Source organism: Hevea brasiliensis, chromosome 11 (genome assembly GCF_030052815.1).
Source record: "Hevea brasiliensis isolate MT/VB/25A 57/8 chromosome 11, ASM3005281v1, whole genome shotgun sequence".
Classification (NCBI taxonomy): domain Eukaryota; kingdom Viridiplantae; phylum Streptophyta; class Magnoliopsida; order Malpighiales; family Euphorbiaceae; genus Hevea; species Hevea brasiliensis.
The window spans coordinates 81751246-81823334 of NC_079503.1; the positions used below are offsets into that span (position 1 = coordinate 81751246).

At 34.5% G+C, this 72089-nt stretch overlaps 1 protein-coding gene, 1 non-coding gene and 1 pseudogene across 2 annotated transcripts; 1 reads left to right on the forward strand and 2 right to left on the reverse strand.

The window, feature by feature from the left end:
• Positions 1 to 24180: 24180 nt before the first annotated feature.
• On the reverse strand, positions 24181 to 24287 carry LOC131170938 (small nucleolar RNA R71). The gene has a single exon (XR_009141701.1). It is a non-coding gene; the product is annotated as a small nucleolar RNA R71 (small nucleolar RNA).
• Positions 24288 to 56112: 31825 nt separating this feature from the next.
• Positions 56113 to 57215, reverse strand: LOC110632591 (clavaminate synthase-like protein At3g21360; annotated as a pseudogene).
• Positions 57216 to 69453: 12238 nt separating this feature from the next.
• LOC110632590 (adenylate-forming reductase 03009-like) lies at positions 69454 to 71364 on the forward strand. Its single transcript, XM_021780864.2, has one exon. The coding sequence runs from the start codon at positions 69525 to 69527 to the stop codon at positions 71163 to 71165; it is 1641 nt and encodes a 546-aa protein (XP_021636556.2). The 5' UTR covers positions 69454 to 69524; the 3' UTR covers positions 71166 to 71364.
• Positions 71365 to 72089: the final 725 nt, after the last annotated feature.

The window sequence follows — 72089 nt, forward strand, 5'->3', positions numbered from 1 at the left end:
TTTTGTGTTTTTATTTTGATTTGCAACAGATTTTTATAACCGATTAAAATTAGTTGTTGTTAATAACCAATTGTGAATTGGTTACAAAATTTTTCTCTCAAAAATTCATGTCTATTTTTTAAAGAAATTAGCAACCGACAATCAGTTGTTAAAATTGATTACTAATTCGTTTATATAAACCACTACTCATTTTCTGTCCCACTACTCATTTTATTTTCTCACTACTTTTTTTTTCTTCTCTTTTCTCTTATTTTCTTCATCATCTTTTTCATTCCCATCTATTTGATTTATTATCTCTTCCTTTCTAATATATTTTCTTCATCATATTTTTCTTTCTCATTTATTTTCTTAATTATTTTCTTTCCATTTATTTTTTTTCTTCGTCTTTTTCTTTCTCATATATTCTCTTCTTCATTATCTTTCTCATCTATTTTCTTAATCATCTTTTTCTTTTTCATCTATTTTCTTCATCATCTTTTTCTTTCTCATTTTTTTTTCTTCTTTCTCATCTTTTTTATTTAATTTATTTTTCTTTGGCATAAAATAAAAATTTTTTTACAAATATATTTTTTGTTAGTTAATTATTTGTAGTATTAATTTTTAGTAATTTTTTGGTTATAATATATATATGGGAATTTTTCTAGTAATTTGTCTTATAAATGTCTTTTTATATTTAGTTTTTTGTTAATATTTTTTATAGTAGTTATTATTAGTAATTTTTTGATAATATTTTCATATTAATTTTTTAGTACTGAATTTTCATTAATAATTTATTATTTTAGTAATTTTTTGAAAAATTTATTTATGTGAATTTTTTATCTGTTATTTGGAAATTTTATTTTTTCTAATTTTTTAAAATTAGCAACTGACTTTTCAATTGCTAAATTAGTTACAAATAGCAGCTGATTTACAAAATGGTTACAAAATTATGAATTAAAGCCACCAAATTTTTTACAACTGATTATGTTTCGATTGCTAAATCAGTTTTAGATGAATTGACGAAACATATACAAGAGAGTATTCCTTGGTGCATGATGTTTGCGGATGATATTGTTCTGATAGATGAGACACGAGAAGGAGTCAATAGAAAGCTAGAGCTTTGGAGAAGTGCTCTAGAGTCAAAGGGTTTTATGTTAAGTAGAACGAAGACATAATACATGCATTGCAAGTTCAGTGAAGGCCAAACTGGTGATAGGGAAGGAGTTAGTTTGAATGGAGTGGTACTGTCCCAAAGTAATCACTTTAAATATCTAGGCTCAGTCCTTCAAGTAGATGGGGGATGTGAGGAGGATGTTAGTCATAGGATTAAAGCCGGATGGTTGAAGTGGAGACGTGCCATGGGAGTTTAATGTGATCGTAAGATTCCCAATAAGTTGAAAGGAAAATTTTACTGTACAGCCATACGACCGGCTATGTTATATGGTAGCGAGTGTTGGGCACTGAAAGAGTCGTATGCGTCTAAGATAAGAGTTGCAGAGATGAGAATGTTAAGGTGGATGAGTAGCCATACTAGACTAGATAAAGTCCGTAATGAGAGTATTAGAGAAAAGGTAGGAGTGGTGCCAATTGAAGATAAGTTGAGAGAAGGGAGATTGAGGTGGTTTGGTCATGTGAAGCGTAGACATACGGAGGCTCCAATTAGACAAGTAGAGCACATTAGGTTAGAGGATAGAAAGAAAAAAAAGGGGTAGACCTAAATTGACTTGGAGGAGAGTAGTACAACATGACCTAGAAGCATTACACATTTCTGAGGATTTAACCCAAAATCATTTAGAGTGGAGAAAGCGAATCCATATAGCCGACCCCAAATTTTTGGGATAAAGGCTTAGTTGAGTTGAGTTGAGTATTATGTTTCGATTGCTAAATCAGTTGCTATTAGCAATCAATAGTTATTTTTTTACCAAAAGTTTTATTCTTTTTTTAAATTTAATTAATCTAGTAACCGATTTAGTTTTATTCTCTTTTAAAATTTAATTAATTTAGTAACCGATTTAGTTATCGGTGCTATTTGTAATCAGTTTCTTTGCAATTGACTGAATCAATTGCTACATTGGTTTCTAAATCTATTGGCAACCAATTTTAATGAATTAACAATTGATTCTGTCGGTTGCTAATCTAATTTTTTTTTTTAGGGTATCACCTAGAGATGGTCAAAATGCTTAAGCAATAAAAGCAAAGTATGAATTTTGACTAATGATGAACGATATTGATTGACACAGTAGGGCAGTGTATCCCTTTCCTTTTGTAGTGTGTGGATACCCTCTGCCATGTTTAGCAAATACAGACATTTGTTTAAAAGAGAAGGGCTAACTTGCTATGAGGATTTAACTTGAGTCGAGATGAGGCATTTGGAACTGGGAAAAGTCCATGCATGTGTTAAGTGTGAGACTTGACTCTAGCTCTTTGTGGTGTGGTTTTGGAATATTCATGTGCACCTTATTTCTTCCTTTGCGGTATGGACTGGGAATACATACACTTTTTGGTTTGTTATTACATAATCATTCATTTAGCACGAAGAACTTGGTTTACATCTTATTGTTTGGATGTAATAGTATTTAAATGCAACTTTTTGTGGATAAGCAAAATGATTTTATTAATAATTTAAGAAAAACTTAGCATGAAATATCCGATTATACCCCGATCAGCAGACCTATCCACAACGCTCAGCTTAAAACAAACCATGCTAAATAAAAAAATATGGAGAGAAAAGAGTACAAATCTAGAGTCATACTAGCAAAAAATATATAAATCAAGCAACCTTAAAAACAAAAGTCCAAAATTCCTGTGTCTTGAGTATGCTTATCTAAATTGAAATTATTTGATTTCTTTGGTTAATGCATTTTTATTTTACCACTATATATAATTGGTGTTGATTATGCTTTGTGAGAAATATACCTTAAGTCGTAGATTAGAAAATAAACTCAATTGGAATTACTTACTAGAAAAAAAAAAAAAAAACCACTCAGTTGGAATTAATTTCATATTTTAGTGTTTGTTTATACTAAATTGAAATTATTCGATTAACTCTTTTGTTAATCTAAAAATTACCTCGATATGAAAGAGAGTGTATTTTCAATTACAGAATGAGTTTCTAATTTCTAATTCGATTAAGATTTCAAATGCCCTTGGAAATATTGTAAAACTAATCTTTTTAAACCTAATTGACAATAACAAATATCAATTTTTCAATCACTACCCACAAATTTCATTCTGTAATTTTAATCTTTGTAGGTACAAAACCAATCCTTACTTTGTTGGCTTAAATAATTGCCTTTTTTTTTATAAGAGTTTAAAAACAATCATCAGATTATTTTATTTGTAGTAATGCATTAATTGTGAGAGATTTTCCTTAATAAAGGCAAAAAAATTTCACTCGAAATATACTAGCCATATAGTAGTTAGTTCCTGGTTGTATTATTTATCTTCATTTTATATAGTTAATAAATAATTGTTTTTCCTGCTAAATTAATAAATAAATGTTGCAATAAAAGAAAATAAATAATTTTTTCTTTTTTTTTTTAAATTAATGCACACAGAAATGATACACCCTTTTGCCAATCGTAAATTCCAAAATATACACAAACTGCCACTACTGGCTAGTTTACATTTACCAATATGAAAAAGCCTACTGCATATTCTTCTTCTTCTTCACCACCGAAAGATCCTTCAAAACCATGGATAACAAAAACCTAGACATGTTCTCAAGGCTCTCAAGCCCTCTTCTCATCCTTATTCTCAGTTTTTTGCCTTTCAAAGAAGCAGCGAGAATAAACATCCTGTCTAAGCAGTGGCATATGTTAGATATATTCAAATGCTGCAGTATAATATCAGATATATTCAAATACCGTTTTATGTGGATCTTGTACTTAGTCTCATACTTGTAATCAATCTCTGTACTTAGTCTTATACTTGAAATCAATCTCTCTTGTTGTACACTATAAATATGTTAATTATTCATTAATAAAATGCAACTGCAATTATTCCTCCCAATCTCAAACTCTCACATGGTATCAGAGCATTAGACTCCTTAAGAAAATATGTCTTCCCCTCCCTTTGAAACCTCTATCACTCCATCATCTTCCGCTGCTCCTCTTACTCCAACAATGGCCACTCATCCTCTTCCACCAATTTCCTCTACTCACTCTTTTGTCGTAAAACTTACTCCCAAAAATTATTTAGCCTGGAAGACACAATTTATTCCCCTTTTAAACTATCAAAACCTCCATGGATTCATTAATGGATCTTTTCCTGCTCCATCAGTCACTGTACCATCTTCAGCCGACCCTTCCATACAACAACCTAATCCAGAATTTGAAAATTGGTTTCACAAAGACCATATGCTTCTTTCCTGGTTACTCTCTTCTCTCACAGAGGAGATTTATCCATATATTATTGGCCTTACTTCTTCCAAAGCTGTATGGGATGCTCTTGCTAATGCCTTCAGAGCAGTTTCACAAAACCGACAGCTACAACTGCATATTGAATTGCAGGAATTAAAGAAACATGATCTTTCTGTTTCTCAGTTTTTACAAAAGGCTAAAGCTCTATCAGATGAGCTTAGCGCTGCTGGACGTCCAATTTCCCAAGCAGAATTTAATGCGATTATCTATCGCAATATTGGGTCAGAATACCATGGCTTAATCGCAGCACTCAATCTGCGCCCTGAACCTGTATCTTTTAATGAGCTCTATGGTCAATTAGTGGCTCATGAAATTCTTCTAAAAGGATCACTGGACCCTGTTGCTAATCTGGTGTTAAAAGGTAATTCACCTACTCCTGTCAATCAGTTTCGATTTAATAATTCTACTTTTACACCACAGCAACGACAGAGCAACAATAATTCTGGCAGACGTCGTCAACGTGGCCCATGTCAAATCTGTGGATTGTCCAATCATTCTGCTATTACTTGCCGCCAAAGATACCAGCCACGGAATCAAGGCAATAACATGCAACAACAAACCTTTGTAGCGCAACCTGTGGCCAATTACTCCAACAACAATCCACAGTCTACCATGAATCAACCTATCACGTGGTATCCAGATACAGGGGCCAATGTTCACTTAACTCCTGACATACAATCACTCAGTGCAGTTAATGAATATCCAGGAACTGACCAACTTCATGTAGGTAATGGTCAAGGTCTTCCAATCACTCACACTGGTATGACTACACTCCATTCTCATGATAAAAATTTTCACTTGCGAAATGTTTTATGCGTTCTTCAAATAGTTAAGAATTTACTGTCCGTTCAAAAGTTTACCACTGACAATAATTGTTATTTTGAATTTTGGCCTAACCATTTTGTTCTAAAGGATCAACAAACACACAAAATTCTAATGCGCGGACCAAGTGAGGCAGGCTTATACAAGCTCCAGTCCATGCCAAAAACAGCAATGGCAGCATCTGCGCCAACCCTTGATGAGTGGCATCAGTCTCTTGGTCATCCAAATTCTCAAAAACTTAAGTCTCTTGTTCGTAACAAACAATTTATTGTCAACTTCTTCAAATAATGTTAGTCCTTGTTCTAGTTGCACTTAGGAAAACTTTCTCGTTTGTCATTAGCTTCAGTTGAGCATACTAGTACTGCTCCTTTTCAGATTATTCATTCAGATGTATGGGGACCCGCCCCAGTACTTTCATCAATGGGACATCGTTTCTTTGTGTTATTCATCGATGATTTTACTCGATTTACATGGATTTATTTTCTCAAACACAAGAGTGATGTGTATGACATTTTTCTCAATTTTGAAAAATTGGTGGAACGGCAATTCAAAACTAAAATACAAGCTTTTCATTCGGATTGGGGGGGAGAGTATCAAAAACTGAACCAATATTTTAAACAGTCAGGCATCATTCACAGAATTGCGTGTCCCTACACACATGAACAAAATGGTCTCTCAGAAAGAAAAATTCGGCATATAGTAGATACATCTTTAACCCTTCTAGCTCATGCCAAAATGCCTTTAAAATATTGGAATTTTGCAATGGAACAAAGTACAATTTCAATTAATATTTTACCATCAAATGTTCTTAAGCAAAAATCTCCTCATTAATTACTCTATCACAAAAATCCAAAATTTGTAGACTTCAAACCGTTTGGCTGTTCCATCTTTCCATTACTGCGTCCTTACAATGCACACAAGTATCACTTTAGGTCCACTCCTTGTGTATATCTTGGTCAAAGTCCAACACATAGTGCATATAGATGTCTAGATAAACACACTGGTAGGATATATTTAGCACGGCATGTTAAGTTTATCACTACTCAATTTCCCTACATGACATCATCTTCATCCACATCATCAAGGGCTGCCATAGAGTCACCATGGATTCAAGTAACAACAATAGTTCAACCTCACTTGGTCTCTGCATCTAATTCAGGTACGAACACTTCACCTCCATCCCATCCTACTTTATCTCCTTCTTATCCGAATATCTCCTTGACTCCACCTCAATCTCCTCAAGCTGACCATTCACATCCAAAGAACACACCCACTTCAACTATATCACCTCAAATTCTATCCAGAACACCTCAACATTCACCAAATCCAATACCAACTCAAACACCTGGTTTACCACTCATTGTGGACTTCACCGAATACACATCAGCCAACAACACTAGTGAACCTGAAACCCAAAGCCCACAAGAACCTGAGCCCATAAACCCAAATGAACCCGAGACCTCAAGCCCATTAATTCCCGAAATAAATGTCTCTAACCCGCCACCTAAACCACGTACCCATTCCATGGAGTTACGACCCAATCCACCCAAAAAAAAATTTTACTTGTCCCAGGTAAAAACTAATTATCTATTGGAGGAACCTAAAACACTTTTGCAAGCAAATAAACATGTAGAATGGCGTGAAGCTATGCAAAGAGAGCTGGATGCATTGGCACAGAATCACACATGGAGCTTGGTCCCTCGACCCCCACACAAAAATATAATTGGAAATAAATGGATCTTTAGGGTCAAACGCCATGCAGATGGTAGTATTGAGCGATATAAGGCTCGATTGGTTGCAAAAGGGTACACTCAGCAATCGGGCATTGATTATCAAGAAACATTCTCCCCTGTTCTCAAATTCAACACTGTATGCACAGTTCTTTCCATCGCCACAGTTCATCAGTGGCCAATTCATCAGCTTGACATTTCCAATGCCTTTCTACATGGTCATGTTGACACTGAATTATATATGGAGCAACCTCATGGCTATGTAGATGTCACAAAACCAAATCATGTATGTAAACTGCACCGTTCTCTCTATGGACTAAAACAAGCTCCACGAGCATGGTTTCAGTGTCTCTCAGAATTTTTAGAAGGCCTCGGATTTGTCGCTTCCAAAGCCGATACATCACTGTTCATTCTACTCTCAGGTGCACTCACATTTTACATACTTGTTTATGTCGATGACCTTGTTGTTACATGTTCAAATAAAAACAAGTTACAGTGGTTTCTCACTAAAATCAAAGACATGTTTCCAATCCATGATCTTGGCTTATTAAATTACTTTCTGGGTATTGAAGTTAAGAAAATTGGTGATGATCTTCTTCTTACTCAAAGTAAATATGCTGCGGATTTATTAAAAGAGACGAAAATGCAAGATTCCAAACCATGCGTTACTCCCATGGCTGCCTCTCCTCCACTTAGCAAAATGTAGGGTACACCATTGCCTAACCTGGAACAGTATCGACAAATTGTGGGAGCTTTACAATACATGACTTTGACTCGTCCTGACATAGCTTTCAGTGTCAACAAACTGGCCCAATTTCTTCACTGTGCAACTGATGTGCACTGGCAAGCAGCCAAACGCCTCCTACGCTACATAAATGGCACGCCTCATGTGGGTTTGCACATCACCAAGCAATCTACCATGCAACTTCAGTGCTTTGCGGACAGTGATTGGGCAGGCTGCCCTGATGATCGACGCTCTACCAATGGGTACTTAGTTTATTTGGGGAGCAATTTAATATCATGGGCATCAAAGAAGCAACCCACTATTGCTAGATCCTCCACTGAAAGTGAGTACAAGTCAATTGCCAATGCCACGGCTGAGGTTCTATGGGTCACCTATTTGCTGCGTGAACTTGGTTGTCCACCTATGGGTTCTACGCATATGTGGTGTGATAACATAGGAGCAATTTATCTTAGCTCCAATCCAGTGTTTCATGCTCGAACTAAACATATTGAACTGGATTACCATTTTGTTCGTGAGCAAGTCAAGCTTGGCACAATACAAATCAAGTTTATTCGAAGTGGTGATCAGATTGCCGATATCATGACCAAACCATTGGCACGACATATGTTTCAGCAACATTTTGACAAGCTACGTTTTCGTTCCACTCTGACTTAGCTTGAGGGGGGGGTGTTAGATATATTCAAATGCTGCAGTATAATATCAGATATATTCAAATACCGTTTTATGTGGATCTTGTACTTAGTCTCATACTTGTAATCAATCTCTGTACTTAGTCTTATACTTGAAATCAATCTCTCTTGTTGTACACTATAAATATGTTAATTATTCATTAATAAAATGCAACTGCAATTATTTCCTCCCAATCTCAAACTCTCACAGCATAACATATGGTGTGAGATGACAAACTTCGATTTCCATGAGAAATCTTTTGTGAATCTTGAAGAAATTGATGAGAGCCAAAGAATTCGAAAGAGTTCTTTCTTTGATTTCATCATGTAGTTACTTCAAGTTACCCAAGAAAGGATATTCAGAAATTTTCATTAGCTTGTTCAAAACTAGAGGGTTTCCTTGCATACATACAAAACTTTATCGTTTTCGTCATTTCAAGAAATGTGAACAAGTTAGAACTCGACTTCTTTGATCGTACCTGGAAGGAAGATCTTTGAGAATCATCCAGTAATAGTTGAATTGTCATACCTGGTTTATGAACATGTAATTCTTGCGTCATTGAAGTTGTTCTCATGCAATTTTAAGTTGTCTAGGTCCAACAATTTTTCGATCCTGGAAGGGGGTTTCCTCAGGGTGGCTAAGGATATTTAGTTCGATTCAAGACTTTGTTGTTGAGATTCCTTTTACTAGAGAGTTTGAGTTTAGAGAAGTGTTGGAACATGCATCATTTCAAGATTTATACACCAAATTCGAGGCTAAAGAATTTGGCTCTTGATAAGTTCAATTTTATTAGTGATTTCTTTTGGATTGAAGGACCAAATTTACGGTTCTTGAAGATCTCGGGCAACAATGCTCATAGTATTTAAATAATCAATTTGATATGGTAGAGGCTGATATTGACTTTGGAATAGAGCCTGAATTTGATGAAGTTGGTTCACTTCTTTATCATTTCGTGCTAGAGTTGTATGCTATTAAAGTTTTAACTATTTGCAATGTCCTCCTTCAGGTATTATTCTCTCCCTGTATTAACCCTTGATGTATCCCAACCGCAAGTGCACGGGTCGTTCAAGTAGTATAGAAAAAGATATCGTTCCCACGAGGAGTTGTGTTAATGATTGAATTTTTGATATAAAATAAAATATGTTAAAATTGTATTTTAATCAAATTAATAAAAGAAATTTAGGAATTTGAAGCATAAGGTATGAAAATGCAAAACTAAATTCAAACAATGACTAATTTAATAATTCACAAAATAAAGAAATTGATAATAATGAAAATTAATAAAATGAGATTAAACTAAACACTCAAAAGTAAAATTCTAAGCAATAATTGATGAAAGACGATTCTGGAGTTAAGGGTTCATATTTAAGTCATTTTGGGATTTTTCCTAGCTAGCCCAATCCATGAAATTTATGGGTTTAAAGGAGATTAATTCTAAAATCCTTTGAAAACTCTTTCGAGTGAGACAAAGAGTGCCTTAATTAACTTAATCCTACTTTCGTCGAGTTAAAATTAACCAAGACCCATTAGGTTCTTTAATCAATCTATTAAAACCCTCTTAACCCTTAGTCTATTTCTAGATCTAAGTTAATTAAGTCCAATTTCTTGATTAACTATCACTTGGTTTTCTCCTTTCGGTGCTTCAACCAAGGATTAAGAACATAACTTAATGGGGCCCTTCATTAAGCATGTGAATAAGCACACAAGAAATGCATTAAACCTCATAAATTCATTAAATTGGGACTAACCCAGTTCAAATCCACAAGAATAACTAAATATTACATCCCTTACTCCAGAATCAAAGTAAAACTACTCACTATCCATAATATTTAAAAGATATTCTGATTTAATATGGAAATAAAACTTTAATCTAAGCTAAGAAACAAAAAGCTCAACACTAGAAATGTAGGAAAAATGTAAGAAAAGAAAGAAATCCTCAAATCTGGTTGAAAATGGTGTGGGAGGTGATTGTGTCTCTTCAGTTGCTGCTGCTCCTTCTTCTCCCCTTCCTTCTCTTTCTTCCCCCTTTCTAAAATGGGAAATGGGGCTATTTATAGCATTTTCTGACATGGAGCCCTAAAATGGTGTGTTTTAGGAGGGATTTTCTGAGGGAATCTTCTGCCAGCTCATTAATGAAATCTTTGTGGGACTGCATAAGTCATGCAGTCCCTTATACAGTTTTCGGCTAGTTTCTGGCTCACTTATGCGAAACTGCATGACCAGGTGCATAGGTTATGCACAATTCCGTGAGACTGCATAAGAGGGCGTGAATCTGCATAAGCCATGCACTCTCCTTATGCACAATTCGGCAGGTATTGGAACAGTGATTTTTCTCCTTATGCAGATCTGCATGGCTTATGCGGCAAGTTATGCGCAATTTGGCCAATGCATATTTCAACTTTGAAACTTGTTTTTGACATCTTTGGCTGTAGAGATCACTCCTCAATGGCAAAATTTCTTTTTAGTCCTTCCAAAACACCATTTTTCCTACAAAACAAAGTAAAAATTATAAATTAATCCAAAATTGACAATTATGAAAAACTAACTAATTAACTAATGAAATTAGCTAAAAATGACTAATAATCAAATAAAATGGCTATGAAATTAAACCTAAATGATTATGCAAAATGTATGCATCAACCCTCACCATGTTGAGAAATCTTTATAAAAAATCATTTGTCATTATTATTAATCTCTCAATCCCTGATGGCTTCCATTTCTTTAGGCAAATCTTATTCAATTACATGTTATATTATTCATTACTTCATTTATCTAATAGTATCAATCGATCACCTATATGATTATTAATTACACATGCATTATGCATAAAATTTAGATTGAAATTATTTATAATTAACTTCATTAATTTATTGTTTTATATTTAATTTACTATAAATTTAGAAACTAAACTCAATCTTGTATCTTATCATACAATCTAATACTTTATTTAATATTGTATAAATCCATCCATTCGTCATCATTGAACGCGCGTGCATTGCAAACACAATTTAAATTGGAAAATTGCAACGCTTCCATAATTTGGAACTCAAAATTGTATTTGGTGGTGATATTTGCAGATTGTTCTCAAGAAAGAACCATTTGGTCTGCAAGCTCCACTTAATTTCTATTTGATCTTGAAAACTGCAATGCACCCGATAGATTTTATGGGATCAGGTTCATGTTAACGATTTGCCCATATCTCGAGATCCTTACATTTGATGTAGGCCCTGTAAAATTTTCCCTATAATTATATATAGAAGCAAATTTCTTTTGCACTTTGATGAGTTGCTATAAAAAAGAAGAAAAACTAGTTGGATTGGGATTAGGGGTTAACTTTTGCACTTTGTTAATGCCTATGCTTTGTTTGCTCCTTGTGTATCATTTAAATATTGATATTTGAGAGTTTATCGCATGAAATCAGTGTGTGCAAATTTCTTTACTTTATTTTGTAGCTGATTCAACCTTACCAATACTATCGACTACTTCCAAACTTTATTTTGATACTCATTGTACATCAAAATTCTTAGTCATCTGATCAAATTAGATGACACAACCACTAAATTTCATCACTATTTGATACTCAATATTTATCAAAATCAAATTATCAAAGAGTTCATGAATGTGATAATGCTGAATTTTCAATGGTACCTATAAACTAATAAAAAAATGGAGTTCAAAATTTGATTGACAAAAATTATATAAAATGTTAATAACTTTTAGAAATTTGGATGATTCAGTGAAGATTGAAAGAATTTGATAAAATTACTAAAATGCAATAAAGTTTAGCCTTTTTATCAATTAATAAACCTAAATAATATTTGCAAGATTATAGTATAATATGTTTATCTTTGTGTATTTACCATATAACTATACAGTGTAAGATTTAAGAGACCTTACTTGCTATAAGATATATGTCTTTAATTGTTTATTTTAACCTATAAATTTCTAAAATCATAGCATCACAATTTGCTTTTGCCAAACCATATATTAATGTATTTCGCGTGTGTGAGAGATGGACATAACTAAATAAATTGTTATAATAAATTATAAATAATAATAATTTTGTTTTACATATAATTTATTTATTAATAATAATGCAAAAATTTTGATAATAAAAAAATTTATATATATTAGAGCAACTATAACTAATAATAATGTATATAACTAATCTTTAAAATTGAAACAAAATTGTTAATATATATATATATATATATATATATATATATATATATATATATATATATATATATATATATATATATAAACTGCTATAATTCACCATAAAAAATAGGCCATATGAGATGGAAAAATCCGTCGCAGATGGGCTAGTTTTCGTCGCAAAAGATTTTAACAAATGATTTACGACGGACAAGTTTTCATCGGTAAAACACTCGTTAGAAAATTTTGCGATCAAAATTTCTATTTTTTCGTGGTGAATTATAGCCGCTGTGACACCCCTCACCCGACTACAGTGTAGCCGAGCAAAGTGTGCTACATTCGGTGCCGGAGTACCCTATCTTGTCTTACTTTATTATTTTAATAATTTAATCTCGTTATATTTTAATATCAATTATTTTTTATCAGAGAGAAATGAGCGGAGTTTCCCCTATTTTATTATCAGTTGACGTATTTCACTATTCACCTGCTTGAAATTTTCAATAATATTTTATAATAAAAATATCATTCATGCTCATCATATTCATCTCACATTCAATTCTTGTAATTCACATACTCATTCATATATCTCAATTTCATATTCATTTCCATGTATTTCCATTCATGCACAATTTATATATATAAATTCTCAAGTTTCATTAATTTACATGATTTATAGACTGATTACATAAATTCATTATTTACATGATCTACAAATTAATTACAGTTCCATAATCTATATTTCAACATACCATTCATGGTTTACATTACAAATAATAACTAATTATAATATACAAAATACATAATATGATCTATATGGACCCTATCTACATGCATTACTGAGGAGGTGACAACCTTGAACACTCTGTAAATCAGAACTCCAAAATCTCTGTTTGGTATTCGCTGGGCTTTAACTTCAGTACCTGCGTGAGGAAACAAATCCATCGCGCTAAGCATTGCTGCTTAGTGGTTCAATAATATAATAAGGAAATAATATAACAAGTAAAAATAATTGGAGTATATTTTCTATACTCAAGAATTTTATTGGGTTTATATGAAATTTGCCATATAGTATATTTTTCGTCATTTATGTTGCTCTCTAGAATCTCTTTTGTCATAAGTTTACTATAATAATTTATATAATGTACAAATAAATCTAAAATTTATTCTTATACTTATATTCTTATGAAGTCACATTTGTAATGTTATTTAAGTTATAATTCTTCTACTAGTCTTTTTATCACTTCCTTGATACTTTTTAAGTTGTTTACAATCATTTCGTAATATTTAGAATTTTTAGAACTAGTTTAATTTACTTCAGATCATTCTAAGGAACAAATTTTTGGAGCTAATCTAATTTACTTTAGAACTTCTTCTCATTTATTTACTTTCTAGCATTTTTAATTGCTAATATTCATAACTTATTTTAATAAATTAGACTGCTCGAGTAACCTATGACAGACTGACTAAACTGGATAACGGGTCATTGGCACTGGACACCGCGGTGCCTCGGACCGTCATACCATGGGACGCAGAACGTCAACCACGTATGCAGTCAATATGGCTAAAAAGTCATGATAACACATAATCGGGCATTAAGCCATGAGTGCAGGCATAAAGCCATGAATACAGGCATAAAGCCATAAATATAGGCATAAAGCCTTTCGCAGTACTGCTAAAATAATACCCTATTGGCATGTCAATCTATCCAATCTGACACACATGTCTAGGCAATACAAGGGCACATAATATTATTAAATATTAATATATTGTGTTTTATGACTTCATTATTTGATGACAAATTTTAATTATAATTTATACATTCATTTGATCATTTATATGATCACAATTCTAAACAATGGTTCACATGTACCATTGTATTCAAAACATTTTTCCTTTCTCTCTTGATGGGAACTTAAATCCCAAATGGCACTTTTATCTCATTTATACATTCAACAATCCATTCATGTAAAGAACATTTAATACTTCAAGTTGTTTTGCTAATATATTATGAATTCCACTGGTATTGGGAGTATAAATCTCAATTACCTATTCTAAGTAATCCATGAACATTTTATGGATTCCAAATTTCATGCCTTAATTTCTTCTACCAATTTAGTTTTTACACTTTGTGTCTTTATATTACTATTCACCTTACTATTCACTCAAATTGTTGACCTTTTTATACATAATAAATTTATTGAACCTAAATTGACCAAGATACTACATTTTGCATTCTAAAGTTGTTGGTATTGGTTGCCAATACCATTTCAAAGCTTAGTGTTAGTTATTCGCAATTTTCAGATTTTAAGCAATAAGTTTACTGTTCTATTGGTCATTTGTACAGTAGGAATTTGGTAAAATTGTCTTCATGAAAGTTATTCCTTATTGTGTCTAGATACATTTCTTTTTTTGAATCACTCCATTTGGAGTTTTGTAGCTCAAGTTATGGTCATTTTACCATAACTGGCTGGATTGACCTGTACCCAGAATTTCTGGGCAATTTGGTTCTACCAGATTTGGTAACCTAAGTTTGGTTGACAATTTGACTAGGTTATGGCTAGAATTTGGATTTGTGTTCTTCATAAAAGTTGTAGGTCTATGTCTCCGCTATTCGCTGGTAAAATTTCAGGTCAATTGGACCTTTCTACACTGAGTTATGACCAAATGAATTAATACTATTCATTTGGTCATTTTGCCCAGGTAGAGTGCAAGTCACCCAGATTAGGGCAATTTTTAGGTCAACTTGATTTGGTTTTCTAGGCAGGGTTTCTTCACCAAAGTTGTGCCATTATGTGTCTAGTTTCATGTTTAATTTTCCTTGCACCAATTGAACCTATACAACTCCATTTATGGCTACCCAAACCTGCTGGACTCACAACCAGTCCTGCAGGTCACCAAGGGCAGCATGCCTAAACTCAACTCCATTATCCTTACTCACTTCAATTCCTCCTCACACATATTCAAATGGTCACTAATTGACCATTACAATGTTAGTATACCATTACATGAGCAAACCCTAACTTTATGCCTCAAACCCTAGTTTTCAATTGTCCATTCATGCACATACATCAATTAAACATACTAATTCATTATCACTCTACATATACACTTCAAACACCACCTCTAATCCACTTTAATCCATCAAAATAATCATAACTACTTCCCCCATACAGCTGCCAAAATTTGTAGAGGCCCAAACATGCACATATTTATTCAATTTTCTCAATTTCCTAGCATAAATAATATTACTAGCACAAAATCTAAAGAAAAAGAGAAGAAATAGGCACTAACTCTTGTGTGAGCAGAATTTTCCCTCATCCAATCTCAAATTTTCCTTCACTTTCTTGGCTTTTCTTGGCAGCCAAACACTTTTTTAAGAGGTGTAGACAAGTTTTAATGAAAGATGCTTAGGGTTTAGTAGTGAGAATTCATGGGAAATGAAAGAAAGAGATGAAACAACACTCATGGAGGTTGAGAGAAAAGTGTGCCGGCTGAATGGGGAATATGAGTGCAGAATTGCTTTTCATTTTTTCTCCTTTTTATTTAGTTTTTATCCCTTTTAAGAGGCTTGTCAAGTTGTGATCGGGTGGAGAATGTTTAATAACATCATATGATGTCATTATTCCTAATTTCTTTCATTTTTCTTTTCTTTTCTTTTCTTTTCTACTCATTTCCAATTCAATTTTTAGCAATATTTATTCATATTTTAGATCATAATAATTATTTACTTAACTGGACAAGTAGGCCAAAAATTATCTCTAAAGACGAAATGACTAAAATGCCCTCCGTTTGGCTTAACAGACTAAAATTGTCTGTACCGATTGAAAAAAAATTTTAAACATTTTTTTGGCATTCTAATGCCATAGAAACCTCAATGACTCTTCTCTGGAGTCTCAAAAATTATTTTACAAATTTTCTCCTGGGTTTAGGGCTTCTAGTTGTGAAGATCGCAACTTCCCGCTGGGTTACCCATCGCTAGGGCACCGGTTCATTTAACTTAGTAGTATTTTATTTCTAAAATTTTTCCTTAATTTTTCTTATTAATATTTGAGTTATTTATGATTTCTCACTCTAGTTTAAATATTTTTCCAGACGTTTTAGCTGTTCGGACCAACACCGGTCACCAAAACAGTAGAATGTACGGAATTGTTACAGTAAGGGTGTTACAGCCGCTCTAATATATATATATATATATATATATATATATATTAAGAATTTTGTTTCAATTTTAAAGATTAGTTATATACATTATTATTAGTTATAGTTGCTCTAATATATATAAATTTTTTTATTATCAAAATTTTTACATTATTATTAATAAATAAATTATATGTAAAATAAAATTATTATTATTTGTAATTTATTATAACAATTTATTTAGTTATGTCCATCTCTCACACACGCGAAATACATTAATATATGGTTTGGCAAAAGCAAATTGTGATGCTATGATTTTAGAAATTTATAGGTTAAAATAAACAATTAAAGACATATATCTTATAGCAAGTAAGGTCTCTTAAATCTTACACTGTATAGTTATATGGTAAATACACAAAGATAAACATATTATACTATAATCTCGCAAATATTATTTAGGTTTATTAATTGATAAAAAAGGCTAAACTTTATTGCATTTTAGTAATTTTATCAAATTCTTTCAATCTTCACTGAATCATCCAAATTTCTAAAAGTTGTTAACATTTTATATAATTTTTGTCAATCAAATATATCTATATATATATATATATATATATATATATATATATATATATATATATTAGAGTGGCTATAATTCACCACAAAAAAATAGGCCATCTGAGACGGAAAAATCCATCGTGGATGGGCTAATTTCTGTCTCAAAAAATTTTAGCGACTGATTTACGACGGACAAGTTTTTGTCGGTAAAAAACTCGTTAGAAAATTTTGCGATCAAAATTTTCTAGCCGTCGCTAACATTTAGCGACGGACTTAGCGACTTAATATGCCGTCACTGATATAAATGAAACCGAATTAATTTTGAGTTGCTAGTGTTGTCAGGAAAATGCCATCGCTAATCCGTCACAGATCTGTGTCTGATTTTGTCACTAAATTCGTCGCTAAAGTCATATGGTTTGTCAATAATGCATAAATAATTTTTCAAATTTTAAATAATTTCAAAATGCCGTCGCTAATTCGTTGTAAATCTGTCAAAAAAGTAACATTATTTATCATTAAATTTATTATTTTTTAATTATTCCGTTATTCCTATGGAATAAATTAATAAAAAAAATCTATAAATAAATACAATAAATTAATTATGATTTTCCTAATCAGCATAATTAAAATGCATATATTAATAAAGTTATAAAATAATCCATACAAAATAGCTAATATTAACAAAATGTAAGTTAAAATACAATCATATTCAGAAAAAGTACTGTTAATATTCCACACATAATAATATCTTTAAACGGAAACATAAATAGCATAGTCAATTATCTATATTATCCTATGGATTTATGGAGTCTGAAGTGGTTGGATGTGAAGATGTTGCAAACTGAGTACCACTTGTGGTCTTTAACTCTTTTCGCACCTGATCAAGTATTTATGTCATCATCTCTGCCCTCATTCGTGATGCTTTTTCATCTATAAGCTGCTGAATTTCCTCTTGTGTCATCGCAGGATGAGAAGATGACCCAAGATAAGCAGATGTGCATGATTGGGAGGTAGATGATCCACTTATTTGAGATTTTACAGAAGACCCAAAACCATACACCCTTCCTTTATTAAAGCCTCCAGATACTTCTATCCACTTATCCATATCAAATATTGGTAGGGATTCAGAATTAGAACCATATTTCTTCACAATTGCACTTGCATAATATTCCTAAATAAATGAAATACAGTAATATCTTATTAAATGAATAGCCAACACACATAACCTTATATTATAGTCCAATACAACTTAATGACAATGAAATTATAGTCCAAATGAAACAATATTTATCAGTATCTATTCCATTTTGTGTCAGTGTTTCTCCTCTGAACCTCTCTGCCCAGGTTCTGTGTCTTTGCCAGTGATGATCATGATGCTGATCAAGAGGGTGCATTGTCCCAACCCAAAGAAAAAGAAAAGAAAGGAACTGTCTAAATCCATCATATATAATAAATCCATTCCAACCTGAGTCTCCAGTACCAAAAATTCAATTTGGCTTCCAGACCTAGTAGTCCTAAGCCTTTTTGGAAAAAGGGTAAAAAAAAATATCAATTGCAAATATTAACAGTGAGCAATGCTATGCCACAGTCTACCAAAATAAATTATATTGTTATATGTGATATGTCTTTGTATAAACTAGCAGATGTCTATATAATTAATGTCTGCGTCTGTAATTAATGATTTTGAGAATATGTATAGACTCATGCTAGATCATTATTTATGCAGCCCCCTGCAAATGTTAATTAACATATCAATTTAAATCTTAATAAAAATCAATTATATTAAAAAAAAATAAGTATGTGATGGTAAGAATAACAGTTTGCAGAATCCACAAATTAGTCTACCCAATAATATTAATCTCTCGAAAATAACTATTTAATAGCGAATTTTTTAAAAAATAATTATATAACTATTTTTAATATTTATTCATATTTAATTAATTTATCATTTTATATTAATTACTTACATGAAATTACAAATTCACATATAATTACTTCAGTGCTTTTTTTTTTTTTTTTCAATTATAGCATTGAATTAACAAGGCACTAACAGGTAAGATATAAAAAGCCCCGTTTAAAAAATAATATACGCTTGACAAAACTCTAGAGCCCTGAGAACAAATATCAAGGAAACCCTTCAATGCCATCATTCTTGTAGTTGCTATCAATTCTTTTATTCTTTCACATTATTAGGATCAATTATTTTACATGTATCAACACATAAGCTAATACAACAACACAGTATCACCTCTCTCTCTCTCTCCCCCTCTCTCTCTCTCGCTCTGTTTCTCTACAGTAAAGAAAATAACACAGTTGTGTTGGATTTAGAATTTGGTAAAGCATATCACAGAGAAGAACATAATGTCAAATGTAAGTGAGATTGTGACAGGATTTTGTTTCAAATAAAATAAGTAACATTTATCTGCATATTGTTCAATTTTGGTTCCACAATAGCTGAGACTGCATAAACCAGTGTTGCATTAACTGTGATCACCTTCATAACATCAACTTGCTTATTGCATGCATGCATACCCAAATTCATGCCAGCCATTGCTATAACTAACGAATTTCATAAGTATTACCAATTCAAGTTTATAGAAAATATATGATAATGAATTTGATTCAAAGATTTTCATTCATGTTCAAGAAGTAAACATAACTCCACACAACCCATGTGTAACGCCCTCACCATAGGTAGTCCGTATATTTTAGTGTTCCGACGACTAATGTTTGTTCTGACAATCAGGATGTCTGAAACTGCACTTAAACTATAGTGAGGAGGCATAAATTAATGAAATAAATATTAAAAAAATATAGGAAAAATTTTGAGAAATAAAAAAAAATTTAGAGAATTTATTAATTGATACAAAATAATAAAAATAACCTGATGAGCACCATGAAGGGCATTTTGGTCATTTCACCCCTATAGGTGAATTTTGACCTAAATATCAAATTAAAATTAGGAAATTAAAGAATTAAAATAAATTAAATTTATGAATTTGAATTTGGAAAATGAGAAGAGAAAGAAGAAGAAAAGAAAAGAAAAGAAAAGAAAAGGAAAGAAAGGAAATAGACTTATGGCATTTAAAAAAAAATTAAAGTACAATAATTATAGAATATATATAAGACACAAGAGACAAAAATTCACCAATCACAAGTCTTCTTCATCTTCCTCTTCTCTCTCTCCTTGCCATCTCCATTGTTCTCTCCCCTCCACCATTTTTGCTCAAGCTTTGAGCTTGAGTTTCTCTTCATTTATCCACCAAAACCTCTAGTCCCCTTCATTAAAAATCCTCCCCACTCCATAAGGAAGCTTTAGATACCCATAAGAAGAAGAAAAGTTGAAGTTTGAAGTTGGGTCACAAGAGGTTAGTGCCTAATCTTCCTTTCTTCCTTTATTAATCCTTGAGTTAAGGTTAATGTCACAAGGTGTTTTGCGGTCGCCTGAATGAACCCTCACCGAAGTGGAAAAGAATGAGGAGTCGCCACTTTAGTTTTGAGGGAAACTAAAGAAAACCATTTGTGAAGATAAATTGAAATAAAACCACTTCAAAACAGAGATTCAAAGTTCGGGGTCCGTAAACGGGTGGGGAAGGTGTTAGGCACCCCACCTCGTCCCTTAATTAGGGTAAGTAGATTTAACTTCGCATTCTTTATAAATTAGTTAGGATGACTTGAATGGAAATGTTAATCCTTTTGACAAAAGGAATATTTGATTTTTCACTAATTCGGATTACCCAGATACATAAGTAAATGAGACAACCTTAGTGAGTTACTGTTGTATGTTAGTTTTGTTTGAAGGGCTATTTTATTAGAATCCAATTTTTGAAATTGGATGAGAACTCTCCTCCGATTTCTTTTGAATATTTATTTAAATTTTAGATTGAGAACCGGATAAGAACTCTCCTCCGATCTCTTTTAATATTCATTTAAATTTTAGGTTGAGAACCGGATAAGAACTCTCCTCCGATCTCTTTTGATATTTATTAAAATTTTTTAAGCTTGAGAACCGGATAAGAACTCTCCTCCGATCTCTTTTAATATTTATTAAAATTTTTATACTTGAGAACCGGATAAGAACCCTCCTCCGATCTCTTTTAATATTTATTAAAATTTTTAAGCTTGAGAACCAGATAAGAACTCTCCTCCGATCTCCTTTAAAATATTTGTTAAAATTTTAGATTGAGAATCGGATAAGAACCCTCCTCCAACCTCTTTTAATTAAATGGTAGTCGGATAAGGATTTTTCCGATCTCTCTAAATTTTACCTATCGAGAGGGCCTAAGGCTAAGGGTTCTGACGTTCAAAGGTGTCAGGGGGTCTGCGCAAGACTTCTTTAACTTATTGGTACCTTAGGACTGGGCAGGGGATGCCAAACCGAATCCTCCGACCTTCCTATATGGTCGCCTCACCAGCACTTTTGGTAGCAGATCTATTCCATTTAGTTATCCAGGGTTTGGTTTTACTCTGTCTTATGACGTCTTGCCCTATGACCTACTGAGTCATTCTAGTGACTCAGCTTTACCATTTTCCAGGCTTATTATTCAGACATTTCATTATTTCAAAAGGACTCTTAAGTTGTCGTTACTCACATCTCATCCAACCACTTATGTATTGATGCACACATTTTGCATAGTCATTTAGGTCTAATTTCATAACCATTTTTATTTGATTATTAGTCATTTTTAGCTAATTTCATTAGTTAATTAGTTAGTTTTTCATAATTATCGATTTTGGATTAATTTGTAATTTTTACTTTGTTTTGTAGGAAAAATGGTGTTTTTGAAGGACTGAAGAGAATTTTGCCATTGAGGAGTGTCTTCTACAGCCAAAGATGTCAAAAATAAGTTTTCAAGCTGAAATATGCATTGACCAAACTGTGCATAACTTGCCGCATAAGCTATGCAAATCTGCATAAGGAGAAAGATCATCGTTCGTAACCAAACAAGTGTGCATAAGGAGACAAAGATAGCTTATGCACATTCCCGCCTCCCTTATGCACCTTCACGAATTGTGCATAACCTATGCACCAAGTCATGCAATTTTGCATAAGTGGCCTGTAACTGAAATCGCATAAGGGATCAGATAACTTATGCAGTCCACTTATGCAGTCCCATAAAGAGTTCATTAATGAGCTGGCAGAAGATTCCCTTAATGTTTTCCTCCGAGAACATACTATTTTAGGGCTCCATGTCAGAAAAATGCTATATATAGTCTCATTTTCCCATTTTAGAAGGGGACAAGGAGCAAAGAAGAAAAGGAGAGGGGCTGAGCAGAATTTGAAGAGCCATCTTCACCTTCCACACCATTTTTCAACTAAGATTTGCAGATTTCTTTCTTTCTTTACACTTTTCTACATTTCTAGTGTTTAATTCCTTACTTCTTAGCTTAGATTAAAGCTTTATTTCCATTTAAACTCATCATATTTTGTAAGCATTATGGATAGTGAGTAGTTTACTTTTGATTCTGGAGTAAGGGTTGTAATATTTGAGATATTTTGTGGATCTTGATTGGGTAATCCATATTTTGTGGTCTTAATGAGTTTTATTCATTTCTTGTATGCTTAATGACATGCTTAGTGTAGGATCCCATTAAGTGATGTTCTTAATCCATGGTTGAAGCACCGAAAGGAGAAGGCCTTGTGATAGATAATCAAGAAATTGGACTTAATTAACTTAGACCTAGAAATAGGCTAAGGATTAAGAGGATTCATGATTAATTAAAGAACTTAATGGGTCTTAATTAATTCTAACTCCACGAAAGTAGGATTAGTTTGATTAAGGCACTCTTTGTCTCACTCGAAAGGGAATTCAAAGGATTTAAGAATTAATCTCCTTAAAACCCATTAGTTTCATAAGATTGGATAACCAATTTAAAATCCCAAAATAGCTCGAATATGAAATCTCGAACTCCGGAATCGCCTTTTTACCATTGTTAATTTCTAATCGAATTTAATTACTTGCCATTTTTAATCTTGCCATATTTCAACTTGCTTATTTCAATTTGATGCAATTTTAGTTTAATTAATACATTGTTGAATAGAATATTAATTTTGCACATTTAGATTTCATACTCCATTACCCATTAATTCATTATTTTAATTTCATAAATACTTCAATTTAGTCAACTTTTATATCGAAAATTCAATCATTAACACAACTCCTCGTGGGATCGATATTTTTCTATACTACTTGTACGACCCGTGCACTTGCGGTTGGGACGCATCAAGTTTTTGGCGCCGTTGCCGGGGAGTTGTTTGTTTAAGATTGAATTCTTGATCATTTTAGTTGTTTTTAGTTTTATCTTTGTTATCTTTTCATTTTGTGTTTGTTTGTTCTTTTTCAGGTACTTTTAATCTTTTATGAGAAGAGCTAGAAGCTCAAGTGATACATCCTTATTGTTCAATCCTGAAATAGAGAAATTTTGTAAGGCCAACAAGAAAGAAACCAGAAAAAGGAAGGAAGCTTTGAGAGAAACCGAAATTGAAGCAGATATGGCTGATGAAAGAATTAGAATTGGTGTTGGTAATGCTGGAAATGGTCAAAACAATGAAAATGAAGCCCAAGGAGAAGAAGTTGTTAATGCAAACGTGCCTAGGGGAAGTATGATGGATCATGCTTTTCCTCGTTTTGATGACTTGAGGGAGAGCATAGCAAGACCAAGGATTGATGCAAATAGTTACAAGATGGATTTTGGAGTTCTTCAAATGATTCAAAATTCTCAATTTGGAGGACATCCTTCTGAAAATCCACACACACACCTGAAGAAGTTTGCTATGATTTGCGACATGCAAAAACAACCTGGAGTGTCTGATGATGCAGCAAGATTGAAGCTATTCCCGTTCTCTTTGAAAGATAGAGCATTGGATTGGCTTGATTCTTTACCTCACAACTCCATTACAAATTGGGAGCAACTCACTGATGCATTTCTTGCACAATATTTTCCACCTGGAAAAACTCAAGAGCTGAGGAATCAAATGACAGCTTTCAGACCAAGAGAAGATGAAACTCTTTATGAGTCATGGATGAGATGGAAAGAATTGGAGAGATTATGCCCACATCATGCCATTCCGAAATGGATGATAAATCAGAATTTCTACACAAATGTCACTCCTGTAATCAGAGGGATTATTGATGCTCAAACAGGAGGAGAATTTATTATTAAGCATGAAGATGAAGCTTATGAGCTATTAGAGAAAATTGCAAAGAATACTCATCTTTGGAGTAGTCCAAGAGGACCAGCTCCAACTCAGAAAAGGCAAGCTGCTGGAATGTATGATCTTGATCCATTCAACATGATTAATGCAAAGTTTGATGCACTTACAAATGTCCTTGCTAAGAAGATGGAAGATTTGAGTATGTTGGTTAGTTCATCAACATCAGCTGGAAGTTCACAACAAGTGGCTTATGCAGAGGAAACAACCAGCTGTGGAGTAGATTATGGAGAACAAGCAGCATATGTTGGTAATTATGGAAACAAGCAAATGGGGAATCCTTACTCTCAAACTTACAATCCAAATTGGAGGAATCATCCCAACTTTTCATGGGGAAATCAGCAAAATCAAGTTCAAAATCGAATTTTCAACCACAACAACAAAGTCAAGTTCCATATCGCCAAAATAGGCAACCATTGCCTAATTTTCCAGAAAAATATGAACCCTCCACCAAAACGGCAAGAACGAAATTCCACCATCAAGCTTTATTGCAAATGGATACTTGCTAACCAAAATAAGCATGATGAGGAAATGAGAGAGGTGAAGGCAAGGTGGAGCAGATGCAAACACACAACAGAATGCTGGAAAATCAGATTGCACAACAAGCATCTTCCTCAAGTGCTAAGTCTTTTGGAAAGCTTCCAAGTCAACCAGAAAATCCAAGAGAGCAGTGTCAAGCTATTACTTTAAGAAGTGGAAAAGTTATAAATGATGAGAAGAGTGAAAACAGTGAGAAGAGAGAAAATGAAAAAGGGATGGGAGTGAAAAACTAGACAGTGCAGAAAAATGTAAGGAGAAATTTGAAGAAAAAGAAGAGAAATATATACCTCCTGAACCCTACAAGCCACAGCTTCCCTTTCCACAAAGATTTCACAAAGCCAAGCTTGATAGGCAATTTGGGAAGTTCTTAGAGGTTTTGAAGAAACTTTACATAAATGTGCCTTTTGTTGATGCTCTTTCACAAATGCCCTCTTATGCAAAATTCTTGAAAGAAATTCTCTCAAACAAGAGAAAACTTGAAGATGATGAAAGCGTAGCTTTGTGAGAAGAATGTAGTGCTATCCTCCAAAGGAAACTTCCTCCAAAGCTTAAGGATCCAGGGAGTTTTTCAATTCCATGCCACATTGGAGAGTCTTGTTCTACAAAAGCTCTATGTGATTTAGGGGCTAGTGTTAGCCTTATGCCCCTTTCCATCTATGAGAAGCTCAACATGGGAGATCTAAAGCCAACCCACATTTCTCTTCAGTTAGCTGACAGAACAATCAAGTATCCTGAAGGGATTTTGGAGAATGTGCCTCTGAAGGTTGGAAAGTTCTATATACCTGTTGACTTTGTCATCTTGGACATGGAGGAAGATTCTAATATTCCAATTATCTTGGGGAGACCCTTTCTAGCTACAGCAGGAGCATTGATTGATGTTAAGGGAGAAAAGCTTACTCTTAGAGTTGGTGAAGAGCAATTGGTTTTCAATATTAATAACACTATGAAAAAGCATCATTCTGAAGCTGATACTTGCTTGAGAGTTGATATCGTTGATGAGCTGGTTGAAGAACACTTCAGGAAGAAATATCCAGAAGATCCACTTGAAAATTGTTTGGTTCATGGAGGAGGCATAGATTATGACAACCCTCATGTAGCTGCATATGCTCAACACTTAGAGGGAAGCCCACAATTCATTTCTGCTCCAGTTTTTCAACTCACACAAAAGGAAAAAGCTGAATTTAAGCAATCATCATTCAAGGAAGAAGATGCACCTAAGGTAGAACTTAAGCAACTTCCTTCTCAGCTCAGGTATGAATTTCTTGGCACCAATAACACTTATCCAGTAATTGTAAATGCAAATTTGAGTACTTTAGAGGCTGATAAGTTGTTAGGAGTGTTGAGGCAATTTAGGAAAGTTTTGGGATACACCATAGATGACATTAAGGGAATAAGCCCACACTTTTGCATGCATAGAATCATTTTGGAAGAAAATTGTAAACCATCTATTGAACATCAGAGAAGGTTGAACCCAAATATGAAAGAAGTTGTTAAAAAGGAAATTTTGAAGTTGCTTGATGCAGGGATCATATATCCCATCTCGCGATGCCACTTGGGTGAGCCCAGTACATGTTGTCCCAAAAAAGGGTGGAATGACAGTTGTCAAAAATGAAAATAATGAATTAATTCCCACCAGAACAGTGACTAGTTGGCGAATGTGCATAGATTACAGAAAATTAAATGTTGCCACTAGAAAAGATCATTTTCCACTTCCCTTCATTGATCAAATGTTGGAAAGACTAGCTAGGCATTCTTACTTTTGCTATTTAGATGGATATTCAGGTTTTTTTCAAATCCCTATCCATCCAAATGATCAAGAGAAAACCACTTTTACTTGTCCATATGGAACCTTTGCTTATAGAAGGATGCCATTTGGGTTGTGTAATGCACCAGCCACTTTTCAGAGGTGCATGATGGCAATCTTCTCAGATTTCATTGAAGACATAATGGAGGTTTTTATGGACGATTTTTCTGTTTATGGATCTTCATTTGATATATGCTTGGCTAACCTTTCTAAAATTTTGCAGCGATGTGCAGATACTGACCTTGTGTTAAACTGGGAAAAGTGTCATTTCATGGTTCAGGAAGGGATAGTGCTTGGACATTTGGTGTCTAACAGAGGAATAGAGGTTGATAAAGCCAAAGTTGAAGTGATAGAGAAGATGGCTCCTCCTACCAATGTCAAGGGAATTCGAAGTTTCCTAGGACACGCCGGGTTCTACAGACGCTTTATCAAGGATTTTTCTAAAATAGCTAAACCTTTGTCTAATTTGTTAAGTAATGACACACCATTTGTATTTGACCAAGAATGTTTGGATGCCTTTTGCAGGTTGAAGCAAGCTCTTATCACTGCACCAATCATGCAACCACCTGATTGGAGCCTACCTTTTGAAATTATGTGTGATGCTAGCAACTATGCAATTGGGGCTATTCTTGGTCAAAGAAAGGACAAAAAGGCTTATGCTATTTATTATGCTAGTAGAACACTGGATGAGGCTCAAACAAATTATGCAACAACTGAAAAGGAATTTTTGGCAATTGTCTTTGCATTAGAAAAGTTCAGACCTTGCATTATTGACTCAAAGGTGGTTGTATTTTCAGATCATGCAGCCATCAGGTATTTGCTCCGTAAAAAGGAGGCTAAACCTAGGCTTATTAGGTGGATTCTGATGCTACAAGAATTTGATTTGGAGATTAGAGATAAGAAAGGAGCTGAAAATGTAGTTGCTGATAATCTTAGTAGGTTGAAATTGGATGGTGAAGAATTGGATGAAATCCCTATTGATGAGTTTTTCTTGGATGAACAACTTTTCTCTCTTGTCGCTAAACTACCTTGGTATGCAGACTTTGTGAATTATCTATCTTGTGGAGTTTTACCCCTAGGAATGACATGGCAACAAAAGAAAAAGTTTTTGCATGAGGTGAAGTTTTATAGATGGGATGATCCTTTACTCTTTAGGAGATGTTGTGATGGTCTAATTAGAAGATGTATTCCTGAAGAGGAGGTACAGAGTATTTTGCATCATTGCCATGCTTCTGATTATGGAGGTCATTTTGGCATCTCTAAGACGGCTAGTAAAATTTTACAAGCTGGTTTCTTTTGGCCAAATCTTTTTAAGGATGTGAGGAAATTTGTGTTGGATTGTGATAAATGTCAAAGGAGTGGAAATTTGTCAAAAAGAGATCAAATGCCCCTAAATAATATTCTTGAAGTGGAATTATTTGATGTTTGGGGAATAGATTTTATGGGGCCATTCCCTCCTTCATATGGTAATAGATACATCTTAGTTGGGGTTGACTATGTGTCAAAGTGGGTGGAAGCTATTGCAACTCCAACTAATGATGCTAGAGTGGTAGTGAAATTCTTGAAGAAATTTGTCTTGAGCAGATTTGGAGCTCCTAGGGCTATAATTAGTGATGGGGGTTCCCATTTTTGTAATAAGCAATTTGAGAGCTTAATGAGGAAGTATGGTGTAGTGCACAAGATAGCTACCCCATACCATCCTCAAACTTCAGGACAAGTTGAAATTTCTAACAGAGAGCTCAAGTATATTTTGGAGAAAGCAGTGAACAATTCTCGGAAAGATTGGTCTATCAAACTAGATGATGCTTTATGGGCATATAGGACTGCCTACAAAACCCCTATAGGAACTACTCCCTTTAGGTTGGTGTATGGTAAGTCTTGTCATTTACCTGTGGAGCTAGAACATAGAGCATATTGAGCCATTCAGACCTTGAATTTTGATCTTAAGCAAGCTGGTGAAAAAAGGTTGTTACAACTTAATGAGCTTGAGGAATTGAGGATGGATGCTTATGAAAGTGCCCGTATTTACAAAGAAAGAACTAAAGTTTGGCATGATAAGCATCTGAGAAAAAAGGAATTCAAAGAAGGTGATTTAGTTTTGTTGTTCAACTCAAGATTGAAATTGTTCCCTGGAAAACTTAAGTCAAGGTGGACTGGTCCATATAGAGTTTCTAAGGTTTTCCCTTATGGAGCAATTGAAATTTGGAGTGCAAAATCTGGGAATTTTAAGGTCAATGGGCATAGATTGAAACATTACATAACTGGAGACCCAATACTAGGAGCAAGCTGTTACAAGCTCTCCAATCCCTCACCTCTTTTCAGTGAAATTCATGAAAAGTCCAGCTAAGGACTATAAAATAGCCCTCTTGGGAGGCATCCCAAGTCCTTTTATTTTGCTTTTGTTGATTTACTTTCATTTTCATTAATTTTGTTTTTATCTTAAATCTCCCCAAATTCAATTTTTGACATTGTTAAATTTTGTCTCTTGTAGATGTAATTCAATGAAGAAAGGCTGGTGAACTGTTGGGAAAGTAATTCTTAACTTGAAAAATTTTGTCCTTCAAAAGAACTGATAAGTTTTTGCTGCATAACCTGTGCAGGAGCTGCAATCTGGTTTATGCAGAGGAAATGTACATTCTGCAGCAAAAAGGGTGTCTGCAGCAAATGGCTCATGTTTTTTATGAGGTTGGATGTATTTAAATGGAGGAAGGTTGGTGAACTGCTGAAAGCTGCAAACTGGTTAATGCAGAGGAAATGTACATTCTGCAGCAAAAAGAGTGTCTGCAGCTAATGGCTTGTGTTTTGGTGAGGTTGGGTGTGTAACTTTTTAATACTTGTGCTTATAATGTTAATATGGTGGTAAGTAAGTCATTTTTGCAGTTTTGAGCTTCTTTGGGTTATAGGATACAAGGTAGAAATGCTACATTTTCTTGGCAAATCTTGGAGAGTTCATTTCTCATTTATGGTTAGATGCAACTTCATGCAGACTTTATGGAGTTTTATGTGCTAAATGTTGATTTGCAGAATTTGACTCAAAATGGCATAGTTCTCAAAAATCTTTTATGTAGGATCCACTTTTACATGCTTGTGTGGTGCCTTTCTGATACACTTTGTATATATTGATGTGTTTTTGGTGAAAATTTCTCATGGTTCATGCTTCATGGAATTATATTTCTTCATTTTAGGGTATTTTTCACACTTGCAAATCATGTTTCTTTGCAATCTTAATTTTGTTGAATTGTGCATAAGCAACTGCATAGCTTATGCAATCCTGCATAACCACAATTCTTGCCATTTTTCACCTTTATTGAAAGTGCATAAGGAGAGTGCATAGCTTATGCAACTCTGCATAACCTCATTTTGTCAAATTTCACATCTCCAGAAACTTGCATAAGCAGAGTGCATGACCTATGCACATTTTCATAACCTCAAATTCTTCATTTTCTCTCTCTGCCGAAGTCTGCATAAGCAGAGTGCATAGCCTATGCACTTCTGCATGACCAGAAACTCCAAAAATTCAAACCTGCCGAGGGGTGCATAAGGAAGATGCATAAGTTATGCACTTCTGCATAACCAAAACTCTGAATTTCCAAACTTTGCCGAGGGGTGCATAAGCAGAGTGCATAACCTATGCACTTCTGCATAACCAGAAATCAGAAAATTCCAAAAGTTGCCGAGACCTGCATAAGCAATGTGCATGGCCTATGCACTTCTGCATAACCAAAGATTCTGAATTTCAAAACCCACCGCAGAGTGCATAAGCAGAGTGCATAGCTTATGCACATTTGCATGACCACCAACCAAAATTCCAAAAATTGCCGAACAGTGCATGAGCAGAGTGCATAACCTATGCACTTCTGCATGACCCGATTTTCTGAAACACCACTTCTGCCGAGAGATGCATAAGGGGAGTGCATAACTTATGCACTCCCGCATGACTTCGCTCCTCAACATTTCAAGGGTCACCGAAACATGCATAAGGACAGTGCATGACCTATGCACTTGTGTATAAGCATTTCTCTGAAGTTTAAATCATTCTGAAACATGTACAAAAGAGTGCACAGGTTATGCATAAATCATTTTTCCCCTTATGCAGTCTCTTACAAACCCGATTCAAATTCATTTTCGACAAACAAAACTTCCCACCTCCACTTCCCGACTCTTCACCCCACGACCGCCCTTCAACCTCCATTCCTTCCGGCATTCTCGCCGTCTCTCTTCCATCTTCTCCACTAGCACTCTCATCATGAAAACCCTAAATTCCCCCCATACATTTTCATTTCCCCCTATCTCTTCTCCATCGGCAATGGATTCCCCTCCACATTCCCGCCCCGCTTCTCCTCTCGAAGTCTCTCCATTGTCATCGATACACCCCCACCCCCAATCCTCCTCCACAAACGACACCCCCACCACCTCCCCCAACCACATACAAATGCAAAATCCGGTCCAAATCTGTGCGACCCATGTCCTCTGCTCCTCCTCTGTCCAAACACAAAGACCCACCCATCCCACTGTCGGAACCGCCTCCCAAAAAGCCAAAAGCTCCAGCCTCTACACCCTCTTCCAGCAAAAGGACAATTTCGGCAACCTCATTTGTATCAAAGCTACCCTGGCCTCTCCCTGATACAATTCAAAAAGCCGCTTTCAAGAGACTCAAAGATAGAAGGGTACAACCTACTAGGTATATGTCTGCTGATGCTCTACAATCTCTTGGTTTATTTGACAATGTAGTTGCATTTCTTGATGGTATGGGTTGGACAGAATTTGTGCATAAGCAAGAGGTAGTTTATCCAATTCTAGTTTTGGAGTTTATTTCTTCATTCTCTGCTACCCTCAACTTGCATGATGTAGACCATAAACCAATTATGACATTTAGATGCTTGGGGCAAAATAGAGAGCTGTCATTGGACCAATTTCATAGCATTTTTGGTTTTGCAATTGATGGGTTCTTTAGAGTACCACATACTGGAGTAGAGGTAGCCAACAAGGGCATTTGGAATCCTGCCCAATTTTGGAGAATCATAACAAACCAACCTCAAACTTTCTCTGCTGGTAGATCCAAAACATCCCAAATCCTTGACCCTGCACTTAGGTTTATTCATAGGCTGATGGCTAGCACCATATTGGGCAGAGGAACTAGTTCTGGTGCTGTGGGCAAATCTGAACTATTTATGTTATGGTGTGCATTTCACAAAGTTAAGGTATCTCCTGGTTACTTCTTTTATGAACATGTGCTGCATATTGCCACCAAATCCATAGGTGACATTGTTTTGGGTGGGCTCATTACTGTCATAGCCAAGCATTTTGGTTTTAATCCTGTAGAGCACTCAATCCCAGCACTTGAGGACACTTTATATTTTGATACTGCACACTTAACCAAAACAGGGTTCCATTTATCATATTTTGATACTGGCCACCCTGCAGCAGAAACTGAGCCTATTGCACAACCAGAAACCCAACCTTTCCCATCAGTCCCACAGCACCCTACTACACCTACCCCACCCCCTCAGCCTGCACAGGACATTCCAGCAGCCTCTGCTCAGCCCATTCCTCCTACAGCTGAACCTACCTCATCCACAGCACCTCCTGCATTCAACACTAAAGCCTTATTCACCTACCTTGACAGGCTTAGTGATGATATCTACTTTGTGGATAGGAAGCTTGACAGTGGTCTTGATACACTCAAGGATCGCCATGATCACCTATTTGACCTTGTCATGGAAACCAGGGACAAGCAGAAAGAACTGAAGGAGATGGTGAAGCAACTCATGATCTTTCTGGGCATGCCACCCCCACCTCCATCACCTCCTCCAGCACCATCATTTCGACAGCCGGCAGCAGCCACCAGCCCCTTAGCAACATCCTTGGACAAAGGAAAAACAATAGACATAGATTAGTGTTTGTTTTACTTTTGTTCAATCTTGTAGGACCTTTTCTTTGTAAATATGTTCAAACATTTATAGTTTGTTTTGGATTATGTTTGTTAGTTCTGAATTAGTTTGTTTTCAATTCTTTTTTTTTTTTTTTTTGAAGTTTTATTGGATAGCTTTTACATTAGTCTTCTTTGATTTTTATTGCACTTATTGCCTTTTTATACATATTTGCCCATACTCTATATATATTTCCATACTTTTACTGCTGGTTGTACATTTCCCCTTGCCAATTCCCATGCAGCAGCTTTTGTATACACTGCACAGCTATGAATTTCCTCATGCACAACTTTTGCATAGCCTGTGCAACTCTTTCTGCTACTTCAGAATCGCATGTGTTGTATTTCCCTTATGCAATTGTCCTGCATAGCCTATGCAACATATATTGCCTCTTATGCAGCACCGCATGGCTTATGCACCTTACCTATGCACATGCTCTGGACAGCACTTAACTCTGCATAACCTGTGCAGCTTCTTATGCATCCCTTTATCTTGAATTCTCATACCAGGTAACTCTTTCTTTTTGCTCTTAATTTTTACAATTCCTGGTCAATATTATTTGCTTTGAGTTTTGGTTATCTACTGTTTGAGACATTGAGGACAATGTCTAATTTTGAGTTTGGGGGTGCACATTTTGATTTTTAGCTTTATTTTTCACATTTTGAGTATAAGAGCATCTCATCCCATTTCATTTACATATATTGTAAATATTTTACATATACATCCATACATACATATTCATTACACATTTACACACACATTATACATCACTTAGAAATTGTACAAATTGCATACAAATAGACTCCTTCCATTTAGTTCATGCATTACTCATTTTAGGAATCATGCACCATGCATTAAAATCTTTTGCCAAATCCCTTGAGTATTGAAAATGTGCCTATGAGAGTGATTTGACTCACCTTTTAGTTGGGTTTGTGGATTGAAAGTTTCCTAAGAGGTGCAAAGTTTTGAAGTGTTTATCTCTTGTCTATATCTTCTTAGCCAAAAAGCCACCCAACTAGTCATTTGGAGATGGAAGTGTTTAGAGGGAATTATTGGATATAAGGTAGTCAAATGATGTCTCACCAATCCTAGAACAAATTTTCTAAACCTTTCAAGGCGAAATACCAGCCTGTACTTGAAAAGAGAGATGATTAGGCATTCTTTGATTTAAACCTCCTCATTTTAAACCTTTGGCCCTTTTTCCTAATTAAAATTGACCCTTGCAAACCCCTTTGAGCCTTTTTATCCCTAATCTTTCTTGAAATCCTTATTACCACCTAGCCAATGAACCAAACACTCCAACCCTTTTCATGAGAATAATTATTCATAATATTAGGTACATAAAAAAATAAAAAAATAAAAAAAATATAAAAAAAATAAAAAAAAAAGAAAAAAGAAAAAAAAATACAATAAAAGGGAGAAGAAGTGTTTGTCATCTTGTAAAAGTGCTAGTATATGTGCTTTTCATTATTGCCATTCAAAATGAAAGAAATCCACCCAAAGTATTAAAAGAAATGAGTTTGGGGGTGGCATTTTTAGGGACAAGCATCAAAAGAAAATGCAAAATACAAGTATCAAAAATGTCCCTCCATTTTTATGTGTTTTGTAAACTATGCTAGCACTTGACAATCCTCATTGTGTATTTCTCTCTCCCATATAAAAAAAAAGAGAAAAGAAAAAAATATATAATAAAGTGTACCTTATGTTTCAAAATTGCAACATATTCTCATGCTTTGAATACTTTTTACCCATTTTTTCTTCTTAGCCTCTTTTTGAATCCCATGGCCCCATTACATCCATAAAAAGACCTTTGATCTCTCGAAAGTACTTGCTACATTAGTGGAGATAGGAGTAGGGAATTTGCCTATGGGATTGGAAAATTATCCATTCACTCATTTAATTCCATCATTCTATATAGAGACACTTTGACTATTGATTGTTCTAGAATTCCTTTTGAGCATGACTCTCTCTTTTGATTGGTTGGTTTGGGAATTTTGAATGATAATTGACTTGATGGCTAAGCGGTGAAAGCTTGGATAAGCATTAAATTCTTTGCATTTTGAAGGATGGGTATATGGATTGCTGGTATGGCTGAAGGTGTGTTAAGTTACTTAAATTGGTAATTTTCATAACTCTTTGGATAAGGCACCCCTAAAAACTTTGCACCATATTTTAAAGTTTGCTTGAGGACAAGCAAAAGCTTGAGTTTGGGGGTATTTGATGCACACATTTTGCATAGTCATTTAGGTCTAATTTCATAACCATTTTTATTTGATTATTAGTCATTTTTAGCTAATTTCATTAGTTAATTAGTTAGTTTTTCATAATTGTCGATTTTGGATTAATTTGTAATTTTTACTTTGTTTTGTAGGAAAAATGGTGTTTTTGAAGGACTGAAGAGAATTTTGCCATTGAGGAGTGTCTTCTACAGCCAAAGATGTCAAAAACAAGTTTTCAAGCTGAAATATGCATTGACCAAACTGTGCATAACTTGCCGCATAAGCTATGCAGATCTACATAAGGAGAAAGATCACTGTTCCAGAACCAGCCGAAGTGTGCATAAGGAGACAGCATAGCTTATGCACATTCCCGCCTCCCTCACGGAATTGTGCATAACCTATGCACCTTCACGGAATTGTGCATAACCTATGCACCAAGTCATGCAGTTTTGCATAAGTGGCCCAGAACCAGCCGAAAACTGCATAAGGGACTGCATAACTTATGCAGTCCACTTATGCAGTCCCATAAAGAGTTCATTAATGAGCTGGCAGAAGATTCCCTTAATGTATTCCTCCGAGAACATACTATTTTAGGGCTCCATGTCAGAAAAATGCTATATATAGTCTCATTTTCCCATTTTAGAAGGGGACAAGGAGCAAAGAAGAAAAGGAGAGGGGCTGAGCAGAATTTGAAGAGCCATCTTCACCTTCCACACCATTTTTCAACTAAGATTTGCAGATTTCTTTCTTTCTTTACACTTTTCTACATTTCTAGTGTTTAATTCCTTACTTCTTAGCTTAGATTAAAGCTTTATTTCCATTTAAACTCATCATATTTTGTAAGCATTATGGATAGTGAGTAGTTTACTTTTGATTCTGGAGTAAGGGTTGTAATATTTGAGATATTTTGTGGATCTTGATTGGGTAATCCATATTTTGTGGTCTTAATGAGTTTTATTCATTTCTTGTATGCTTAATGACATGCTTAGTGTAGGATCCCATTAAGTGATGTTCTTAATCCATGGTTGAAGCACCGAAAGGAGAAGGCCTTGTGATAGATAATCAAGAAATTGGACTTAATTAACTTAGACCTAGAAATAGGCTAAGGATTAAGAGGATTCACAGATTAATTAAAGAACTTAATGGGTCTTAATTAATTCTAACTCCACGAAAGTAGGATTAGTTTGATTAAGGCACTCTTTGTCTCACTCGAAAGGGAATTCAAAGGATTTAAGAATTAATCTCCTTAAAACCCATTAGTTTCATAAGATTGGATAACCAATTTAAAATCCCAAAATAGCTCGAATATGAAATCTCGAACTCCGGAATCGCCTTTTTACCATTGTTAATTTCTAATCGAATTTAATTACTTGCCATTTTTAATCTTGCCATATTTCAACTTGCTTATTTCAATTTGATGCAATTTTAGTTTAATTAATACATTGTTGAATAGAATATTAATTTTGCACATTTAGATTTCATACTCCATTACCCATTAATTCATTATTTTAATTTCATAAATACTTCAATTTAGTCAACTTTTATATCGAAAATTCAATCATTAACACAACTCCTCGTGGGATCGATATTTTTCTATACTACTTGTACGACCCGTGCACTTGCGGTTGGGACGCATCATGTATCGCTTGGAACTAGATGACTTACGCTCAGAAATAATAAAGATTAACAAAGGTATCGACACGGAAATAAACTAGAGCACAACCTTTCTCTGTATCTTTCTAGCGTGATATGAACTTAAAGAAAATAACATACATAAAGAAAGAAGAATGGAAATGCGTAAAACAAGAACTAAACTTAATAAAATGGCAACATGAATACTGACCTGTAAGGAGTCGATTCTAGTGAACTAACCGAGAATCACAAAACGCAATAAGATTGCAAGTTGATAGCCGGGAGACTAAGGTTTGCCTTGGAACAAAGAGTGCTTCACTAAATGCAATCGAGTCAGAATTATACCCGAGTTTAAATGAGATTGAGCATGGGCGATGGAAGTGAAAATAAAGATAACAAGGAACTGAAAAATGTGAATGCTACGGGATAATGAACGAGCTGAAAATGGAGAGTTTCAGTGTTCAAAATCTTTTAAGAAAACACTTCAGAAAACTAGTTCCAAAAGTTCTTCTTATGAAAGCAGAGTAACGATCTGAATTAAATTTCAGAGTTCTTCCGCTATAGTAACTTCCTCCTTTTTTTTGTCCGTCCTTTGAACAGTTTTTCATGCAGGTATTTATAGGGACCGGGTGTTCCCCTTGAAGGGTTAGGATCTATCTTGAGGGAGATGGAGGGTCAAGATTTCAAAGGACATAATCCTAAGCTCAAGAATTAAAGAGAATCAGAATAGACGGCCGAGATCCACTTTAGAATATTTGTCTTTTTCCTCCTCTAATCTGACGGTCCCAAATTCTCTTGTCCGGGGCGATCCAAGGGCTAGGAGTGAAAGGCGCTGGTTTTGTCGTCTTCTTCTTTGATCCAAGGGCCCTGGGCTCGTCCTTACAAGTTGGATCAACGGTGGAGATTGGAAGGTACAGCGCTGTCATGACATATTCTGGCACCTGTCAGTAATGCGGGCGATTCTGGGGCGTGCAGTTGAGATTTTACCTGCAACGCTTTAACTACCTCGGCTCTGATTATGGTGACGACGGTAGGTGCCTTATTCTTTTTGTTTTCTGCTCTCTCTTCCTTTTCGATCTTCTTAACATGATCCTTCTCCGATCTTTCATACCGGTCTCCCCTCTTCCGATCTCTATTATTCCAATATTTCCCTTAATCAGGCCCGGTCCGGTCAAAGCATTAATTCCCCTCGATTCCCGAAGCGTCCGCTTCGTTTTCTGCTTAGCAATAAATGCCCGATTTTCCCCTATATATACCCCTGACGGAAGAGACTTTCCTCATTCGATTTTCCTCTCTTCCTTCTTACTTTCCAGTTCTAGCTGCTCCGGCAGAAGTTCCGGCCACGATTGTGGCTTTTGATCCTTTTCCGATGGACCTCTTTATTCCCCAACTGAAAATTTACGATCCCGGTGATCGAGGAATTATGATGACCTTATCTGATGATGGTGAGAGAACTGGACTAACTAACCGATTCGGGTCGAGGACCTTGATCATGCCGATCTCGAGCTGTTCGATCAGTATAACCGGCAAACCGATTTTAGCCAAGAAAACTGCTAATGTTTCGCCGACCCTTGGCGGTTGCCCTTCCAAGTTTATTCGGCTTCTCATTGCATTGGGTGTTCCGACAGTGACTTTCCTCCACACTGGGTGTTCCGACAGCGGCTTGGTTCTGAGCGGTAATACCGGTGATGATCTCTCTCATTCTCATGAGAGTCGTTGTCACCGCTATCTAAGCTGTACATCTATCCGATGTCGTTGGCCGGTCTTCTGGTCGAACACACCCTTTGGATCAGTCACAGCCTGGGCTTTGACATAGGCCCTTTAGATGGGATGTTCCGCTGATCGCTAGAGATCGGCTTTTTGATGTAGTCAGGTCCTTAAATGTAATCCGATCTCTTGAAATCGCCCAAATGATGTAATCTGACTTTTGGAAATGTAATCCGATCTCTTGGGATCGCCCAAATGATGTAATATGGCTTTTGGAAATAAAATTTTATTTTGACAGTCATCATTTTATTATTGTTGCTTCCGATCTCTAAAGTGTTTGTCCGATCTGGTTCCCAACTGAACAGTCTTTATCCGATCCATACTTCCAAACATCGTTTTTAATTAGCCGATCCCTAACTATCCGGTCCCTCCTTATGAAATTTTGGAATATTCGTGAGACGTGTCAGAACAGCTGGCGAGTCCCGCTAACCGATGCAGTGCCTGGAACATCGTGAGCATTAAATGCTCGGACGAGTATAAATAGGGGTGGGGTTAGCCAATTGCTCCCGTATGTCATTTTCAGTCTCTCGCTCACAACTTCAAAATTCTCTCGTTTTCTCAAGTTCTTCCGACGCCGATCAAACTCCGGTAAGGGCTTTGATCTTTCTTTTAGTTTAAATTCTTTATTTCCTTTGAAAATGAGCGGTGCCGAGGGTCAGAGAGCTGCAAGGCCCCCTTCCGTTCAGGTCTCGTGGTCATCCGATGAGGTAGAGGTGGTCGGACCGAGCGTTCAGACTGAACCTGTTAGAGCCTCCGCCCCAATTCAGGGGCAGGTGACATCTTCGAAATGAACACATTCTTCAGGGAGAGAAAACCTCCCCATGGACGAACTACCGTCCATTCTTAAAGAAACCGACCTACAGCTAAGAATACAACATTCACCCTGACTTATTCGAACTCATTAAGTGTCACGGCGATCTTCGAGCCAATCACTTCTTTGAGGGGAATGACATGATCATGGTGTACGAAGAGCAGTTAAAAGCCGGGCTGCGATTCCCTTTAGACGACTTCTTCAAAGAAGTTCTGAAATTTCACCAAGTATGCATCGCCCAAGTTCACCCGAACTCGTGGCGGATCCTTGTGGCCTTCCGTGGCCTGTGCCGAGCTAAGGGAATTAGTCCTACTGCCAAGGTGTTCGCTGACCTTCATAGGTTAACTCGTCGAAAGGACGATGAGTATTGGTTTTTCCAGGCGAAACCCCACTGCGGGCTTTTTACCGATCTGCCGTCCTCCCTTAAGAATTGGAAGAACCACTTTTTTATCCTGAGAAGCAAAATCCCGAACGGTTTTGAGGGTTTCCCACGCAGTTGGCTGCTCTAGGGTCCATTAATTCCGAGGCACCTTGCCCTAAATAGGGAAGAGGGCGCAATGGTGATGGATTTGAAAGAGCAGGCGAGCAGAGAGAAGTTCTCTTGCCTGGATGCGGTGACTGCCGAGATGCACCATTGGACTATGGAATTGATCACCGGCAAAGATCGCGGGCTTCAGCTCTCTGACCTCGGCATCGGTATTTTCTACATCTCAGATCTCAGGACCTTAGCGATCTCACTGACCTCTTCTTTGTGCAGGTATGGCAAGCGGCGAAGCCTCCAAGGAGAGCCGAAAACGAAAAAGGGAGATCTCCCGGAAGGTACGGGAGATGAAGCGGGCCGAGGAGATGCAGACACCTCGTCACGAGCCCGGGGAAATACGAGAAGGCTCGTCTCAACCTTCGGGACCGCCGATCTCCGAGGTGGAAGTGATCCGATCTCCTCCTCGGAGGGAAGAGCCGCCTCCACCTCCTCCAGTTGTTCCGGGCGCAGAAGGGGGTCCTTCCCAACAACAGGTGAGGCCCCTTTCCCGCGGTGCCCAGGTCTTGGTCCATTCACTGGAGAAAAATCGCATGGTTCGGGAGAATCCTGGTTTCGCCAAGGTGCTGGCGTCCTCTATCTGCCTTCGAGAAGATCAGGATAGGCTGTCTCCGGATAGCCTTGATGATATCTTGACCAGATCTATGAGCTTGAACGTTGAGTGTTTGGTGAATCAGCACATGATCCGGGAGAAGGCGCATCGACTGGGTAAAGAGGTCGAGAGGATAGGTCATGAAGCAGCTTCCCTCCAATCCCAACTATCATCCGCTCGAGACTACATATCTCAACTTGAGGGGCGATCGAAGTATTATGAGGACAAGCTGGCCGAGAAAGCTCATGTTCTGGTTGAGCGGGATCATGCTCTTGAAAAAGTGCAAGCGCTCCGGGCCAATGAAGCTGCTCAACTTGCTCACCTTGCTGAGGAGCTCAAGGCGAAAGAGGAAGAGATGGTGACTGGAGTGGCCGGTGCTTATGTAAATGCCCACAGAGATCTCCTGGCTGAGCTCAAGAAGCGTTACCCTGAGGAGGACTTCTCCTGGATGGCCAACCTGGCTCCCGAGGATAAAGGCGAGGAGAGTGAGGAGGCTGAGGGTGAGGGGGGAGACGGACAAAATATAGATCAGGCTGGGGGTGATCCTCCAGCTGAATAACTTGTACAAATTTTTGAAATGAAATGAAATGGAATACCTCTTTTGTTCGATGAATGGTTGTGATCGGAAAATTTCTAAATTATTTAAACACTTGATTGTCTGAGTATGTTGAAATAACTGAAAGTGATTATTAACCTAAGTGTGAGAGATCGGAAAACACAATGAGCATGAGATCGGTAGGGAACCAACCCTAAACGGGACTTGATTAAAATTAGAAATTTGGCTTGAACATTTAAGATCGGGATCATCATTAAACCGGAACGGAACCTTTGATTATTCTTAAACTTTTGAAAGGGAGATCGGCAACAAAAATGGTAACAAAGATCTAGTGTCAGTTCAATTTCGTTTGTCAACAGAGATCAGGGATATACTTGACTGGTTAGGAGATTCGACAATGGGTTTGAGAGATCGGTGAGTGATTTAATAGACCGGTAAGGCTTTGACTGATGTGAGGACTTAGCATTGATTCAATTCCTTGTGAGAAGAGATCGGAAATGTGGTTATCTAGCAAAGAGAGATCGGAAATGTGGTTAACTGTCAAAGGGGGACTTAGTACTGGGGATCGGTTTCAAAGTTTATTTATTCTGGGGATCGGCCAAAATATGGTGTCGACAGTTAAAATAAAGTGAAATTTGTAAGAAACTAAAAGAAATTGGTGAGTTATGAGGGCAGTGAATTTTTGGTACCCATGGTGAGTGATGGTCTTTGATGACTTTAGTGTATATAAAGTGATTTAGTGATGTTGATTGATGCATTTATAAGTATTAGAAGTTGATTTACATTGAAGTTTCATGAGGTTGAAATTGTGAGTTAGGGTTTGACCTAACTTGGGTACTTTTGTATTATACCTTGCAATTGGGATTGTTGAGATGTGTTGATAATATTTAGAAGTGCCTTGAATGTCAAATTGAAGTAAGGAAGTTGGAGGAGATTGAATATTGGGAGTGCCATTTTCTGCAAGTTTTGGACTCAATGAGTCCAATGTGTTTGATGAACCATAACTGATTATGTGTTGCTCCAATTGGTATTAGGCCAATTGGAGGTGAAACTAGACCCAAAATAGCCCATTTTCCATGAAGAAACCATGCCCAAATTCTGTCAAAAACTTGACCTAAACACTGTCCGAATTCGGATGACCCTACACAAAACTCAGAAAATGATCAAATAAACAGTGCATATTCTTTTGGTCATAACTCCCTCTATACTGGTCCAAATGACTTGAATTTGAAACCATTAGAAAGCTTAGATATAGGGCTACAATTTTCATAAAGACCACCAAACCCAAAAATGCCAAGAACTAAGCCAAATTGCTGGCCTAAGTTAGGTTACAAAACTGTCCAGACCTGTGTTGCCCAGAAATTTCTGGACATGAACTTACCCGAGCAGTTTTGGCAAAATGGCCATAACTTGGTCTACAAGAACTCAAATGTAGTGAAACCAGTGGCAAAATGTCCACAAGATACATACCTACAAAATTAGTATTTTTACCAAACCCCAAAAATCAAGAGAACTAGGTCAAATAGTTAGAACAATTTACCGCATTAAAACCTAGAATCTGACCAAACCTCACTTGACCCCAGAATAGTCTTTTAGTTATAACTCTGACTAGAAAACTCCAATTGAGATGAGCCATACCTTTCCAGAAACCTGCGAAATAGGGCTACAACTTTGTTTCAGGAACCTTCCTCAAAGTATGAGTTTGTGAATCTCAAAAAGTGACCTACAATTACTGTTCTGAACTGAGCCCCTGTTGGCACAGGGTACATGAACCTAGGTCAGTTAATTGGCCATAAATAATTCCAAAAAACTTGAAAATTTGTGATAAAAATTTCTCAATTATCATAAGACATAGGGCAACAACTTTTATGAAGATCACCATGCCTAAAAGTGACTGCAACCTGTTCCATTAATTAGGGAAAATTTAAGTTCAAAAGCTGCCTAGTTAAAGAATCAGAATCTAGGAATGAGTCAGTTATGGTCATCCGACCATAACTTGAATTCTAAAAATCAAATTGGTATGATTCAAAAGGGAAAATAACGATAAGACATAGAGGAACAACTTCTATGGAGGAAGTGTGGCCAAAAAATGGCTACAAACTGATCATATGGATAGGTAAAAGTAAGACACAAAAACTGAAACAAAAGAAACTTCCATGAGATAAATTATCTTATGGTAGGAATTTAATCATAACAAGCCATTAAACACTAAACCACATAAAAGGGTATGTGGGACCTATTTTCCCACTATAAAGTGATATATACATTTTAAAGAAATAAGTAATAATGTGTAATTGCTCAACGTGATATGTAAAGTCAAAACAGTGAAACTGAACCTAAAGAAAGGTTCTTGAATTAAATTGTTTTTAGTAAGGACTTATCCCTAATAAGTCTCTATATGCTAAATTACATGAAATAGGTATGTGGGATCTACTTTCCCACTACAAGGTGACATAAAATTAGTTGATACATAAAATGTAAATTTACCTAAATGGTCTGCTAAACACATAAGTCATAGGAAAATACACTTGGAAACTATGTTTCCATCATATATGAAATAACAATACTATAAATATGTATAATACATGACATAAAATAATGAGAGTGATAAATACATAAGTTATACGAATAAGTGCTTGGGACCTATGTTCCCATTATAATAACATGGAAATGGTATAAAGCATGGGTAGTACATGAAGTGAAATAAAAATATGTTATGAACCCTTAATAGTACATAGCGTAAAATAATAAAACTATAAGTGCTTAATAGCACTAATTTGCCCAAAGTATGCCTAGGCTTATATGTATATAGTTGGATCGATTGGTATACCAATTAGAGACCATAGATAGCAGTACTGCTTACAGAGCAAATCATGAACTGACAATATATGTCTGATATGATTGTTCTACAGGCTATATGCCTACCCATTGGCCATTGTGCCTAACTTTATTTCTGGCTTTACAAGCCTGACAGCGGGTCTCGTGCCCGACAGCTGGCCTTGTGCCTGATAGACGTATCCTGGACAGACATATGGCTGTCTAACCAGTATATACCCGTGCATCCAGCTTTTATAATTTATTATAGGTTTCTTGGGCACTGATAAAAATTAATTAAGACTTAAAATATAATAGATAATCATAAAAGATCCCGATAATGTTAATTATTTCCAAAGAGCAATAAAAATGCAAAAGACCCAAAAATTATGATTTGTAGATATAAATTCAATTTTTTAATTATTGTTATTATAAATTATGCACCACTAAGTGTTATGCTTAGCGCATTAGTTTTCCATCGCGTAGGTACTAAAGATCAGCAGTCGCCACAACAGCAGTCGCTAGAGTAGTGTTCGGACAGAGTTCCAACCAGATCTACCATCGACCAGAGTCACCTCACCAGTCTTTTGTATTTTGGTGGGGCCCATGTATATACTAGTATTTTGGTTCATTATGTCTAGTCATGATGTATATCATTTTAGACTTGTAATTAAACTTGAGATTGAAATGAAAACTTGTAATTTATTATCTATGAATTTTCATATGAATGCAATAGATGATAATTCATTTTGAGATCTCATAAATAGTTGTGAATGATATGATAAAAGAGAATATGATATGGGAATCTGTGAAATAAATATGGACATATTAACAGGTTATTAGTGGAATGCGCTAGATGCTAATAAAATAGAGGAGGCTCTGTCCGGGTCTCCACAGAAATAAGATATAAAAAAAAATTCTACAGATAGAATACATATTTTAAATGACATAAAAAGTTTACAATAGATATGATAAAACAAGATAGGGTGCTCCGGCACCGAATGTGGCACTTCTTGCTCGGCTATACAGTAGACGGGTGAGGGGCGTCACATTTTAGTGGTATCAGAGCAGAGGTTTAGGCGGTCCTAGACCTAGATAGATAGAAAGAAGTAGTTGCATCATATGCATGGGCCTTTAGATAGAGTCGAGGTGACTCTAATGCATATCTTTTTTTTTTTATCTGTTTTACAGGATCAATGGCATCCAATCTGTCAGAGCATGGGTTTCCAAAACCGATAGAGGAAAAGGTAGAGAGTCACGCACCTGCACCTACGTCTAGTCAGGGGTGCAGTAGCAGTAGAGCAGAACCATCGTTGGGTACTTTAGTAAGGACACAGCAGGCCTTCCTAGAGCAAATGACTCAATTGTTTCGTCAGGTCACCGAAGCTATGCCACCACCTCCCCAGCCAGTATATAGGACCCAAGTAGAGAGAGTTAGAAATGATAAGCAGTTCAGGCGTGACAGGCAGCGCAAGAGAGGATCTGGACCTGGCCAGTCCAGCGCAGCTGCTACAGAGAGCAAGAGACCTAGGGGGTCTCAGGGTTAGATTCAGAGTAGAGAACAGAGGCAGAGGTTCCGATTTGCCCCGAGGAGAGGAGGTCAGACGGGTGTATCAGTTGGCAATTCTGCGGGTCCTATAGCATGGAGATCAACCCCTATGCCAGTTTGTACACATTGTGGGAAGAACCACAGACGAAAGTGTAGATTGCTAATAGGTGGATGTTTCAGATGTGGGTCCATAGAGCATTTTTTTGAGAGATTGCCCACGGAGGAGTGCTCCCATAGCTCCACCACAGACTCAGAGGTCTGCCCGATAGTACAGAAGGGTAGAAGACCGATGAGACCAGAGATAGTTGGTACATCACAGAGAGCTTCTGAGACTATAGAACAACCTGAGGTTGAAGTAGCACCTCGCGTGTACGCTATGGCTCGAGAGGAGCCAGACCTGGTAGATGTTGTCAAAGGTACATTTTCTAATTATAATACCTTTAAATATGTATTGATGGACAGTAACTATGTTCACCCCTATATACGCATTGTACCTCCTGTTGGAAGAGGATACCGATAGATGGGTTAGAAGATGACATGCTTGTCACCAACCCTTTGAACCATAAGGTTATGGTAGATTATCAACCGAAAAGGATCATATCAAAGATAATAGATGGAAATGAGAAGGAGGTTGTATATGAGATGAAAGAAGATGAGTACAGAACTGGGTAAGGATAAAAAAAAGAGTTAGTCTATTGAGATATACGGTGGTAACTATGCAATGCTCTTGATGTTTGTGCTATAAGCTGCAGATTACAGTACTGACTTAGGACTATTGTGTAGAGCTATGTATTTCCAATAGTAAATCAAGATAAGGATAAGATTGTAGAACTAGGATTAATAAGACAGACTAAAGAAAAAGTAAAGTATTATAACACAAAAAGGCGAAAAGACAAGGAGATAGCGGTCCCTCAATTATTTACACTGTGTACATTTTGAAGACGAAATTTTATTTAGAAGGAAAGAATTGTAACGCCCTCACCGTAGGTAGTCCGTACATTTTAGTGTTCCGACGACTAATGTCTGTTCGGACAGTCAGGATGTCTGGAACTACACTTAAACTATAGTGAGGAGGCATAAATTAATGAAATAAATATTAAAAAAATATAAAAAAAATTTGGAGAAATAAAATAAAATTTAGAGAATTTATTAATTGATATAAAATAATAAAAATAACCCGATGAGCACCATGAAGGGTATTTTGGTCATTTCACCCCTATAGGTGAATTTTAACCTAAATGTCAATTAAAATTAGGAAATAAAATAATTAACATAAATTAAATTTATGAATTTGAATTTGGAAAATGAGAAGAGAAAGAAGAAGAAAAGAAAAGAAAAGAAAAGGAAAGAAAGGAAATAGACTTATGGCATTTAAAAAAAAAATAAAGTACAATAATTATAGAATATATATAAGACACAAGAGACAAAAATTCACCAACCACAAGTCTTCTTCATCTTCCTCTTCTCTCTCTCCTTGCCGTCTCCATTGTTCTCTCCCCTCCACCATTTTTGCTCAAGCTTTGAGCTTGAGTTTCTCTTCATTTGTCCACCAAAACCCCTAGTCCCCTTCATTAAAAATCCTCCCCACTCCATAAGGAAGCTTTAGATACCCATAAAAAGAAGAAAAATTGAAGTTTGAAGTTGGGTCATAAGAGGTTAGTGCCTAATCTTCCTTTCTTCCTTTATTAATCCTTGAGTTAAGGTTAAAATGAAGTGAAATTTGTAAGAAACTAAAAGAAATTGGTGAGTTATGAGGGAAGTGAATTTTTGGTACCCATGGTGAGTGATGGTCTTTGATAACTTTAGTGTATATAAAGTGATTTAGTGATATTGATTGATGCATTTATAAGTATTAGAAGTTGATTTACATTGAAGTTTCATGAGGTTGAAATTGTGAGTTAGGGTTTGACCTAACTTGGGTGCTTTTGTATTATACCTTGAAATTGGGATTGTTGAGATGTGTTGATGATATTTAGAAGTTCCTTGAATGTCAAATTGAAGTAAGAAAGTTGGAGGAGATTGAATATTGGGAGTGCCATTTTCTACAGGTTTGGGACTCAATGAGTCCAGTGTGTTTGATGAATCATAACTGATTGCGTGTTGCTCCAATTGGTATGAGGCCAATTGGAGGTGAAACTAGACCCAAAATAGCCCATTTTCCATGAAGAAATCATGCCCAAATTCTATCCAAAACTTAACGTAAACACTGCCCAAATCCGGATGACCCTGCACAAAACCCAGAAAATGACCAAATGAACAGTACATATTCATTTGGTCATAACTCCCTCTATACTGGTCCAAATGACCTGAATTTGATACCATTGGAAAGCTTAGATATAGGGCTATAATTTTCATGAAGACCACCGAACCCAGAAATTCCAAGAACCAAGCCAAATTGCTGGCCCAATTTGGGTTACAAAATTGTCCAAACCTGTGTTGCCCAGAAATTTCTGGACATGAATTTACTCGACTAGTTTTGGAAAAATAGCTATAACTTGGTCTACAAGAAGTCAAATGTAGTGAAACCAGTGGCAAAATGTTCACAGGACACATACCTACAAAATTGGTATTTTGACCAAAACCCAAAAATCAAGAGAACTAGGTCAAATAGTTAGAACAATTTACTGCATCAAAACCTAGAATTTGACCAAACTTGACTTGACCCCAGAATAGTTTTTTAGTTATAACTCCCACTAGAAAACTCCAATTGAGATGAGCCATACCTTTCCAGAAACCTGAGAAATAGGGCTACAACTTTATTTCAGGAACCTTCCTCAAATTATGAATTTAAGAATCTCAAAAAGTGACCTGCAATCACTGTCCTAAACTGAGCCCCTATTGGCAAAGGGTACATGAACCCAGGTCAGTTAATTGGCCATAAATAATTCCACAAAACTTGAAAAATTGTGATACAAATTTCTCAATGATCATAAGACATAGGACAACAATTGTTATAAAGATCACCATGCCTAAAAGTGACTACAACCTGTTCCATTAATTAGGTAAATTTTAAGTCCAAAAGTTGCCTAGTTAAGGAACCAGAATCTGGGAATGAGTCAGTTATGGTCATCTGACCATAACTTGAGTTCTAAAAATCAAATTGACATGATTCAAAAGAGAAAATAAAGATAAGACATAAAGGAACAACTTCCATGAAGGAAGTGTGGCCAAACATTGGTTACAAACTAATCATATGGATAGGAAAAAGTAAGACACAAAAACTGAAACCAAAGAGAGGTCCATGAGATAAATTATCTTATGGTAAGAATTTAACCCTAACAAGCCATTAAACATAAAGCCACATAAAAGGATATGTGGGACCTTTTTTCCCACTATAAAGTGATATATACATTTCAAAGAAATAAGTAATAATGTGTAATTGCTCAACGTAATATGTAAAGTCAAAACAGTGAAACTGAACCTAAAGAAAGGTTCTTGAATTAAATTGTTTTTAGTAAGGACTTATCCCTAATAAGTCTCTACATGCTAAATTACATGAAATAGGTATGTGGGACCTACTTTCCCACTACAAGGTGACATGAAATTAGTTGATAAATAAAATGTAAATTTACCTAAATGGTTTGCTAAACACATAAGTCATAGGAAAATACACTTGGAAACTATGTTTTCATCATATATGAAATAACAATACTATAAATATGTATAGTACATGACATAAAATAATGAGAGTGATAAATACATAAGTTATACGAATAAGTGCTTGGGACCTATGTTCCTATTATAATAACATGGAAATAGTATAAAGCATGGGTAGTACATGAAGTGAAATAAAAATGTGTTATGAACCCTTAATAGTACATAGCATGAAATAATAAAACTATAAGTGCTTAATAGTACTAATTTGCCCAAAGTATGCCTAGGCTTATATGTATATAGTTGGATCGATTGGTATACCAATTAGGGACCACAGATAGTAGTACTGCTTACAGAGCAAATCATGAACTGACAATATATGTCTGATATGTATTGTCAGTTATGATTGTTCTATAGGCTATATGCCTACCCATTGGCCATTGTGCCTAACTTTATTTTTGGCTTTACAAGCCTGACAGCGGGTCTCGTGCCTGACAACTGGCCTCGTGCCTGACAAACGTATGCTAGATAGACGAATAGCTGTCTAACCAGTATACACCCGTGCATTAAGCTTTTATAATTTGTTATAGCTTTCTTGGGCACTGATAAAAATTAATTAAGACTTAAAATGTAATAAGTAATCATAAAAGATCCCAATAATGTTAATTATTTTCAAAGAGCAATAAAAATATAAAAGACCCAGAAATTATGATTTGCATATATAAATTCAATTGTTTAATTATTATTACTATAAATTATGCACCACTAAGCGTTATGCTTAGCGCGTTGGTTTTCTATTGCGTAAGTACTGAAGATCAGTAGCTGCCATAGCAGCAGCTGCCACAGTAGTATTCGGACAGAGTTCCGACCAGATCTGCCATCGATCAGAGTCACCTCACCAGTCTTTTGTATTTTGGTAGGGCCCATGTGTATAATAGTATTTTGGTCTATTATGTCTAGTCATGATGTATTTCATTTTAGACTTGCAATTAAACTTGAGATTGAAATAAAAACTTGTAATTTATTATCTATGAATTTCCATATGAATGCAATAGCTGATAATTCATTTTGAGATTTCATAAATAGTTGTAAATGATATGATAAAAAAGAATATGATATGAAAATGTGTGAAATGAATATGGACATGTTAACAGGTGATTAGTGGAACCCGCTATATGTTAATAAAATAGAGGAGGCTCTGTCCGGGTCTCCACAGAAATAAGATAAAAAAAAAATTTCTACACATAGAATATATGTTTTAAATGATATCAAAAGTTTACAATAGATATGATAAAACAAGATAGGGTGCTCCGGCACCGAATGTGGCACTTTTTGCTCGGCTATACAGTAGACGGGTAAGGGGGTGTCACACCATGAACCTTGATACTTGCATCATTCTTTCAATGATAACGTATGCATCTAATCACTTACAAATTCGCTCACAGCCATTCACAATATTCAATCATTTAACAAAGTTTGAAAGATAGATCCACGGTAAATTATCAGAAACAATACCCACGCATGTAAATCTCAATAAAACTGAAATAACATCAAGAATTCCTTCAAAAATGAAAACCATCATTTAAAAAAAATAATAATAACTCCAAGGAAAATATACCCAGTTGCTCATAACTCTTAACTTCCATACGTCATCGTGTTCTTGATTCCACATTTTTTAATTCCACAACAAAAAATGCTTAATAGCAAGAGTGCAATCGAAATCATCAGTGAACTGGATTATCAAAGAACCAACTCTAAAACTAAAACTAAAACTAAAATCAAATCAAAATTAAAACCAAATTACTTACCTGTTGAGTGCTGAAACCAGAAGCAGGAACTTGAGAACAACAGTTGGGCTTTGTGCACAATCGATAACGGTGACCTGCAACGGCAACGATGGTGGTGGATTGTCACAAACGGAAAGAGGAAGCAAATCCTTATTGTCGAGAAGGAGAGAGGAAAAGCCATTTTAAAAGAAAGATGACAAAAAGTGGCTGTCAACATTAGGGATTTAAGTCTTAAAATCCAAAATTTCTGACGGAAATATTGTCCGTCACAAATTTCGTTCATAACCTGTCACTAATTAGTTTAATAATCGTCACTATTCCCTTATTTTGATACCCGTTACTAATCCGTTGAAAGTTTGTCGCTAAAAGAATTTTTTTTTTTATGGATTTATATCCGTCGTAAATTCTATCTCTGAAACAACTGTTTTTTTTTTTTTTCGTGGTGATTGATTTTTCTTTTTTTTTTTCTGAAAATACTGGTTTTCTCTGAAATAAATGGCGCCTTTACATAATTTTTATTTATAAAAAATAATTGGACTGTTCTTATTTCTCTCTACCAATAATCATCCACAATAAAATAATGGGAAGGAATTATTCAACACACATCGGATAATATTAAATAATAATACATCTTATTCGCAGTTGAAAATGAAAATCTTATTCTAATTTCAAAGCGAAAAAATCTTATTCTGGAACCCATCTTCAACATATACAATTATAAACTTTTAACAGTACATGGATATAAATAAATAAATAAATAACCATCGTCACCAACAGATAAAAAAAAAATTGTGATTTTATTTTATCAGAAAACCTGTGTAGACCTGGGCAGCTGGGACTCGTTACTTCAAAATTTAAGTAGACTTGGACAAATCCAGCAACTCCGTCATTGTAACGGTATCAAAATGAGTTGTTATAATTAAAGAAAGATATGATTTTATTACAGGTCTGATATATCTAAGTAATTATGGTTTGCATAAATAACCATAATTGATGATTTGGGATTATTTATATCAGTTTCTTAATTTCAATTATATATAAATAATAACTTAAAGAGAAAAGTACATATGGATTAATTTGAATATATAGTATTTAATCAAATTAAATATTTTGATCGACAAATAATTTAAATCAAAATAACTCATTAAAATATTAAAATTAATTATTTCGAATTGAATTGTTTTTTATTTATTCAAAGAAAGTAAAAAGTGACATGAATAATTATTTTATTTTTTTAATTAAATATATCAATCATGGGTGTTATGGTTGGTCTTTCTACATCTTTAAGGTGTAGGAAGTGAGAATGTTACGATTTCACATCTCTCCATCTATGTCTTTTAAGATTATTCACTCCTATGATAAGAAAGAAATAAGACTATCTCTCATAAGGAATACTGGAACTCAAAACTGTATCATTGATTTTAATATGTATCATTGTTTTTAATACCTTAAACCCAAATTTACGTAAGCCTAATGTGGGTAGGACGAGAAGCAGTCAAGCAACTGGTGGATCTGCAAAGTCCTAACAAGCAAGCTATTGAAAAACAAGCAAGCTATTGAAATATTTATGTATACGTAAGATACAAAACTATTATATGTCTTATGTACGTATTAGAGTTTTCATCTTAAATGTTTACCAACCTCTTTGGCATTATATATAGAATAAAATTTGACATATTCATTTAAATTAATTGAAATTATTTAACAAGATTTTATTTTAAAAAAAAATATGCAAAAGACTTATTTTTAGCCTTTAAAATACGAGTCAATAGTCGTATAAGTCCTTCAAGTGTTTTGCGGTTCAAACAAGCCTTTCAAGTTAAAAAAAAAAAATCAAATAAGTCATGCAAATTTTAAAAATAAATCAAATAAGTCCTTTAACTTTTAAAAATAGATAAAAAAAATATTAAACTATAATTTGCCTCTAATATAAATCCAGCTAATGCCATACACAAAGATCTTCTAGTGACGAGTTCTCATCAGCAATTCTACGCATCTGATTTGCAACATCTCAATAAGTATCAGCTGTATCCTGGAATGAATTGATAAGTCATTCTTTGCCAAATAATTCAAAAAGTTTATCTATGAGTCTATCATTTTTGTCATAATTTCTATAGAAAACTTTCTTAAACAAATTGGTAAAGAATAAGTTATTAATGTGCTCCAGGATGTTGCATATTACAAACTAGATATGCAAAATTACTAATGAGGACTCGTGTAATAAAAGATTTTCATACACAACCTTGGCTGGATTTATATAAGAAGTAAATTATAGTTCAATTTTAATTTTTTTAATCTATTTTTAAAAATTTGAGGGTTTATTTGTCTCCAATAACTTATTTGATCCATTTTTAAAAATTTTAAAAATTTATTTGGTCTTAAGAACTTAATCTTAATTAAACCTTAAAACACTTTAAAAATTTATGTGGCTATTTAACATAACTTAAATGATCTAAATAAACCTTTTGCCTATATGCTATAAACAGATCAACTTTTGCGTGCAGAAAGAGTTGAAATTTTCTCTACAGTTTTGGATGATTGAGATGGATTTTGAAGAAATTATAATGCAACTTCATTCAATTAATAAATAATTGAATCACTTTTTGTATTTATTTGTAAACGTTTTTATAAATTCCTGTTCTAGAAAAATAATATTATTCTAAAACTCTAATTAAACTTATTGACCAGGATATATCATTGAAGAATCTGAAAGCTTCATAAACGGGTTTATATTGCCCGTGATTGTTGGGTGAATTTGGCAAGTTGAAGTTGGTGAAGGAAGACTCAGGAACCAAAGTCAGTAGAATAAAGACTTCCATCATCGGGCAGATTGTAGACGTATACCTGACCTTGTGTCCTCCAGATAGTGCGCCCTTCTCTGAGACAACTTCAAATGAAGGATTTGTTTATTTAATTGAAAATAGCTTGAAAAATATTTTCTATATATATTATTTTAAAAAAATATTTTAAAACAATATTTATTTTTATTGTTTAATTGCAATATTAAATTAATGATATGTTTTGATATTGTGTATTTATAAGTATTTTTATATTTTAATAAAATTATCAAAATTAAATTTCTTAAAAATTATTTAGCTTTAGTTTTAATCAGAAAAATGTTTTTTTATTAACTCATTTTCTAAGTGCTTCAAATACTAAAAATAAGAAAATATTTTTGGATAAAGGATCAATAAGCCCCTGTACTTTCGATTGGGAGTTAAATAAGCTCATAAGCTCAAAATTAAGTTTTGAACTAAATAAGTTCCTATTTATTAATGACAAATAAGTTCTCAATTAAGAAAACATTATTTTTCTAATAATAATATTTTTTTTCTTAATTTTAAACATTAAAAAATTATTTACTATGCTTAATTAAAAAAAATTTTAAAATATTAACATGATAAACAAAAAATTATTTAATATTTAAATTATTATTTTTGATATTTTATAATTAAAAAATATAAAAAATAATATTTTATTATTAGAAAATAAATATTTTATTAGGTAATAATTTATTTGGCTATTAAAAAATATAAAAGGCTTATTAAACTTATTTTAAACTTATTTAATATTTGATTGAAATTACATAGGTTTTTTTTTTTTTTTTTTTTTTGTGCAAAACAATGGAGCTGAAGTTGGATTTTAGAATCTTTTATTGATTCATAATTCCTTTTTAGGCAAGCCTCCAAAGCATCTTCCATGCAGTTGTATGCTTTTGAATGATTTTCTTTCTGTTTTTTTCACCAATTTTGCACTTGGATGATTTGCATTATTACCATATATTTTACCATTAATACTAATTGAAAATTTGAGCTAGAAAAAAAAATTCAAATATGATTGTCATTGCTCTCTAAGTCAGGATCCGCAGTTAAACGGTTTCATTAGTCTCTGATTAACCTTCATAAGGAGACCTACTACCGAGTTATGGTGGATCCTAAAGAGTCATAAGTGTGGATTACTCATTGTCGATTCACTTATCCGCTCTTATCAGAGACAATATTTAATCTCAATACAAGTGTAAAGAGTCGAATTGATGTTAGATGCCTCCAATTCTCAAAACTTACCACTAAACTACCAAGCATCTTTATAATATTATTTATTGATTTATTTATTCGGGAGAAAGTTTTGGAAAGCTGGGGGATCTCATCTCCAGGTTCAAGGATTTAAAGTATTAGACTGAATTGGACCATTTTATTTTTAAAATAAATAAAATTAAAAAAAATTCAAACCATTAAATTTAATTAAAATCAAAATCAAACGAAAACTTGAAATGAAATCGAAGAAACCACTGGAGACCAATAATTTGCAACCAATAATTATTCTACGTCCAATTATTTTGTCCACCAAAATGAAAATATTATTTTGACATATATTAATTATTGTGCCAAATTATAAATGAATAAACTAATAATCTTTAATTTAATGATATTTTGTGCTTGGGATTTTAAAATTTAAATTGAAATTATCTAATGAAATTGTTAAACAAAAAAATTATAAGATATTATATATTTAAATTTCTGGTCGTCTAAAATGAGAAAAATGAGTAAAGATCTCGAATATGATGATGACTTTGAAAAATAGAGTAAACAAATATTCCTTTCACACTATTGTTTAGACCATGAACAGATTCTAAGTCTTGCTCCAAAAATCTTCTTCTGGATGATCATTGATTTAATTTCCAAAAGCATCATTAATTAATCGTTTCGACAGTTGAATTGATTCCAAGGAACCAAAGACGACCAAAAGTATACGTCCAATATTTGATCTTCAACAACTAAGCTAGGGAAATTAATTGTTTACATATTGGTTTGCAATATTTATTTCCTGCTAGAAGGTGAGATATAAAAGGGAAGATTATTATTAACGAAACTCATTACTTTGTTCTTTTATTTTGAAAAATACGGTAATTATATATTTTTATTTTATTTACTTTTTAGTATCTTATATTTTTATTCTGTTTACTCTTTAGTGTCTTTGTCCAATTTAAATTAAGATTTTTGTAAGTCAATGTATTCAAAAGAGAGATTATTTTTATAGGAACTAATTAGTTTAAAGCTTAAAAAAATATTATATATTTATGTTTTTTCCAATTATAAAGACTAAATAAATTTCACACTAATAATGAAAATGACTTAATGGATTAAAGAGTGAACTGAATAAAAATATAAAATTAACTAATATATTTTTTAAAATAAGATCGAGGACTCAATAATTAATTTTATGTCAAATTATACAAAAAAGCTAAACCTTTGCACTTTTACATTTTAATCTTATCGTTTCAATTTTGGCAAAAAAAGAAAAAAATTGCAAGGTTTGCAGAAATTTTATCCAATTTTGAAATCCAATTTGGAGGAATGTGGCTCTAATGACATGGCATCCAGTATGACATTTTTTATTCTAAAATTGTGAAACCCACTTGACACATAATTTTGGCAAATCATGCAAAAAAATCAAACCTTTACATGTTTTGATATTTTAATCATATCATTTAAATTTTGGCAAAAAAAAAATCCCTCTCTCTCTCTCTCTCTCTCTCTCTCTCTCACATTATGGAAGGAAGGTAACACTTTCATCTTCAAGAATCTTCAAGAAGTCAATAGATTATATCCCCTGGCAATGGTTTATTATCCTTAAATGTAACTACCTTTTTAGGATTATTTATCGCATCTTCCCAATATGCATATGCAATCATTTATCATCCTTAAATGTAACTGCCTTTTTAGGATTATTTATCGCATCTTCCCAATATGCAAATGCAACCACCATGGCTATTGAACCAAATTTGCAATTTCTTGACTTCTCATATTTGACAATAGGGATTGGATCCATTATCGTTTTCACTCCATCTTCCAATCATTCCAACTTCATTCCCAGCTTAGCTACCATGTTAAAACAGAACATAAGATAATTGGACTCGCTACACAATTTATATGTCTTGTTGTGTTGTGTCAGAATATGAATGGAACAACAAAGGGAAAACCTTTCTTCGGCCACCTTCATGTCTTTGGTAAAAAAGGTTGGCTTCCATCCATGGCCAATTGGGAATAAAAGGATCATCATCTTCACCCGATACTTTAGTATAAATCAAATCATGCTCCTCTAGTCGTTGAACGAAATCTGGGTACTTCTCTTTCATTCTCTCATAAATGATAAGGCTAAGAACTGTAGGAGTTTCTCCCTAACTCTTTGGTTCTGCTTTAACAAAGAAGAACAATTTTAATGGGAACTTCGAAACTTGAAAATTGATAATAAAAAAGAATAAATTTTTATACTATTAATTATAAAATAAACTCATAATCAACTAAATATTTATTGCCCAAAAGCTTTGATCAATAAACAGAACCACACTTGTGCCATCTCAAGGTGGAAGGGGATCTTCTGGTTAGGTGGGGACTCATTGGCTGTGAAGACCCGTCCAACAATATCGGTTCGAGGGGCAGCCCATTGACGTATGGCAACCCCTCAAATTTGAACGCCTCAACAATTTCATTAGTGTCTGAAGTAATGTTTATTGGACACCCTCTAAAGAGAATCGCACTAGTTTTGTGTAGCAAAGAGTCAAGGTGTAGTTTTTTAGTTTTTAAGGTGTCAATGAGAGTAGAAACAGATGAAAGAGAAGAGTTTGAAGAAAGAATAGAAGGGAAAGGAAAGGAAAGGAAAGGAAAGTAATTAAAGTGTGCACACACACACACACGTACACGCACACAGAGTGAGAGAGAGAAAGAGAGATGGGTTAGTTTTTTTTACCAAAATTGAAACAATATGATTAAAATGCCAAACCGTGCAATGGTTTGGATTTTTTGCAAGATTTGCCAAATTACTATATCAAGTGGGTCTCACAATTTTAGAATAAAAAATGCTAAATAGAATGCCATATCATCATAGGCACACTTACCCTAAATTGGATTTTAAATTTGGATAAAATTTCTAAAATTCAATTTTGGCTTTTTTTGGCAAAATTAAAATGATAAAATTAAAATGCAAAAACACACATTTGACTTTTTTTGCATAATTTGGCCTTAATTTTATTAGAATAAAGAAAAATATTTTTTTTCTTTAAAAATAAAAAGCTCCATTCCTTATGTCACACCCTACCCCTCTGTAAGGCATAACATGATCCCGTAGTATACTTAATGAATTACCAACTTCGTCTACTGATAACCCATTAAATATACTACAAGGAATTTTAAAACTTTTCTTACTTCTTTTTACAGTGGTGAGCACTATTTATAGGTGTTAAAAAATTTTTTTTTGAACTTAAGTGAAAGAGAAAACACATTTTAATTATTAGGAATTTCTGTAAAAATTTTGCCGGAGTGCCCTCTGTATTTTGAATAAAACAATTCTTCAGAAAACCTGTAAAAGCACTTCAATATAATTCTCAATCTCCACTTCAACAGTTAAACAACACAATATCTTTTTCAACTCAAATCCACAATAATTTTTCAAAGACTGAGATAAAAGAAATATAATACAATTTTTTTTTCAAGTCAAAATACTCATAATTTACTTTACAACTTCAATGTACAATTTTAATTTACAACTGCTCAAAACCAAGAACAATATATACATACAGTGAACATACATTATAGTACAAAAGCTATCGCTGAGACAATGTCTCAGTGGTGCACAACATTAACCAAATACAACTTTAAATCACAATTCATAAATCATATAAATGATGGATACATAAAACCATAGTTAAATTCAAGACAATGAATGTCATAAGGAATTTAACACAATATCACATTAAATCTCAGTAATCAAAACATAGTTAAATTCAAAAGACAGTGAATGTCAATAAGAATTTAAACTCCATTTCACAATATCACAATAAATCTCAATAGTCAAAACATGGTTAAATTCAAAAGACAGTGAATGTCAATAAGAATTTAAACTCCATTTCACAAATTATCAAACCACATAATAACACAATTTAGTCGAATAATTTAAGAATACAGTGTTGTCAATTCATTCACAACTTAAGCCATGACACAAAATTTCCGATCAATGTCGCGTTATACACCAATCACAACCCCACTAATCGAAATCAATGAGGAAGGGAGCTAGCTATATAATGAGTGCTCATCCGATCACCTCAACTGGTAAACCAGAGAGGGAAAAAAAAATAAACGATCACGACTCCATAAATGGAGAAGGAAAATAAACGATCACAACCCCATAAATGGAGAAGGAATGATATGATACTATCATGCTAAGTGTGAACACAAAATCAATTCCAAACATTTTATTCAAATGATTCGTGAGAATCCAATAAATTTCCAAAGTCATAATTTCATTCACAAAATGGCAACACAATTCATAATTAACTTCAATTTCCACAAATCACACTAAATAATTTTTTTCACAGTTTCAAACCATTTACAATGCTTTTCAAGCAATAAGTATCCATTCAAACACTTTTCCATAATTGAAAACAATAATATATAAATAGTCATAATTTATTTCAATTGAAAAATTCAAAAGAAATAACTGTTGTGCACAAACCTCTAATAACTGTCTCCTAGTCTTGACTTAGTGTTTCCTCCCTTTCCCTGAGTCTTTGCTAACTGAGAAACACAATTTGAGATGTTTCAGTACTCATTTAAACTGTCTCTAACGATAATGCTTGATAATTAATTCACTGAATTTTATTATTTGCTTAGTCAACCTAATATGTCGACCCTCGATGCGTTCTAGGTAAATTAGGTTTTAATGTTACTAACATGTCACATTCGATAGCCTTTTAGGGTTGGTACATATTACCAAGTTCATTTCCATGGATCTTGCATTTTCTTGCAATTTGCTAGATTCCGGGATACTAGTTTGATCTAGCCGGACGACCTAGTTCCCTCGATTTTTGGGTTTCGATCAAAACTGCAAACTTGTAGATCCTATGTCTTATTGAATGCGGGGCAAAATTTCAGGTCATTCTGAGTTTCCTAGACCAAGTTATGGTCATTTTACTATTTCTGGTCAAATTGCATCAAAATTGGTCACTTTAGGTCATTTTAGGTTCGGCCAGTTTTTGGACCCGAATTTGTGCAAGCTGTTTGACTTGCTTATGGCCATTTCTGGGCTTTGGTGTCTTCATAACACTTGTAGATATAGGTTTTAACTATTCATGGTCAAAATTTCAGGTCAATTGGACCTGTTTTGAGTGAGTTATGGCCAAAACACTAACTGCTGCCCAAATGGTCAATTTTCAGGCCTTATTTGCACTTAATCCGGATTTGGTCATTTTTCAAGCTACCTTGCAAGCAGAATTTTGGCAAGCTTCCTTAATGAAAGTTGGCACATTTTGTGCCTAGTTTCACCTCCAATTGGTCTCATACCAATTGGAGCCACACACTTAAAGTTATAGGCCAAAATGCATACTGCCCTATTGCACTTTCTTTATTACTCATCAAAGCTCACTTTTAGCATTTACCAATTCACACATTCTTACCCAATCTGGTTTGTACCATAACCTAAACATATTTTACCACATATTGTTGATCATTTTGGCAGCTTACAATCACATTCAACATACACCATAAAGTGCAGAATTTACCAAGTCTAAGTTACACACAATTTAACTACATAACAAGCTCATTTACATGCCTAGACTCAAACCCTTGTACACATATACAATCTGCCATAGCAAGCACCATAATTCAACTATGTAATTTCATAAACCAACCCATGAAATAACATTTTTTTGGTTCACAATGCAAGCTACCAATTCATACATCACACTCCATTAATTTCCAAGCTTCAATTTCAAATACACATCCACATATACTAAGTATACATCACCCAAATAATTTCCTACACACATATACATTTAATCAATCCTTTAATATACCATTTAGAAGCAAGAATAAGCTATCCTCAAGGTGTTTCCATGGCTGCCAAAAAATAAACATCTCCCTTAGAACATTAAACTCCAAAATTCTTTCCACAATTCAAGTACCCATAACCTCCTTACAAACTTTAATGAAGCAATAACCAAAAACACAAACTTACCACCTTGGAAACTCTTCAAAACCTTGAATAAACTTGATCTTCTTGCTGCCTATTTACTGCCCATGGTGTAAGGATCACTTTTAATGGAGAGACTTACAAGAAATTATGGCTTGAAAGTGAAGATTGGAGCTTTGCATGGGTGGCCGGCCATGGAGGACAATGGAGAGAAAAATGAATTCGGCAAACATCAAGAAATGAGGAAGATGAAGGTGAAAGTGGACAGAATTTTGGCATTTTATAGTCCCACTTAGTGGTCCACTAATTGTCCATTAAGTATAATTAAGATTATAATAATCAAATCTTATTAACATTTCAATTAATCCCCCATATGTCCTAATTACATTAGGTACCACTAATTTATTTTTTTATTATATTTTTCAAGTGTAATATTATTTTTTTTAATGGACATTTAGGTCAAAAGACAACTCGGGGTGTCAAATGACCACAATGCCCCTGTTCGGGTTGCATTCCCAATTTTTCGGTAATACCGGGTTTTGTCCGTTTTTCGATTTCTCACTTTTCTTTGTACTAATTAATTAATTAATTTTTCTTTGATATTTCTAATGGTATTTGTACTTCAATAGGGGTCTATTTAAGTCCAAAAAAAAAAATATTTTTCAGGGTTCCCCGCGGTCCAGGGCTAGTCAACGATCCACGCCGTGACTTCCCGGTGCGGTCACCCATCACTAGGGTTCTCGGCTCGCTTAACTTGGTTACATTTCTTTGCTATTATTTTTCCTTTACTTTTCTTGTATTTTCTTTTCTTGTATTTCATTATTTTATGTCTCCTCAATCATAACGAAATGTAGTTCTAGGCATCCTAGCTGTCCGGACAACACTGGTCACCGGAACAGTAGAATGCACTACCGAACATAGGGGTGTTACAATTCTCCCCCCCCTTAAAATAAATTCCGTCCGCGAAATTTTACCCAATAGCCATCTTACAATAGTTATACATTTATTTTCTCTTTTCTATATGATCGTATAATCTTCTTTTCCTCAAATTTGTATAAGACTTTTAACAATCTAATACAATGTTTAATTTGCTTGTATAACACCAATCTCCTCTTACTATTGTGCTGTCTAATATTTCGGTTCACATTCCTTCTTGAATGACTCTTGAGTTCATGTTAGAATCATTTATCTAGTCATTGGTCCTCTGACCATTCTAGTCCATAGTCTTCCTCACATTCGTAACATTTCTTTGTTACATCTGAACCGACTGTTTGAATTTTTACTTCTATAACTCTTTTTATCTGTCAATATTCTATAACTTACTTCCTTTTGTACTAAACTATAACCTTTTGATATTCTAACTTTTTAGTTTTAGATCCCTAAGTAGGATTTTCAAACTTATTTCTAACAATTAAACTCTGTCCTGGCATAACTATACCAAAACAGATGCCGTTGGCAACTATTCTCATCTAGGTGTACTATCGGGTAGTACGTAGCTCTACACAATAATCTCAAGTCAGTACTGTAATTTGTAGTTTACAGTATAAACATCAAGAATATTGCATAGTTACTACGATACATCCCAATAGATCAAACTTTCCTATCTTTTATCCTTTTCGAATTCACTGATATCCAAAACTTATTCTGATTATAATATCCATTAACAATTAATAACAGTAACATCTCTGCCTTCGTCTAGAATAATTCCATTACCGCATCTTACTTTTACGTCCTCTTGCCTTACATTAAGTAGGCTTGCCGTTTAGCTTTATAATTTATGGTGTGTTAGAAAATACTTTTCTCCGATAAACTCTTCCAAAACTAATTTCACTTATTATCACAATCCTTATCCTAATGGACTAATCCCTAATGCATCAAAATTTATTCCCCTGTAAAGAAATAACAACAGAACATATAGTTCTAACACTAACATAAAAGTATGCAAACTCCAGGTCAAACAATACATAAACGAAGAGTGATATCCTTCTTCTTAACAAACAATACTGGCGCTCCCGTGGTGACACACTAGGGCGGATGAAGCCCTTTTCAAGTTGTTCTTACAACTGTACCTTCAACTCCTTCAACTCTGCTGGTGCCATTCTATATGGTTTTATGGAGATTGGATCCACACCAGGCATAACATTAATTTCAAACTGCACCTCTCTTTCCGGAGGTAATCCTGGCAATTCATTAGGAAACACATCTGGAAAGTCATACACTGTAGGGATGTCCCTCAATGCTGGACTCCCCACTTGGGTGTCTACCACATGTGCCAAGTATGCTTCACACCCCTTTCTAATCATTTTTCTGGCTAGTGCAGTCGAAATGATGTTTGATGGCAATAGCTGCTTCTTCCCACGTATTACCACATCACTGTACTGAGGGAGACCAAAAATGACTGTCTTCAGCCTACAGTCAATCATGGCATGATGCCTGGCTAACCAATCTATGCCCAAGATGATATGATAATTTCTGAAGGGCATTTCAATGAAATCAGACAGAAAAGTGTGTCCTTGGATCACCAAAGGACAATCTCTATACATTTTATTAACCCTGACCTCCTGTCCTAGCGGACTTGTTACTAGCACCTCAAGGTCCATTTTTGTACATGGAACAATAATGCAATCAATGATGCTAGCACACACATAAGAATGGGTAAAACCCGGATTAAATAAGACAAACACATCCTGATTAAAAGTTGAGAAGGTACCAGCCACAACATCAGATGTCTCGGCCTCTTCCCTCTGTCTCATTGCATAGATTCTGACTGGAGCACTATCTTGCTCTGATTGTTTCACAGTGCCTTGGCTGCCTGCTGGGTTACCTCTACCCCTTCCTCTACCTCTGCTAGGTGGTTGTGAACTTCTGGTGACAGGGCCCTGAACTGACCCTTCTGCAGTAGTAGGAGGTGGTCTAACTCTGCGAGCACTGGTGCAGTCCTTGGCAAAGTGTCCTGTGCCTCCACAGTTATAATAGGCTCCAATAGCCTTATAGCATATCCCACCATGATATCTTCCACAAGTTTCACATTGGCGGGAATGGTAGGAACTTCTAGTTGTTCGACGACTGGACCTTGGTGGTCTCTGCTTTGATGATCCACCTCTGTTATATCCCTGAGCTCGGGGCTCCTCAAATTCTTTTCTCTTTCTCAAATTACTGCTTGAGCTCTGACCCATAGGTTTCTCCCTCTTCTCTATTTCATGTTGCCCTTGTGGGGGTTGGGTCTGTACCTGAGCTTGAGCTAACAGATTATCAGCCATTTGTTGAAAGAAAGTGGCCATTTGCTGCGCCATTTGTGCAGTAATTTGTATCGGTAAAACTGGTACAGTTGGGCCTTCGACACTTTGTGGAGCTGGGCCTCAACTTGTACCTTAGCCTCTATCGATTGATCGACTGAACGATCACCCTCTTCCTTAGTCAATTCTTAGACCTCCCGAATAATTAACATAAGGAGATTTCCTCCCATTAGTGCATATTTATAATGTAATGTACTGTATGTATCAAACAATGACATTGAGCAGTTGTACTATGAAGAAAAAAATATTCAAATTATAGGTGAAAACAGAATTTAAAAACTTTGCTCTGATACCACTAAAACATGTTACACCCTACCCCTCTGTAAGGCATAACATGATCCTGTAGTATACCTAATGAATTACCAACTTCGTCTACTGATAACCCATTAAATATACTACAAGGGATTTTAAAACTTTTCTTACTTCTTTTTACAGTGGTGAGCACTATTTATAGGTTTTAAAAAAAAAATTTTGAACTTAAGTGAAAGAGAAAACACATTTGAATTATTAGGAATTCCTGTAAAAATTTTGGCAGAGTGCCCTCTGTATTTTGAATAACACAATTCTTCAGAAAACCTGTAAAAGCACTTCAATATAATTCTCAATCTCCACTTCAACAGTTAAACAACATAATATCTTTTTCAACTCAAATCCACAATAATTTTTCAAAGACTGAGATAAAAGAAATATAATACAATTTTTTTTCAAGTTAAAATACTCATAATTTACTTTACAACTTCAATGTACAATTTTAATTTACAACTGCTCAAAACCAAGAACAATATATACATACAGTGAACATACATTACAGTACAAAATGCAAAATGTGGTATACTCAATATACCCGATGATTTCTCGCTGAATGTACTAGCAGCCTAATCTACTGCCCTATCAATCTGTCTACCTGCGACAGCAATGAAAAGCTATCGCTGAGACAATGTCTCAGTGGTGCACAATATTAACCAAATACAACTTTAAATCACAATTCATAAATCATATAAATGATGGATACATAAAACCATAGTTAAATTCAAGACAATGAATGTCATAAGGAATTTAACACAATATCACATTAAATCTCAGTAATCAAAACATAGTTAAATTCAAAAGACAGTGAATGTCAATAAGAATTTAAACTCCATTTCACAATATCACAATAAATCTCAATAGTTAAAACATGGTTAAATTCAAAAGACAGTGAATGTCAATAAGAATTTAAACTCCATTTCACAAATTATCAAATCACATAATAACACAATTTAGTCGAATAATTTAAGAATACAGTGTTGCCAATTCATTCACAACTTAAGTCATGACACAAAATTTCCGATCAATGCCGCGTTATACACCAATCACAACCCCACTAATCGAAATCAATGAGGAAGGGAGCTAGCTATATAATGAGTGCTCATCCGATCACCTCAACTGGTAAATCAGAGAGGGAAAAAAAATAAACGATCACGACTCCATAAATGGAGAAGGAAAATAAACGATCACAACCCCATAAATGGAGAAGGAATGATATGATACTGTCATGCTAAGTGTGAACACAAAATCAATTCCAAACATTTTATTCAAATGATTCGTGAGAATCCAATAAATTTCCAAAGTCATAATTCCATTCACAAAATGGCAACACAATTCATAATTAACTTCAATTTCCACAAATCACACTAAATAATTTTTTTCACAGTTTCAAACCATTTACAATGCTTTTCAAGCAATAAGTATCCATTCAAACACATTTCCATAATTGAAAACAATAATATACAAATAGTCATAATTTATTTCAATTGAAAAATTTAAAAGAAATAACTGTTGTGCACAAACCTCTGATAACTGTCTCCTGGTCTTGACTCAGTGTTTCCTTCCCTTTTCCTGAGTCTTTGCTAACTGAGAAACACAATTTGAGGTGTTTCAGTACTCATTTAAACTGTCTCTAACGATAATGCTTGATAATTAATTCACTGAATTTTATTATTTGTTTAGTCAACCTAATACGTCGACCCTCAATGCGTTCTAGGTAAATTAGGTTTTAATGTTACTAACATGTCACATTCGATAGCCTTTTAGGGTTGGTACATATTACCAAATTCATTTCCATGGATCTTGCATTTTCTTGTAATTTGCTGGATTCCGAGATACTAGTTTGACCTAGCCGAACGACCTAGTTCCCTCGGTTTTCGGTCAAAACTACAAACTTGTAGATCTATGTCTTATTGCACGCGGGGCAAAATTTCAGGTCATTCTGAGTTTACTAGACCAAGTTATGGTCATTTTACTATTGCTGGTTAAATTGCATCAAAATTGGTCACTTTAGGTCATTTTAGGTCATTTTAGGTTAGGCCAGTTTTTGGACCCGAACTTGTGCAAGCTGTTTGACTTGCTTATGGTCATTTCTGGGCTTTGATGTCTTCATAAGACTTGTAGATATAGGTCTTAACTATTCATGGTCAAAATTTCAGGTCAATTGGACCTGTTTTGAGTGAGTTATGGCCAAAACACTAACTGCTGCCCAAATGGTCAATTTTCAGGCCTTATTTGCACTTAATCCGGATTTGGTAATTTTAAAGCTACCTTGCAAGCAGAATTTTGGCAAGCTTCCTTAATGAAAGTTGGCACATTTTGTGCCTAGTTTCAGCTCCAATTGGTATTGGTCTCATACCAATTGGAGCCACACACTTAAAGTTATAGGCCAAAATGCATACTGCCCTATTGCACTTTCTTTATTACTCATCAAAGCTCACTTTTAGCATTTACCAATTCACACATTCTTACCCAATCTGATTTGTACCATAACCTAAACATATTTTACCACATATTGTTGATCATTTTGGCAGCTTACAACCACATTCAACATACACCATAAAGTGCAGAATTTACCAAGTCCAAGTTACACACAATTTAACTAGATAACAAGCTCATTTACATGCCTAGACTCAAACCCTTGTACACATATACAATCTGCCATAGCAAGCACCATAATTCAACTATGTAATTTCATAAACCAACCCATGAAATAACATTTTTTTGGTTCACAATGCAAGCTGCCAATTCATACATCACACTTTATTAATTTCCAAGCTTCAATTTCAAATACACATCCACATATACTAAGTATACATCACCCAAATAATTTTCTACATACATATACATTTAATCAATCTTTTAATCTACCATTTTGAAGCAAGAATAAGCTGTCCTCAAGGTGTTTCCATGGCTGCCAAAAAATAACATCTCTCTTAGAACATTAAACTCCAAAATTCTTTCCACAATTCAAGTACCCATAACCTCCTTACAAACTTTAATGAAGTAATAACCAAAAACACAAACTTACCACTTTGGAAACTCTTCAAAACCTTGAATAAACTTGATCTTCTTGCTGCCTATTTACTGCCCATGATGTAAGGATCACTTTTAATGGAGAGACTTACAAGAAATTATGGCTTGAAAGTGAAGATTGGAGCTTTGCATGGGTGGCCGGCCATGGAGGACAATGGAGAGAAAAATGAATTTGGCAAACATCAAGAAATGAGGAAGATGAAGGTGAAAGTGGACAGAATTTTGGCATTTTATAGTCCCACTTAGTGGTCCACTAATTGTCCATTAAGTATAATTAAGATTATAATAATCAAATCTTATTAACATTTTAATTAATCCCCCATATGTCCTAATTACATTAGGTACCACTAATTTATTTTTTTTATTATATTTTCCAAGTGTAATATTATTTATTTTTAATGGATATTTAGGTCAAAAGACAACTCGGGGTGTCAAATGACCACAATGCCCCTGTTCAGGTTACATTCCCGATTTTTCTGTAATACCGAGTTTTGTCCGTTTTTCGATTTCTCACTTTTCTTTGTACTAATTAATTAATTAATTTTTCTTTGATATTTCTAATGGTATTTGTACTTCAATAGGGGTCTATTTAAGTCCAAAAAAAAAATATTTTCCAGGGTTCCCCGCGGTCCAGGGCTAGTCAACAGTCCACGCCGTGACTTCCCGGTGCGGTCACCCATCACTAGGGTTCTCGGCTCGCTTAACTTGGTTACATTTCTTTGCTATTATTTTTCCTTTGCTTTTCTTGTATTTTCTTTTCTTGTATTTCATTATTTTATGTCTCCTCAATTATAACGAAGTGTAGTTCTAGGCATCCCAGCTGTCCGGACAACACTGGTCACCGGAACAGTAGAACGCACTACCGAACATAGGGGTATTACACCTTATCTAACAGACTGACAAGTAACAAGGGCACTTGAACTAATCACCATTAATTTTTGGAAAGAATTGCAATTTAGTGTTTTAATATTACCATTATTTACTAATCAACTCATATATTTTGAAAAGGGAAAATTACAATTTACTACCCTATGGTTTGGCACATTTAATTTGTCAAGCAGGATACTAAGGTTAAGTTTATGATAAGAAGGTAACATTAGCTTTAACTCTATTAGTAAAAAGAGGAAATTGCCTAAACATAGTAAAAAAGTTAGAGTAAACACATCTATTTAACTCTTGATATTTAAATAAACCTACAAATTAGTTCCTCCGTCTAATTTATCATTCATTATACCAAAAATACTAAAATAATGTTATAAATCTATAATATAAATTTATAATATTTATTATTTTAACTATAACATTAACATTTTATTTAATCAATAATATAGTGTATTTTATATATATTTGAACTAAAAAATTTTAATTAGAAAATTTATTATTTTATTATTATTTTATAATTAAGAAGAAAAACAAAAAATAATAATCTAGACACTTTTGCGTCTATATATATCTAACTTAGGACAAATATATAAATTTATTAAAAAGTAAATGACTAAATAGATAGGTTTTAAATATATATATATATATATATATATATAGACTAATATATAGGTTCACTAAACCATTATGCCCTTAATGCTTAAAAATCATTTCCTACCTCTTGAAACTTTTGAGAAATTACGTATCCATGTTTTCCTATTTTGTAAATTAAAGATATAATTTTTTTTTTATTTAACAAAAACTCTCAAACAAAGTGTTAAAGTAAAATAGCCATATTTTTAAAATATATTTCAATTAATGAGTTCTAATTTAATTGTATTAAAGTCAGTTGTAATGTATTGAATTCAAATATCCTAATAAGAGCTATATATATAGAGAGAGAGAGAAGGGAAGAGATAATCTTTTTTTTTTTTAAATTAATAAGTAAAATTTCTTAGCTTTTAAATTTTAGCATTTTCTTTTCCTATTCTCTATCTAAAGTGTTTTCTTTTAAAAAAATGGAAATTTTCAAAGTCAGAGGTCTACTAATTTAAGTTTTGTTTTGTATATATATGTCAAATATTACGGTAGAGAAATAAATTGTTTGCTATTTTGTCATTTACTTTTATTTTCTTTTAGATTTTTTTTCCTAACTTTTATGTAGTTTTTTCATTTTAGACCGTTACTACAAGTCGTCCCCTTTATCTTCTTCTTCTTTCTTCTCGTGGCACAAGTCTTGTTAATTTGAATGCACTTTTGGCCTCAAAAATTAAAATAATTTTGACTTTAAGAAAAAAAAGAGAAAAATTATTTCCAAGCCTATATAAATAGCTAATGTTCATCTACGAGGAGAACAACTATACAAACCTCTTTGAATATCTCAATCTTCTTTGCCTACAAGGCATTGATTCTTGTTTCCTCTCCTTGGAGACAAACATGCAAAGCCCGGTGAGGTTTTCTAGCTGCCGAGGAGTGGCTTTTGAAATCAAACCTCATCCTGATCTATTTGCTCTTCCACCACCCACTCAGGACGAGCCAAAAGGCGGTAGCCCATTTTGGCTTTCATGGTTTCAGGGGAGCTCTAAAGTGTTCCCTTCTTCTGTACAAAGGTCTGCTAGTCGAGTCAGTAGCCATTTCTGCGATCTTGACGTCGATGATGAAGAAGACGATTATGACATCAGTTTTGAAATTCTAGAAGCAGGAAAAAAGGAGAAAGAGCTTACAGCAAACCCAGTTCCATCTGCTAGTAAGCGTCAGCAACCACCAAAGCCTGCTCGAAATCAAGAATCAAGATTGTCAATTATACTGCTCGACCAGGGCTTGTTCACTGTATACAAGCGGCTTTTTGTCGTTTGCTTCGCATTGAACATGATCAGTTTGGTTCTTGCCGCCACTGGCAACTTCCCTTATGCAAGAAATAGAGCTTCCCTCTTTGCCATAGCCAATATTCTTGCTTTGACACTCTGCAGGAGTGAGGCCTTCCTGCGAGTTGTTTTCTGGTTCGCTGTCAAAGTCCTGGGGAGGTCTCGGGTTCCTCTTCCAATCAAGACTGCCACAACCGCTCTTCTTCAAAGTCTTGGTGGAATACATAGCGGCTGTGGGGTTTCTTCGATTGCCTGGCTTATATATGCTTTAGTTCTCACTCTTAATGACAGAGAAAATACTTCCTCAGAAATCATAGCTGTGGCCTCCTCCATTCTTTCACTTCTCTGCTTATCTGCATTAGCTGCTTTCCCACTCGTCCGTCATCTCCATCATAATGTATTCGAAAGGACTCACCGATTTGCTGGATGGACAGCTCTAGCTCTCTTATGGGCATTTGTAATACTCACTATCTCTTATGACCCAAAAACCAAATCGTATAGCAATGAACTAGGCTCCAGGTTGATCAAACAGCAAGAGTTCTGGTTCACAGTAGCCATCACGGTTCTAATTATAATCCCATGGGTGACAGTGAGACGTGTACCTGTCAAAGTATCTTCTCCTTCTGGCCATGCATCCATAATAAAATTCCAGGGAGGAGTAAAAGCTGGTATATTGGGAAGGATTAGCCCATCCCCATTATCCGAGTGGCACGCCTTTGGTATTATATCTGATGGGAAAACAGAACACATGATGCTAGCTGGTGCAGTTGGTGATTTCACAAAGTCTTTAGTCTCAAACCCACCAAGCCACCTGTGGGTTAGACAAGTGCACTTTGCAGGCTTGCCTTACCTAGTGAACATGTATGAAAGGGTTCTGTTGGTGGCCACAGGTTCAGGTATTTGCGTATTCTTGTCATTCCTTTTGCAGCCAAGTAGAGCTAGTGTATGCTTGCTGTGGGTGGCCAAAGGGATAGAGCAAAACTTCGGTAAAGAAATAAAAGGGATGATGAGTGGGCATCCTAATGACAAGGTAATTGTGCATGATACAGCTATCTTAGGTCGGCCCAATGTGTCTGAAATGAGTGTCGATGCTGCTAGAAAATGGGGAGCTCAAGTAGTCATTGTTACCAGCAATCCAGAAGGAAGCAGAGATATTGTCAATGCCTGCAAAGCTTCTGGAATTTCAGCCTTCGGTCCTATCTGGGATTCTTGAACTCATTGCAATAACAATTTTAGCATATTTATGTCCAAAGTTCATGTTCCATATCTTTTTTTTTTCTTGTCTTTTGGAAACAGTTCAATCTGCCAATATATAATGCTGCTTTTATGATGATAAATCCGGGTGCCTTTGCACATGGCTAAAGACAATTTTAACGTATAACTAATTTCAATTTTATATTTTTTAATTTTAATATATGAAAAAAATAATATTTTAAATTTATCTGTAATGACTCCGTATTTTACTTTTATTACTTTATATAGATTCTCTAAAATTTTTAATGAAGGTTTCAAAAAAAATAAATAAAAATATAGTAATCTAATAAAAATATTTATTAAAGATATAGAATATTTAAGATTGATTAAATCATATAACATTTTCATCATTTTAAACTATCAAATTTTTTATATTCTCTTAACATATTAATGAAATATAATATATTCAAATTTTAACTTTATCCAGTAATATTAATATTATTCTAAAAAAATAATATTAATAATTAGAAAAGTATAAAAGTAGTGCAAAAGAAAAAAAAATGAAACAAAAAAAAAATATATATATATATATCTCTTACCAAACAATAATATGTGCTTATTATAGCATTAAGAGAATAATCATTTAATAATTTGTGACTTATAGATACATAATTGGAGAATTAATAACTTAATTATAATTTAAAATAATTGAATAACTAATTAATAAAAATAGAAAAATTTATCGAAATTAATTAATTATATTTTATAAATAATTTGTCACTTGGAACATCACACGGCAAGCTAATGTAAGCTCTTGCAGGGGTTTAATAAATTGCCAATTGGAAAATCACATGGCAAGTTTTGTTCTTAGAATACCACATGGCAAGTTCTTAGAAGAGTTTATATATATATATATATATATATATATATATATATATATATA

What these genes read in the sequence shown, in the direction of transcription:
- LOC110632590 (XM_021780864.2), top strand. Translation starts at nt 69,525, where the DNA reads ATGCAAAGCCCGGTGAGGTTTTCTAGCTGCCGAGGAGTGGCTTTTGAA.